Source organism: Anolis sagrei, chromosome 11 (assembly GCF_037176765.1).
Source record: "Anolis sagrei isolate rAnoSag1 chromosome 11, rAnoSag1.mat, whole genome shotgun sequence".
In the NCBI taxonomy this organism is placed as follows: Eukaryota; Metazoa; Chordata; class Lepidosauria; order Squamata; family Dactyloidae; genus Anolis; species Anolis sagrei.
In genome coordinates, this window is record NC_090031.1 from 3,192,327 (window position 1) to 3,252,203 (window position 59,877).

General features: G+C 40.7%; 3 protein-coding genes across 5 annotated transcripts in view; all 3 read left to right on the forward strand.

The window, feature by feature from the left end:
* GPR107 (G protein-coupled receptor 107) overlaps positions 1 to 1,651 on the forward strand; it is a 34,783-nt gene extending 33,132 nt beyond the window's left edge. For both annotated transcript variants that reach the window (XM_067471786.1, XM_067471787.1), the window contains one exon: positions 946 to 1,651. In XM_067471786.1, the coding sequence (XP_067327887.1) occupies positions 946 to 1,042 (97 nt within the window). In that variant the 3' untranslated portion in view covers positions 1,043 to 1,651. The remainder of the gene's footprint in view (positions 1 to 945) is intronic.
* A 10,979-nt stretch (positions 1,652 to 12,630) lies between these two features.
* Positions 12,631 to 39,212, forward strand: NCS1 (neuronal calcium sensor 1). Its single transcript, XM_060757535.2, has 8 exons — positions 12,631 to 13,192; positions 22,452 to 22,476; positions 30,545 to 30,683; positions 32,233 to 32,311; positions 34,044 to 34,132; positions 34,231 to 34,308; positions 35,188 to 35,331; positions 38,313 to 39,212. The coding sequence occupies exons 1-7, from the start codon at positions 13,129 to 13,131 to the stop codon at positions 35,284 to 35,286; spliced, it is 573 nt and encodes a 190-aa protein (XP_060613518.1). The 5' UTR covers positions 12,631 to 13,128; the 3' UTR covers positions 35,287 to 35,331; positions 38,313 to 39,212.
* Positions 39,213 to 40,578: 1,366 nt separating this feature from the next.
* On the forward strand, positions 40,579 to 54,418 carry SET (SET nuclear proto-oncogene). Of its 2 annotated transcripts, none has more exons than XM_060757534.2 (8): positions 40,579 to 40,961; positions 45,485 to 45,542; positions 46,169 to 46,311; positions 48,171 to 48,274; positions 48,404 to 48,517; positions 49,574 to 49,744; positions 51,575 to 51,662; positions 53,293 to 54,418. In XM_060757534.2, the coding sequence occupies exons 1-8, from the start codon at positions 40,889 to 40,891 to the stop codon at positions 53,298 to 53,300; spliced, it is 759 nt and encodes a 252-aa protein (XP_060613517.1). In that variant the 5' UTR covers positions 40,579 to 40,888; the 3' UTR covers positions 53,301 to 54,418. The 2 variants fall into 2 exon arrangements, with proteins under 2 accessions (XP_060613517.1, XP_060613516.1); XM_060757533.2 differs by having other exon boundaries at positions 40,580 to 40,961; positions 51,575 to 51,718.
* The last annotated feature ends 5,459 nt before the right edge of the window (positions 54,419 to 59,877 follow it).

Consider the following 59,877-nt stretch of genomic DNA (forward strand, 5'->3'; position numbering starts at 1 on the left):
TGAGAAACAATGATCTAAGGGAAGAAACAAGCAGATTTGGAAAGTTATAGAGACTCTGTGAGAAACAGCAGCGTGAGAAATCTCGCAGTCAAGGCCACAGGCATGACTTCATGGCTTGTGGACCTCAAATCAGAGAATGATTTCCTTTATAATTCAGAACCAAACATGGCACACAGGACTCCCCTGACCAACAGAAAACACTAGAAGGGTTTGAGTTTGGAAGTTGTAGTTCACCTACATCCAAAGAGCAGTGTGGACTCAAATAATGATGGATCTGGACCAAACTTGGCACGAATACTCCATATGCCCAAATATGAACACAGATGGAGTTTGGGGGAAATAGACCTTGACATTTGGCAGTTGTAGTTACCTACAATCAAAGAGCATTCTGAACCCCACCAACGATAGAATTGGGGGAACTTCCCACACAGAACCCCCATGACTAACAGAAAATGCACTTAAGACCATCCAATCCAACTCTCTCCATCAGGGCAAGAAAATGTAATCAAAACCCTCCCAACAGAGGGCCATCCAACCATAGATATAGATAGATATATATGAATCACACGTAGATATCGTATCATAGATTTGAAAGGGACCCATAAAAAAGGACTATGATATGTTGCATGTTCCAGAATAGGCAAACCAGACACTCTCCACTTCAACACTGACAAAGAGACAGCAAGAAATACTGTTTACCCACAAGCATAAACGATTTCTATATATTAGAAACCAACACTTCCTAATTACTTTATTTTCCAGATCACCAGACTGGGCCACAGCAACATGTGGCAGGGGATGGCTAGTAAATAACAAAATAAGTTGTAAACACCTCTCATTTCCCTCATTGACAAACCCAACCACTCTCCCAGGCTCTGGAGTAACAACACCCTTTTTGTCTGAACCACAACACAACACAATCGAATGTTTTTGTTTTTATTGCAGGGTGACCACTTCGGGCGTCATGGAAGGCATGAAGAAAGTCAAGAAAGTGGTCAACGGCTCGTCGGAAGCACGAGGCGAGCGGGAAAGCACCGCGTGACGGGCGCCATGATGGATTCTTCCTTGATCTTCTCCTTTTTTATTATTATTATTTCCTCCGACTCCCTCTCAACCCATAGGGCAAGGCAGCACTTTCTTTTGGTTTTTTTTTCTTCCTCTGGATAAACTGTAATTTATTGATCTTTGGCTTTCCTTCTGAAACGGAACAAAAGGGAGCCGGACGGCGCTTCCCGGTGCGGAAAATGCAGAATATTCTGGATTTTTTGGGGGAGGGAAAGGGCTGTGGCTTCGGGGTGGGGAAATGGGACAAAATCCAACCGTAATAACAATAATAAAAAGAATAGAGGGCAATGCCCACCTTCTACTTAACTCCCTTCCCGCCTGACGGACTTGGGCGCTTTTCCGGTGCCGACCAGGACATTTCTTTTTAATTTCTAATTTTGTGTGTGGATATATATATCAATCTATATATACTTATATATATAGTGGTGATGGTTTCTTTTATAACCTTTTCCTTGTTTTTAATTTTGACGGGCGCGGCTTCCCAAATGTGAAAAAAGACGACAACGACGTTAAGACGACGAGAGCAAAAAAGAGTTGTGTATATATAAAAAGAACAACAAAGATTGAAAGATAGAGATATAATATATATATATTTGATATGGCTCGTTTGTGGTGTGCTGGGAAGAGGGTCAAACTCCCGCGCCGCTCGTCCGATGGTTCCTTTCTCTAACATCCTTCTGAGTCGAGGCATTTTTTATTTCCCCCCACCCCAAAATAACACGTTTAGATGGAGAAAAGGATAGAGCAGACATTAGGAGGTAGAAATAGGACCCAGTGGATACCCAGCGTCCGTCGGAAGAGGATTCTCGGATCTGCAGAACAGTGAGTGCGGCAATCGGCCATCGCAGGGATTTTTGGGGATACATAGCAATAATAATAATAATGATAATAATAATAATGACGTCGATGATGTAATAATATGAAATAATAATATAATAACAACAGCAACAGTGAGTGCAGCAATCGGCCATCGCAGGGATTTTTGGGGATACATAATAATAATGATGATGATGATGAAATAATACAAAATAATAATAATGATGTAATAATAACAACAACAACAATACAGAGTTCAGCAATTGGCCTTCGCAGGGATTTTTGGGAATTAATAATAATAATGATGATGATGATGATGATGTAATAATACGAAATAATAATAATAACAGTGAGTGCAGCCATCGCAGGGATTTTTGGGGATACATAATAATACATAATAATAATAATAATAACAATAACAACAACAACAATGAGTGCAGCAATCAGCCATCGCTGGGATTTTTGGGGATACATAATATTAATATTAATAATAATAATAATAATAATGTAATAATAATACAAAATAATAATAATAATAACAACAACAACAGTGAGTGCAGCAATCGGCCATCACAGGGATTTTTGGGGATACATAATAATAATAATAATAATAATAATAATAATGACAATGTAATAATACAAAATAATAATAACAAAAACAACAGTGAGTGCAGCAATCGGCCATTGCAGGGATTTTTGGGGATACATAATAATATGATGATTATGATGTAATAATACGAAATAATATAATAATGTAATAATAATAATAATAATAATAACAACAACAGTGAGTGCAGCAGTCGGCCATCGCAGGGATTTTTGGGGATACATAATAATAATACATAATAATAATAATAATAATAACAACAACAATGAGTGCAGCAATCAGCCATCACAGGGATTTTTTGGGGATACATAATAATAATAATAATAATAATAATAATAATAATGACAATGTAATAATACAAAATAATAATAACAAAAACAACAGTGAGTGCAGCAATCGGCCATTGCAGGGATTTTTGGGGATACATAATAATAATAATAATGATAATGATGTTGATGATGATGTAATAATAATACAAAATAATAACAACAACAACAGTGAGTGCAGCAATCAGCCATCACAGGGATTTTTGGGGATACATAATAATAATAATAATAATAATAATAATAATAATAATGACAATGTAATAATACAAAATAATAATAACAAAAACAACAGTGAGTGCAGCAATCGGCCATTGCAGGGATTTTTGGGGATACATAATAATAATAATAATAATAATGATGATGATGTCAATGTGATGATGCAATAATACGAAATAATAATAATATAAAAACAACAACAGCAACAGTGAGTGCAGCAATCAGCCTTCGCAGGGATTTTTGGGGATAATAATGATAATAATAATAATAATGACTTCGATGATGTAATAATACAAAATAATAATATAATAACAGCAACAGTGCAGCAATCAGCCTTCGCAGGGATTTTTGGGGATAATAATAATAATAATAATAATGACGATGTAATAATACAAAATAATAATATAATAACAGCAACAGTGAGTGCAGTAATCGGCCTTCGCAGGGATTTTTGGGGATACATAATAATAATAATAATAATAATAATAATAATAATAATAATAAAGTGGTGTCCAAGTGCATTGACAGTACAGTATAGATAATAATAATAATATTTCATTATAATGTTATATTATTATTATTATTTAATGATAATGAAAGTCAATAATATGACTTTATAATATAATATATGATATACTATATATTATAGTATATAATATACTAATGCACTATTGTTAAATTATTATAATATATTATAATATAAAATTGTGTAATATAATATTATAATAATTTAATGTAATAATAATAATAATAAATAAATAAATAAATAATGTAATAATAAATAAATAAATAATGTAATAGTAATAAATAAATAAATACCCCATTGCATGCCTCTTGGTTCTGAGTGTTAGAATGTCAGAATTTTCCCCTGAAGACCCAGACAATCTTTAGAGAAAAATAGAATTTTTAAGCTTCGTCGGTCACCAAAAAAAGGTCAATCATCCCCAAACCCTTTAGCTCCAAGGCCTATCATCTTCGACCTTTAGGCTATCTAACCTATCATCCCCAACCCTTCCAGATACCAGACTATTTAATTGATACTCCCAATCTCCTCGAGCTGTGAGGAGAGGCGGGTAAACAATAAAATTTATTATTATTATTATTATTATTATTATTATTATTTTACTGACACAAAAACACAGTATATCACAGCAAATGAGATCTATATGTTGGATTTCATTAAATTATTATTATTATTGTCATTATTATTATTTGGGGCCATTCTAAAGTTTGCAATAGCAAGGAGAGAATTTCCGTCGTAAGCCAATCAACTTCTATTATTATTATTATTATTACTATTATTATTATTGCAATTATTATTATTTGGGGCCATCCAATTTGGTGCATTGCAGCATTGCATTGCAAAAGGAGATATACATATATATATATATATATATATATATATATATATATATGGGGTGTGAAAAAAAGGGAGGCGTTGCATCGTTGGCTTGCAAAATAAAATTGCAATCATGATTGTATTCTATCCCGTGATGGTTCGAAAGGAAAACTAAGAAAGTGGGACCAAACTGGGTTAATTTGCAAGTGTAGACGCGTTCCTCCCAAACCCACCTCCGTTCTCTGTCATCGCACCCGGCTTGAATATAAAAATACGATGGGATGATTAAGGGTCGGTCACATTTGCAATTATTCATATCAGTGGGAGGCGTTTGCAGCCAAACAATGCCTGTTCTCTTCGATCCAAACTCATCAATGGTTTGTGTATGTATGTGTGTGTGTGTGTGTGTGTGTGTATATATATGTATGTATATATAGGGATTTGTGGGTTCGAACCTGAGTGAGTCTACCTGAGAGTAGGTGGCATATTGGAGTTATAGAACTACAATATGCTGATGATAATGTAGTCTATTCACATTCAGAAGACCTACAAGTCACTCTAAACACCTTTGCAGAAGCATACTGGGAAGCTATTTAACCTCAGCAGACTGAAAGCCAAAAACATGATCACAACAACATCTGTTACAGAACTCCAATACGCCGATGATAACGTAATCTGTGCGCACTCAGAAGAAAATCTACAAGCCACTCTAAACACCTTTTGCAGAAATAGACTGGGAAGCTGTTTAACTTCAGCAGACTGAAAACCAAAACCAAGGTCATAACAACATCTGTTATAGAACTCCAATATGCCGATGATAACATAGTCTGTACACATTCAGAAGAAAACTTACAAGCCACTCTAAACACCTTTGCAGAAATAGACTGGGAAGCTGTTTAACCTCAGCAGACTGAAAGCCAAAACCAAGGCCACAACAACATTTGTTATAGAACTCCAATATGCCGATGATAATGTAGTCTGTGCACATTCAGAAGAAAACCTACAAGCCACTCTAAACAAGTTTGTAGAAGCATACAAGAAGCTTGGCCTCTCAATGAACATCGAGAAAACCAAAGTGTTCTTCCAGCCGTGTGTTCTCCTTGGAGGGAAATGTTCCTATTGTGCCCCATCCCTCAGTCAACCCTTTCGAATGTGAGTTCTAGAACTACAGTATCACCAGGCAATCCCTCTACAATGCTATACTCCCAACTCAATGGGAAATATAATGTTGGTGGATTGAAAGATGGGCTTAAAGCCAACCTTAAAAACTCTGGCATAGACACTGAGAACTGGGAAGCCCTGGTCCTTGAGCACTCTCACTGGAGGTCAGCTGTGACCAGCAGTGCTGCGGAATTTGAAGAGGCACGAATGGAGGGAGAAACGTGCCAGGAAGGCATGCCAAGCCAACCCTGACCGCCTTCCGTCAAAACCGATGCCCTCACTGTAGGAGAAGATGCGGGTCAAGAATAGGGCTCCACAGCCATCTACGGACCCACCGCCAGGACACTACACTCGGATGACCATCATCCTTTGGTGACCATCCTGTATGCTCCAAGATTCAGATCATCGCGGGAGGCCGGACCAGATGCAGGCACATCTGGTGAGAACGAGAGACAGGGCCTTCTCAGTGGTGGCTCTGGTTGTATTATTATTATTATTATTATTATTAGGCCATCTGTCGGGAGGGCTTTGATTGTGCTTTCCCTTTATGATACAAGGAGGTTGGACTGGATGGCCTTTGGAGGTCCCTTCCAACCCTAGGATACTATGGTTGCATTATTATTATTATTATTATTATTATTGCATCATTATTGTTATTATTGGGTCATCTGTTGGGAGGGCTTTGATGGTGCTTTTCTTTTATGACACAAGAGGGTTGGACTGGATGGCCTTTGGGGGTCCCTTCCAACCCTGGGACCCTATGGTTGCATTATTATTATTATTATTATTATTATTATAGGGTCATCTGTCAGGAGGGCTTTGATGGTGCTTTTCCTTTATGACACAAGGGGGTTGGGCTGGATGGCCTTTGAAGTTCCCTTCCAACCCTGGGATCCTTATGGTTACATTATTATTATTATTATTATTATTATTATTATTATTATTCGGCTGTCTGTCTGGAGGGCTTTGATAGTGCTTTTCCTTTATGACACAAGGGGTTGGACTGGATGGCCTTTGGGGGTCCCTTCCAATCCTGGGATCCTTATGGTTACATTATTATTATTATTGATGGTGCTTTCCCTTTATGGCAGAACAAGGTTGGACTGGATGGCCTTTGAGAGTCCCTTCCAACCCTGGGATCCTTATGGTTGCATTATTATTATTATTATTATTATTATTGCATTATTATTATTATTATTATTATTATTATTATTATTATTATCATTATTGGGTCATCTGTCAGGAGAGCTTTGATGGTGCTTTTCCTTTATGGCAGAACAAGGTTGGACTGGATGGCCTTTGGGGGTCCCTTCCAACCCTGGGATCCTTATGGTTACATTATTATTATTATTGATGGTGCTTTCCCTTTATGGCAGAACAAGGTTGGACTGGATGGCCTTTGAGAGTCCCTTCCAACCCTGGGATCCTTATGGTTGCATTATTATTATTATTATTATTATTATTATTATTGCATTATTATTATTATTATTATTATTATTATTATTATTATTATTATCATTATTGGGTCATCTGTCAGGAGAGCTTTGATGGTGCTTTTCCTTTATGGCAGAACAAGGTTGGACTGGATGGCCTTTGGGGGTCCCTTCCAACCCTGGGAACTTTATGGTTGCATTATTATTATTATTATCAACAACAATAATAATAATTCCAAGCGGTCAATGCAAAATCTGTGGATGCAGGAGGCCAATGCTATTTGAGAATACTCTTCCCTTTTGTCTTGAGAACTACACATCTTAGTGGAAAGAGAGGAGGACTTTGTAAGACTACAGATCCCATCCGGCTGGGTTTCTCGCACGCTCGTCTCTGTGTGGAAAGATATGGAAGAAGATGCAAGCACGGCAGATGGGAAAACACAAGCAAAACAATGCCAAGGCCTGTCTTTTGAGGCAGGGAAGAGGCATATCGCAGGAAGGAAGGAGTCAGCTTGGCAGAAGGAAGGAAAGAAGGAAGGAAGGCGGCGTGAGTCACTGGCCTGGCACGGCAGCAGAAAAGGCCCATGCGATCCAGGGCATGGCCCAGGCAGGCAGAAGCAGCGCCAAAAGCGCATCCATGCCCCAGTCAAGACAGCCAGCCGGGAAAACACACACAGCCAGGCAGGAGTCTCTGCAAAAAGAAAGACACACAACAGGAGACGGGGGTGTTTTCTTGGCTTCCTCCCTCCTTCCAGCCTGTGTTTGGACCACCGCTTCCCAGAGCCTTGCCAACCCGTTTCTTTGTCCTTCCTGCTTCCTTCTTTTCTTTTTCGATAAATCTGATTTTTCTTCCTTCTTTTCTTCCTTCCTTCCATTTTTCATTAATCTAGTCTTCTGTCCTTCCTTTCTTCCTTACTTCCATTTTGAAGAAACCTAGTCTTCCTTCCTTCTTACTTCCATTTTTATGAACCTCATCTTCCTTCCTCCTTCCTTCCTTCTTTCCTTCCTTCCATTTTTATGAACCTCATCTTCCTTCCTCCTTCCTTCTTTCCTTCCATTTTTATGAACCTCATCTTCCTTCCTCCTTCCTTCCTTCCTTCCTTCCTTCTTTCCTTCCTTCCTTCCATTTTTGATGAACCTAGTCTTACTTCCTCCTTCCTTCCTTCTTTCCTTCTTTCCTTCCCTGCTTCCTTCCTTCCTTCCATTTAGATGAACCTAGTCTTCCTTCCTCCTTCCTTCCTTCCTTCCTTCCTTCCTTCCATTTAGATGAGCCTAGTCTTCCTTCAATTCTTCCTTCCTCCCATCTTTGATGAACCTAGTCTTCTTTCCTTCTTCCTTCCATTTTTATTAACCTTATCTTCCTTCCTTCCTTCTATTTTTGATGAACCTAGTCTTCCTTCAGTCCTTCTTCCTTCCTTCCATTTTTATGAACCTCATCTTCCTTCCTTCCTCCTTCCTTCCTTCTTTCCTTCCTTCCTTCCTTCCATTTTTGATGAACCTAGTCTTCCTTCCTTCCTTCCTTCCTCCTTCCTTCCTTCCTTCCATTTTTGATGAACCTAGTCTTCCTTCCTCCTTCCTTCCATTTTTGATGAACCTAGTCTTCCTTCCTCCTTCCTTCCTTCCTTCCTTCCTTCCATTTAGATGAGCCTAGTCTTCCTTCAAGGCTGCATACTCTCACCCAACCTTTTTAACTTGTATGCAGAACACATCATGCGAGGATGTGCGGGTCTTGAGGAATGCAAAGCTGGGGTGAAAATGGCTGGAAGAAACATTAACAACCTCAGATATGCAGATGACACCACTCTGATGGCCGAAAGCGAGGAGGAGCTGAGGAGCCTTCTCACCAAGGTGAAAGAAGAAAGCGCAAAAGCCGGGTTGCAGCTAAACGTCAAAAAAACCAAGATGATGGCAACAAGAATGATTGACAACTGGGAAATAGAGGGAGAAAATGTGGAGGCCGTGACAGACTTTGTATTTCTAGGTGGGAAGATGACTGCAGATGCAGACTGTGGCCAGGAAATCAGGAGACACTTCCTTCTTGGGAGGAGAGCAATGTCCAGTCTCGATAAAATGGTGAAGAGTAGAGACATCAGACTGGCAACCAAGATCCATTGCCTAGTCCAAGCCATGGTCTTCCCTGTAGTCACCTACGGATGTGAGAGCTGGACCTCAGGGAAGGCCGAGCGAAGGAAGAGAGATGCTTTTGAGCTGTGGTGTTGGAGGAAAGTGCTGGGAGTGCCTTGGACTGCGAGAAGATCCAACCAGTCCATCCTCCAGGAAATAAAGCCCGACTGTTCACTGGAGGGAAGGAGACGAGAGGGAAAGCGGAAGTCCTTTGGCCACATCATGAGGAGACAGCCAAGCCTAGAGAAGGGAATGATGCTGGAGAAAGTGGAAGGCAAAAGGAAGAGGGGCCGACCAAGGGCAAGATGGATGGACGGCATCCTTGAAGGGACTGGACTGACCTTGAAGGAGCTGGGGGTGATGACAGCCAACAGGGAGCACTGGCGTGGGCTGGTCCATGAGGTCACGAAGAGTCGGAGATGACTGAACCAATAAACAACAACAAAAGTCTTCCTTCTTCCTTTCTTCCTTCCTCCCATCTTTGATGAACCTAGTCTTCCTTCCTTTCTCTTTCCTCCTCCCTTCCTTCCTTCCTTCCTTCCTTCCATTTTTGATGAACCTTCTCATACTTTCTTCCTTCTATTTTTGATGAACCTAGTCTTCCTTCAGTCCTTCTCCTTCCTTCCTTCCTTCCTTCCTTCCTTCCTTCCTTCCTTCCATTTTTGATGAGCCCAGTCTTCCTTCCTTCCTTCTTCCTCCCATCCTCCTTCCTTCCTTCCATTTTTATGAACCTCATCTTCCTTCCTCCTTCCTTCCTTCTATTTTTGATGAACCTAGTCTTCCTTCAGTCCTTCTTCTTCCTTCCTTCCTTCCTTTTTTGATGAGCCCAGTCTTTCTTCCTCCTTCCTTCTTCCTCCCACCCTCCTTCTTTCCTTCCATTTTATGAACCTCATCTTCCTTCCTTCCTCCTGTCTTCCTTCTATTTTTGATGAACCTAGTCTTCCTTCAGTCCTCCTTCCTCCCTTCTTCCCTCCTTCCCTCCATTTTTATGAACCTCATCTTCCTTCCTTCCTTCCTTCCTTCCTTCCTTCCTTCCTTCCTTCCTTCCTTCCATCTTTGATGAACCTACTCTTCTTTCCTTCCTTCTTCTTCCTTCCGTTTTGATGAGCCTAGTTTTCCTTCCTTCCTTCCTTCCTTCCTTCCTCCCTCCCTCCCTCCCTCCCTCCCTCCCTCCCTCCCTTCCTTTTCTGACTAACCTAATCTTCCTTCTTTCCTTGTTTTGGATTGACTTAGTAGTGTATTCCTCCTTTTTTCCCCTTTCCTTCCTTTCATCCCTTTTCTCACCAGCCTATTTCCCCCTTTTCCTTCCTTCCCTCCCTCCCTCCTTCCACCCACCTTCCTCTGCTCATCCCATTCCCCCTATTTCCTTGCCCCCCACTCCTCCTTCCTTCCCTCATTTCCTTCTTTCCTTTTTTGGCCTCAACCTATTCCTCCCTCCCTCTTTCTCTTTCCGTCCCACCTTTTCCCTCCTCCTTCCTTTCCTCCTTCCTTCCTTCTTTCCCTCCCTCCTAAAGAAAAAGGCAGAGCGAAGAAGAGAGGAGGAGAAGAGGAGGAGGAGAAAAAGGAAGACAAAAGGAGGAAGAGAGTGGCAGTTTCCCGCATCCACGCCTCCTTTCTGCTCCATCTCTGCAAAGCAAGAGCAGGCAGGAAAGGAGGAGAGAGAAAGAGAAAGAGGAGGAGAGAAAGAGGAGAAGAGGAGGAGGAGGAGGGTGTTATTTTGTCACCCAGACGACAGCAGCAACACGCCAGAGGAAAAGAAAGGAAGGAAAGAAAGGAAGGAAAGGAAGAAAGGACGCAGCAAGGGTTGACAACAAAGCCCTGCAGTTGCACCCATTCATTCCTTTGGACCTTCCGGCCATGCATTAACCCAAGATTGGCATCATCCTCATCATCATCCGATGTTGGCATCATCCTCATCATCCTTCGGCCGAAATGGAGCAACCTTTCCTTAATTGATGCTCCGCTGAAGACGAGGACCACAAACCCATCGTTCTTTGGATTATCATCGGACTATTGGATTGTCTCTTTCTTCTTCCCCATCCTTTCTTCGTTCCCTTCTTCCGTCCTCTCTTCCTCTTCCCATCCCTCCTTCTTAATTTGTATTATTATTATTATTTCCCTCCTTTTTATTTCTCTCTTTTCTTCCCCGTCCCTTCTTCCGTCCTCTCTTCCTCGTCCAATCCCTTGCTTTATTGATTATTTATTGATTATTGATTATTATTATTATTCAATTCTCGGGCTGCCGCAAGGAACGCAGACAGTCTGCGATCCCTGCTGTTGATGATTGACACCGAGCCAAAATAAATAAATAAATAATACATCCCCAAATTTATTTGCCTTGCTATTGATACTAATAATCAGCATTATTTGGGATTTTTTTGCATCTAATATTATTGTCCTAAATGTCCTAAAATTATTATCTTTGCAACAATCGCTGCTGCAAAGGGTCCGGTTTTGCCCCGGACGTTGCTCGCATGCAATTCTTTTGGAAATTATTATCGATAATTAATTAATAATCAATAATTAATTGAATAATCCTTGCAGTTAAGGTTGAGAATAATATTTTAAATTTATGCCAATTTTCTTTGGTGGGAATCCTATTAATAATCAATTTAAAATAATAATAAATTGAATAATCCTTGCAATTAAGGTTGAAAAATAATATTTAAAATTTATGCCAATTTTCTTTGGGAGGGGGATTCCTATTAATAATTTAATAATAATAATAATAATAATTGAGTAATACTTGCAATTTAAGCCTGAAAAAAATATTTCAAATTTAAGCCAATTAAAAAAATTCTATTAATAATTAATTAATTGAATAATCCTTGCAATTAAGCCTGAGAAAAATATTTTAAATTTAATTTGGAATACTATTAATAATTATTTATTATTAATAATAAATTGAATAATCCTTGCAATTAAGCCTGAGAAAAATATTTTAAATGTATGCCAAATTTTTAAAATCCTATTCATAATTAAATAATAATAATAACAACAATAATAAATTGAATAGTCCTTGCAATTAAGCTCAAGAAAAATATTTAAAATTTATACCAAATAACAATAATAATAAATTGAATAGTCCTTGCAATTAAGCTCGAGAAAAATATTTAAAATTTATGCCAATTTTTTGGGGGGGCATCCTATTAATAATTAATTAAAAAATAAATTGAATAATCTTTGCAGTTAAGCCTGAGCAAAATATTTAAAAATTTATTCCAATTTTAATCCTATTCTTAAGTAGTAATAATAAATTGAATAACCCTTGCAATTAAGCTTGAGAAAAATATTTAAAATTCCTATTAATGAATATTATTATTATTAATAATAAATTGAATAATCCTTGCAATTAAGCCTGAGAAAAATATTTAAAATTTATGCCCATTTTTAAAATTCCTAATAATAATAATAATAATAATAATAATAATAAATTGAATAATCCTTGCAATTAAGCTAGGAAAAAAATATTTGAAATTTATGCCATTTTTATTTTTGAATCCATAAAGGCTTGTCTCCAATTTTTCCGATTGACATATATATATATATATATATATATATATATATATTCATATTTATGACCTGCTCGAATTATTATTATTATTTTGGAATCCATCAAGTCTCTTCCAAAGCCGTTGTGACAAGACATTGACTCTTCTGACCTGCTATTGACACTAAAGCAAGGAAAGCAACACGACAACATTGACGATCTGCTAAAATTAATGTTTTGCATCCATCGCTGCTGCTGGTGCTGCAAAAAAAGACAATCTGCAATCGCTCCTTGCTATTGACACCAAGCAAGAAAACCATCTGGATCGGATGCTTTCCAGCCATCGAGGCTGTTGACACTCAAATACATAGAGATATATATATATTGCATATTGCTCAGATTTGATACGTATTTTGTTTGTTTGCGCTGCAAAGGACAAATCTCCTGCCGTTCCGGGTCTGGCTCCGAGACAACCTGCCAACCCATTGACATCGAGCAAGACGACAAAACCAAACCCGAAATTGATGCGCTGCTAAATTCTCCGGGCCGCGATGGGGAAATCCAACAGCAAGTTGAAGCCCGAAGTGGTGGAGGAGCTGACCCGCAAAACCTATTGTGAGTCCGGCTATTTATTTGGTACCAATGTCAAATGTCTTCCCGTTAGATGTGGGGGGGTCTGCACCGCTTTGTGGGTGTGATGCTGGTGCTGCAGGATCTGTATCCGGGCCAACCACATGTGCCAGTGGTGCAGTCCTGCTGCATTGGGGGGTGTCTCAGGTGCCAAAGCCGGCAGGTGAGCGGGTGTGTCGTTGCTAGGAAGGCACGGCTTCGGGGTCACCTATATGTTCAACAGCCCCCCTTTCGGCCTGCACACTGCACCATTTCTTGCAAAGGGCCGCGGGGCGTTTGTTCTTTCTTTGCAAGGAGCTCGGTTATGATTCATGCGCGCCGACGCCAAAGGGAAGAAGCCACCCACTGATGCTGTTTTTGGGTGGCTGAGCCAGATGGAGGGTGGATGGGCATGCCGAGATGGAGAGGTTGAAACCCGCCTCCAGGCTGCTATTCTTGTTGTTGTTGTTATTATTATTATTATTATTGTTATTATTATTATTATTATTATGGAGGGTAGATGTGTATGTATAGATACATAGGTTGTAACCTGCCTCAAGTCTGCTATTATTATTATTATTATTATTATTATTATTATTATTATTATTGAGGGTAGATGTGTATGTATAGATACATAGGTTGTAACCCGCCTCAAGTCTGCTATTATTATTATTATTATTATTATTATTATTATTATTAAGGGTAGATGAGTATGTATAGATACATAGGTTGTAACCTGCCTCGAGGCTGCTATTGTTGTTGTTATTATTATTACGGAGGGTAGATGAGTATGTATAGGTTGTAGCCTGCCTCAAGTCTGTGATTATTATTGTTGTTGTTGTTATTATTATTATTATTATTATTATTATTATTATTATTATGGAGGGTAGATGAGTATGTATAGATGTATAGGTTGTAGCCCGCCTTGAGTCTGCTATTGTTATTGTTGTTGTTAAGGATAGATGTGTATGTATAGATACATAGGTTGTAACCTGCCTCGAGACTGCTATTGTTGTTGTTGTTGTTGTTGTTATTATTATTATTATTATTATTATTATTATTATTATGGAGGATAGATGAGTATGTATAGGTTGTAACCTGCCTCAAGTCTGCTATTGTTGTTGTTGTTGTTGTTGTTGTTGTTGTTGTTGTTGTTATTGAGGACTGATATGTATGTTTAGATGTATAGGTTGTAACCTGCCTCAAGGCTTCTGTTTATTATTATTATTATTATTATTATTATGGAGGGTAGATGGGTACGTATAGATGTATAGGTTGTGGCCCGCCTTGAGTCTGCTATTGTTATTGTTGTTGTTAAGGATAGATGTGTATGTATAGATACATAGGTTGTAACCTGCCTCGAGACTGCTATTGTTGTTGTTGTTATTCTTATTATTATTATTATTATTATTATTATTATGGAGGATAGATGAGTATGTATAGGTTGTAACCTGCCTAAAGGCTGCTATTGTTGTTGTTGTTGTTGTTGTTATTATTATTATTGAGGGTAGATGAGTATGTATAGATGCATAGGTTGTAACCTGCCCCGAGGCTGCTGTTGTTGTTGTTGTTATTATTATTATTATTATTATTATTATTATTATTGAGGGTAGATGAATATGTATAGGTTGTAATCTGCCTAAAGGCTGCTATTATTGTTGTTGTTATTATTACTATTATTATTGAGGGTAGATGTGTATGTATAGATGCATAGGTTGCAGCCCGCCTTGAGTCTGCTATTGTTGTTGTTGCTGTTGTTGTTATTATTATTATTATTATTATGCCTCAAGGCTATTATTATTATTATTATTATTATTATTATTATTATTATTATGGAGGGTAGATGTGTATGTATAGATGCATAGGTTGTAGCCCACCTTGAGTCTGCTATTATTGTTGTTGTTATTATTATTATTATGCCTCAAGGCTGCTATTGTTGTTGTTGTTGTTGTTGTTGTTGTTGTTGTTATTATTATTATTATTATCATTATGGAGGGTTGATGTGTATGTATAGAGGTATAGGTTGTAGCCCGCTTTGAGTCTGCTATTGTTGTTGTTGTTATTATCATTATTATGCCTCAAGGCTGCTATTATTGTTGTTGTTGTTGTTATTATCATTATTATGGAGGGTAGATGTGTATGTATAGATGTATAGACTGTAACCTGCCTCAAGGCTGCTATTATTATTATTATTATTATTATTATTATTATTATTATTATTATTGAGGGTAAATGTGTATGCATAGATGTATAGGTTATAACTGGTCTCAAGGCTGCTATTGTTGTTGTTATTATTATGCAGAGGTGTATAGGATGTAACCTGCCTCGACGCTGCTATTATTATTATTATTATTATTATTATTATTATTATTGAGGGCAGATGTGTATGCATAGATGTATAGATTGTATTCCACCTCTAGGCTGCTAATGTATTATTATTATTATTATTAATAATGTATTATTATTATTATTATTATTATTATTGTTATGGAGGGTAGATGTATATGCATAGATGTATAGGTTGTAATCCACCTCTAGGCTGCTGTTGTATTATTATTATTATTATTATTATTATTATTATTCTAACACGAAAACAGTATGACACAGCAAACGAGATATATATGCTAAATTTCGTATTATTATTATTATTATTATATCTGATATGGAGGAGAGGTGTGTATGCATAGATGCATAGGTGGTAACCTGCCTTACGTCTGCTATTATTATTATTATTATTATTATTATTATTATTATATCTCAACCATATGGAGGAGAGGTGTGTATTCATTGATGTATAGGTTGCAACGCACCTTGAGTCTGCTATTAGTATTATTATTACTATTATTATTATTATTATTATTATTATTATTATGGAGGAGGATAGATGTGGATGCATAGATGTATAGGTGGTAACAACCCCTCGAGGCTGCTATTATTATTATTATTATTATTATTATTATTATATCTCAACCATATGGAGGAGAGATGTATATGTATAGATGTATATGTTGTAACCAGCCTTGAGGCTACTATTATTATTTCTGAACCATATAGAGGAGGGGTGTATGTAGAGATGTAGATATAAACTCATACATATGTACACACATAATGGCATACATATATATGTGTGTATATACACACACAAACATATACTTAGATACAGACACACTCACATATATAATTATTATTACACTACTCACACACACACACATATACACATACACACATGACATACCGTATATATGTATACACACAAACATACTTAGATATCTACACACATATACCTATACTTATAAATTATATACACACTGCATGCATATATACACACCTGTACTCATACATTGCATATATATGTATATATATATATATATAGAGAGAGAGTATAGATATATGGATTATGATTTTATATATATCATATACACACCCACACTACACAGATATACATACATACACATACACTCTATACACACGACATATCTGTATACACACATATACACACATATATTATTTATAGATTATATATAGATTATATAGACTACATGCATATATACACACATGACTATATACATATATACATACATACACACATACTTATACACACATGCAAACATACTTAGATATATACATGCAAACAAATAGATATATATGCAAGTGGGAGTGCTTTGTGTGTATACATCTATAGTAGGTGTACATATATATATGTATGTCAGTATGTATATATAAATATATGCATGTGTGTGTATATATAATATACACACACACATATACACTGATAGATATATATGTGCACGCACACACATATATACTATATATATACACATATTGACATACATATGCATATACATATGTATATATGCACACATTACATACAAAAACATATATATGCATACACTCCTATATATATGCATACACAATGACATATATATGTATGCACACGCAAACATATACTTAGATAAACACGCCCACAAAGATATACATGTGTTTGTACACTATATATACACACATGCACATATGGAATGACACACATATATATGTATGCACACACACAAACATATACTTTGATATACACACATGCATATATATATATATGCACATACACTGATATACATACACATATATGCACACGCATACTTTGCAAATAGGTCAATGAGAATGTTTACAATCCCGTTTTCACCATCTATCTTGCATTGTCTGTTATGGGGTCTGAAGGGCACCTCCCAGGAAAAGTTACTTTTACCTTTAGAGCTGTGGTCCTTTTTCAGGGAATGCAAAAGAGCTCGTTCCCCCTCCAGGATTTCGTTGCCAACCAAAGAGGCCGTGCCGCTCCTTTTTTGCCATGGGATGGGCTTGTCTTTTGGAGACGGTGTGGCCCTGGGGGTGCATCTCGACTCTCCAAATTTCTCTTTTGCATTCCTTTCGGCCGGCTGCGATTTCATAATAGCAGCGCCGTCAAATAATATATAGCGGCACACAGTGCTTGTCCTTGCGGAGGCAAAGCCAAGGTCACGCTGGACTTTTTAAAGGGGATTTCCTATGCATAAGGTTGTGGGTGAACTACAACTCCTTATCATGCCAGGTGAACCCCCAAAACGCCATCACTACTTCAAGTTTGTTATGTTGGGCAAGGTTGCTCTAGATGCATCATAGGTGGGTTCTGTGTACTCTCTGGCTGCAGGGTGAACTACAACTCCCGCTATAGTGAGTCAGTCCCTTCCAACCCTTCCAGTAGGTTAAGTTAGTCATGGGGGGTTCTGTGTGCCAATTTTAGTCCAGGTCCAGGGAAGGAGAGAGAGAGGGGGGGGTGGGTGGGTGGGTGGATGGATAGATAGATAGATAGATAGATAGATAGATAGATAGATAGATGGATGGATGGGTTGATGGATGGATGGATGGATGGATGGATGGATGGATAGATAGATAGATAGATAGATAGATAGATAGATAGATAGACAGACAGATGGATAGACGGATAGATGGGTGGGTGGGTGAGTGGATGGATGGGTGGATGCATAGATAGGTAGATGGATGGGTGGGTGGATGAACAGACAGACAGACAGACGGATAGATGGGTGGGTGGATGGATAGATAGGTGGGTGGGCGGATTGGTAGATGGATGGATGGATGGATGGGTGGGTGGGTGGGTGGGTGGATGGGTGGATAGATAGATAGATAGATAGATAGATAGATAGATGGATGGATGGATGGATGGACGGACGGACGGACGGACGGACGGACGGACGGATAGATGGGTGGGTGGGTGGATGGGTGGATGGATCAGTAGATGGATGGATGGATGGGTGGGTGGGTGGGTGGAAAGATAGATAGATAGATAGATAGATAGATAGATAGATAGATAGATAGATAGATAGACGGATAGATGGGTGGGTGGGTGGGTGGGTGGATGGATCGGTAGATGGATGGATGAATGGATGAATAGATAGGTAGATGGATGGGTTGATAGATGGGTAGGTGGGGGGATGGATGGATGGATAGATAGATAGATGGATGGATGGATGGATGGATGGATGGACGGACGGACGGACGGACGGACGGACGGACGGATAGGTGGGTGGGTGGATGGGTGGATGGGTGGATGGATCAGTAGATGGATGGATGGATGGGTGGGTGGGTGGAAAGATAGATAGATAGATAGATAGATAGATAGATAGATAGATAGATAGACAGACGGATAGATGGGTGGGTGGGTGGGTGGATGGATCGGTAGATGGATGGATGAATGGATGAATAGATAGGTAGATGGATGGGTTGATAGATGGGTAGGTGGGGGGATGGATGGATAGATAGATAGATAGATAGATAGATGGGTAGATGGATGGATAGATGGGTAGATAGATAGATGCCATTGATGGCAATGATCTCATTCCCTGGAAAAGGCCTTCCCTGCTTGGTGCCATCCCTGAGTTACTTTCCCCCCAGCAGCGTGTTAATATTTAAGCCGTGTTGCATGCAGGAGAAAAAAATCATTGGAGGCAGCAGAACTACAAGTGAGACCATTATCAGGAGATTCCTTCCTTGTGGGAATCGGGAATTTGCAGAGAAATGCGCAGCCAAAGTTGGATGGCTTTCATTGGTTTTTAAAAAATAATATTTAACAGGCAAAAGTCTTCCTGATTGTTAACGTTTAACCTCAAGGGGATGGCTTCTTTTTTTCTAAACCAGCTGGGGCAGAACATGACCTCTGTTTGTGTATATATATATCTTGTTGTTTTTGCACATTTTCGATGCTCAGGTAGATCTAAACGCGCTCCAAAAAAGGCCTCTTTTTGGAAAGAGAAAGAGAGTTGCATCTCCTTGGTTCAAAAACCGCCGGCGCCTGTCAAAAAGGGGAATATAAATAGCCTTGCCGGAGCCTCACATGGGGGGAAACTCTTTGATGCAACGTGAAAGGGAATGGATTCACCGAAAAAGCCCCAAGTTGGAAGGAAGGGGGGGGGGGCTCTCAAAGATGGGGAAAACATGAAAAGCCAAGCAGAACCAAAGAAGAGAGAGATAGATCATTAGAACTAGACAGATAGAGAGATAAAGAAAGATAGGAAGATAGATGGGTGGATGGATGGATAGATAGATATCTCCCCATTTCAGATAGAAAGAGAGACAGGAAGAGGGAAAGGAAGAGGGATAGGAAGGAAGATAGAGAGATGCATAGATGATAGGTAAGATAGGAAAAGATCATTGGAATATAGATGACTAGGTAGAGAGATATTTAGAACTAGATAAATAGCATAGGAAGATAAAGATAGATAGAAAGGTAGGTTGGTCGATAGATAGATAGATAGATAGATAGATAGATAGATAGATAGATAAATAGGTAGGTAGGTAGGTAGGTAGGTAGGTAGGAAGGGTTGTAGATGTATAGATGGATGGATAGATGGATGGATGGATGGATGGATGGATGGATACATAGGAAGGTAGAATAATACATAGGTAGGTAGGTAGGTAGGTAGATAAATAGATACATACATACATACATACATACATATAAAGATAGATAAATCGATAGATGGATGGATGGATGGAGAAGAAGATGGGAAGATGGATAGATAAGATGGGTGGGTGGGTGGGTGGATAGATGTATAGATGGGAAGATGGATAAGAAAGAAAATGGATGAATAGATACATACATACATACATACATACATAGGAAGGAAGGAAGGAAGGAAGGAAGGAAGGAAGGAAGGAAGGAAGGAAAATGGATAGATGGATAGGAAGATGGGAAGATGGATGGATAGATAAGAAGGAAAATGGATGGATGGATGGATGGATGGATGGATGGATGGATGGATGGGTGGGTGGGTGGATGGAGGAAGGAAGGATGGAGGAAGGAAGGAAGGATGGAGGAAGGAAGGAAGGAAGGAAGATGGATAGGAAGATGGATGGATAGATAAGAAGGAAAAAGGATAGATGGATGGATGGATGAATAGATACATATAAAGGAAGGAAGGAAGGAAGATGGATGGGAAGATGGATGGATAGATAAGGAAAATTGATAGATGGATGGATGGATGAATAGATACATACAAAGGAAGGAAGGAAGGAAGATGGATAGGAAGATGGATGGATAGATAAGAAGGAAAAAGGATAGATGGATGGATGGATGGATGAATAGATACATATAAAGGAAGGAAGGAAGGAAGATGGATGGGAAGATGGATGGATAGATAAGGAAAATTGATAGATGGATGGATGGATGAATAGATACATACAAAGGAAGGAAGGAAGGAAGATGGATAGGAAGATGGATGGATAGATAAGAAGGAAAAAGGATAGATGGATGGATGGATGGATGAATAGATACATATAAAGGAAGGAAGGAAGGAAGATGGATGGGAAGATGGATGGATAGATAAGGAAAATTGATAGATGGATGGATGGATGAATAGATACATACAAAGGAAGGAAGGAAGGAAGGAAGGAAGGTGGATAGGACGATGGATAGGAAGATGGGAAGATGGATGAATATATAAGAAGGAAAAAGGATAGATGGATGGATGAATGAATACATACATACAAAGGAAGGAAGGGAGGGAGGGAGGGAGGGAGGGAGGAAGATGGAAGATGGATAGGAAGATGAATAGGAAGATGAGAAGATGGATGGATAGATAAGAAGGAAAATGGATAGATAAATGGATGGATGCATGGGTGGATGGATGAATACATACATAGGAAGGAAGGAAGGAAGGAAGGAAGGAAGGAAGGAAGGAAGGTAGGTAGGTAGGTAGGAAGGGTTGTAGATGTATATATGGATGGATACATAGGAAGGTAGAATGTTATATAGGTAGGTAGGTATATACATACATACATATAAAGGTAGGTAGGTAGGTAGGTAGATAGATAGATAGATAGATAGATAGATAGATAGATAGATAGATAGATAGATAGATGATATAGATAGATGGATGGATGGATGGATGGATGGATGGAAAGACAGACAGACAGAAAGAAAAAAAGAAAGAAAGAAGGAAGGATAGGAAGAGGGGTAGGAAGATAGGAAGATGGATAGATAAGAAGGAAAATGGATGGATGGGTGGATGAATAGATACACAGGAATAAAGGAAGGAAGATGGATGGATTGATGGATGGATACATAGATAGGAAGATAGATGATAGGAACATAGGTAAATAATTGGATTGGTGATTTCAGTTAATCATGATTTGTGTTGACGACGGCCATTGCGTTTCACTATAGATGAAACCAAGGATCAGTGCGGGGGGGGGGGGGGGTTGTTGTGGTACAGCCTGAGGCTGATGGGTTCACTGATGGTTTAGAAAGAATTGTGGGATTTCCTGTGAGACTTTCTGGGACACAAAGTGATGAAAATACAAGTCAGAGAAATTGTGGTTCTCTCTGGGGAAAAACCTGACTCAGAAAGTACAAGGCTCCAAGGTCAGTCGGAGGAGCCAGAAACTGCAACATTAGATAAGGAGTCGGGTGAAGAGCTAAGTGATGCAGAAGGTTCCCAGGGAAAATCATACGGAGCTGTGGAGGTCAACAAAAGTCTTTGTTTACAGTTTAGAGCAGAAAATAGGCAGCTCCGGTTAGAGCGCTGACGTGGGAAAGTTGGGGAGAGAATTAATGGGAAAAGAAATGACGTCATGGGTGCCTATTAATTAGCAAGTTGTCTACCTAAGAGTAAGTTCAGGCAACGTAGCGTTCAAGTGAGAACAAATGAGATTTATATTTGTGGCACACTTTTGTAGCTGTCTTTGTACTAACTTTCAAACTTTTTTTCCCCTCCTTCCACAGTTACGGAGAAGGAAGTCCAGCAATGGTGAGTCGCAAGTGCAATGTTGCTTATGGGTGGGCGTGCAAAGCCGTGTTGCATGGCGTGTGGGCGTGCACATGTCTCCTTGATATCATTGCCCTTCCAAAAGGGTTGCGTCTCTTTGCGGAGAGACGTGACACAAGATGCGAAAAGCGGGGCGGCTTCCTTTGCACAGCTTGATTTGGCAAGACGGGGACGTGCGAAAGGTTGTGCAAAGGTCCCGTTATTGAGAAACAAGGTGAGAAAAGTGAGATTTAAGGACTGAGTTGTGTTGTCCGCCTCGCCAAATCCATCCATGTGGTTGGAGGAAGAGAATTAGATCATCGCCACGTTGGAAGGGACCCCCAAGGGCCACCTAGCCTGACCTCCCCATTAGGGATGATTGCAAATAGTGGGATATAAATAAGATCAATATTAATCACACTCTGTAACACAATTGAAGAAATGGTCTGTTCCTGGCTCAAAAATGTTGTTTCCTGTTTAATTGTGCTTCGAAAGTCATCGTTCTACTCCGATTCTATATATAATAGAATATAATAGACTACAATAATATAAAATAATTAATATAATAATATAATTAAATATAATAATATAATAATGTAATATAATATAATAATGAAATAAAATACAATACTATAATAATAATAACAACAACAACAACATCAACAACAACAACAACAACAACAACAACAACAACAATAATGATTAGCCATTATATGCTAATCAAGGTGGTAAGTTGAAACATTCACAGCTAGCTCCAACAGACAAGAGTCCTTTGTCCCACCCTGGTCATTCCATAGATAGGTAAACCTATTTTCCTAGTTCCAACAGACTTCACTACCTCTGAGGATGCTTGCCATACATGCAGGCGAAACGTCAGGAGAGAATGCCTCTAGAACATGGCCATACAGCCCGAAAAAACCTGCAACAACCCAATTATTATTATTGTCATAGAAGACAGAATCCAAATCCAACTTATTGGGATTTTGAATCCGAATCTTATTTTGCAGCCATCCCAAGGATAATAATATAAAAATATAATAAAATATAATAAGAATAATAATATATAATGATGATGATGATAATGATGATGATAATTCTCATGGAAGACAGAATCCAAATCCGACTTATTAGGATTTTGAATCCAAATCTTTATTTTGCAGCCATGCCAAGGATAATAATATAAAATATAAAATATAATAATAATAATATAAAATAATAATAATAATAATAATAATAATAATAATAATAATAATAATAATTCTCATGGAAGACAGAATCCAAATCTTTATTTTGCAGCCATGCCAAGGATAATGATATAAAAATGTAATAAAATATAATAATAATATAATAATATATAATGATGATGATGATGATAATAGTAATGATGATAATTCTCATGGAGGGCAGAATCCAAAACTTATTTTGCAGGCATCCTAAAGGTAATAATGATATTATAATAATATAAATAAAATAATAATATAATATAATAATAATTAAAATTAAAATGGTAATTTTAATGGTAGACAGAATCCAAATCTTATTTTTCAGACATCCAAAGGATAATAATAATATAAAATAATATATAATAATAATAATATAAAATAATAAAAATGATGATAATTATTTTAATGGAAGATAGAGTCCAAATCTTATTTTGCAGGCATCCCAAGGATGATGATGATGATGATGATGATGATGATGATAATAATAATAATAATAATATAAAATAATATAAATATAATGATGATAATTGTCATGGAAAACAGAATCCAAATCTTATTTTGCAGGCATCCAAAGGATAATAATAATAATAATAATAATAATAATAATAATATAAAAATGTAAATAATATAAAATAATAATATAAAATAATAATAATAATTTTAATGGAAGACAGAATACAAATCTTATTTTCCATACATCCCAAGGATAATAATATAATATAATAATATAATATAATAATATAGTATAACATAATAAAATTAAAAATAACAAATAATATAAAATAATAAAATGTAATATGTCTATGTATATGAATGAGATGGTGATGATGATTCTCATGTAGGACAGAACTCTAATCCAACCTTTTGGGATTTTTAATCAAAATCCTCTTTTACAGACATTATTATTATTATTTTATTATTAACTACATTTCTATACCGCTTTTCTCACCCCTGGGGAGACTCAAAGCGGTTTACAACATAATAAATGGCAAATTCAATGCCTCACATATGTATAAAAATATCACATATCTAAATCAATAACATATAACTGTAGATAAACATCCCACAGACTTGCATTCACACAAATATAAACACTCCGTATTTGAAAAATATTGTTCTTTTCCTGGTTTGAAAGGGTTACATCTGTTTAATTGTGAGGTCCTTATTTTGAAAGCAGTTGTTATACTCCAGAAACGTTGTTTTTGTGCGTGGCTGAATTGGCTCAAACTCAATGATGAGAAAACTATTGGAAAACTATTGCAAAGATATTGGAAAACTATTGCAAAGATATTGGAAAACTATTGCAAAGATATTGGAAAATTATTGCAAAGATATTGGAAAACTATTGCAAAGTTTATTGCAAAGATATTGGAAAACTATTGCAAAGTTTATTGCAAAGATATTGGAAAACTATTGCAAAGATATTGGAAAACTATTGCAAAGATATTGGAAAACTATTGCAAAGAAATTGGAAAACTATTGCAAAGATATTGGAAAACTATTGCAAAGTTTGCTATAAGTCCTTCCCGCAAAGGCAAAGTTTGTGCAGCTTGATAAACTTTCCCCATGTTTTTGTGATAGGACCCATTAGGAAATGACATTGTAAACATCATGTTGCAGACAGAGTGCAAACTGGTACACAACCAGAATTGTGCGCATATCAAATCCACGCTGATAGCATCTCATTCCCGGTCGTTTGGGGACGGCTTTAATTGGGAATCGATGACCAATGCGACCCCTTTCCTCCTCGATGAGTCACTACCAAAAAAAGTCTCGGAAAAGAGATATATTTCTGCTCGTCTTCCCATCATCATCTCATCCTTTTCCTCCTCCTCCTTTGCCATAAAGATCGATGTCTTGACAGATTTGGGTGCCCCCCCCCCCATTGCGTAACGTTTCCTCCTCCTCCGCCCCCAATCTGCTATTCCTCTGCCTTTGTTCCTTGTTGATTCCCGATGTGTGTGTGTATATATATATATATATTTGCCAGGTTTTTCGTCAGCACATGCAAGCGAGAAAGCGGGCGCCCCTCTTAGATAATTCCGGCATTGAAAACAACAGCAAAGGGAATGAGAACCAAGCATGAAAGAGAGAACCAGATAAGGGTGTTGTTGTGTTCCAGCAGCCTTGGCTCCTATTATTATTATACTATTACTATTATTATTATTTTCCCATTTCGTCTGCATTTCTTGTCTGGAGACATCCTTAGCCCGGGTGGCATTCACTAACCCTTGACTGCTTCTTGCCTGGAGGCATAATAATAATTATTATTATTATTATTATTATTATTATTATTTTAGAAGTAGCACAGCCTTTGTACCCTTTGCTTTGTTTGCTGCCTGGAGACTTCCTTAGCCTGGGTGGCATTCACTAGGTCATGATTGCTTATCGCCTGGAGATATAATACTAATAATAGTTATGATAGAAAGTAAAAATAATAGTAATTATTATTATTTTAGAAGTAACCTGGTGCATAGTTTGCTACCTGGAGACTTCCTTAGCCCGGGTGGCATTCACTGAGCCTTGATTGCTTACTGTCTAGATATATAATAATAATAATAACAATAATAATAGTAATTATTATTATTATTTTAGAAGTAGACCAGGCTTTGTTCCCTCTGCATTGTTTGCTGCCTGGAGACATCCTTACCCTGGGTGGCATTCACTGGGCCTTGATTGCTTACTGTCCAGAGATATAATAATAATAGTAATTATTATTATTATTATTATTATTATTATTATTATTATTATAGAAGTATCCAGGGCTTTGTTCCCTTTGCATTGTTTGCTGCCTGGAGACTTCCTTAGCCTGGGTGGTGTTCACTTGCCCTTGATTGCTTACTGTGTATTATGTCTCTAAACAGTAGACACATAATAATAATAACAATAACAATAATAATAATAGCCTGGAGACATCCATACCCCGGATGGCATTCACTGGGCCTTGATTGCTTATTGTTTAGAGTCATAATAATGATAATAATAATAATTATTATTTTTATTATTATAGGAGTAGCCACGGCTTTGTTCCCTTTGCATTGTTTGCTACCTGGAGACTTCCTTAGCCTGGGTGGTGTTCACTGGCTCTTGATTGCTTACTGTCTAGAGCAATAATAATAATTATAATAATAATAATCTTGTGGTGTTAATAATAATAATAATAATAATAATAATAATAATAATAATAGATCCATAATAATAATAATGATGATAGTAAATATTATTAGTATTTATTATTATTATTTTAGAAGTAGTCCAGGCTTTGTTCCCTTTGCATTGTTTGCTGCATGGAGACTTCCTTAGCCTGGGTGGCGTTCACTGGCCCTTGATTGCTTCCTGTCTAGAGACATAATAATAATGATAATAATAATAATAATAATAATAATAATAATAGAAGTAGCCAGGGCTTTGTTCCCTTTGCATTTTTTGCTACCTGGAGACTTCCTTGGCCAGGGTGGCATTCACTTGCCCTTGATTGCTTCCTGTCTAGAGACATAATCATGATAATAATAATAATAATAATAATAATAATAATAGAAGTAGCCAGGGCTTTGTTCCCTTTGCATTTTTTGCTACCTGGAGACTTCCTTGGCCAGGGTGGCATTCACTGGCCCTTGATTGCTTCCTGTCTAGGGACATAATAATAATAATAATAATAATAATAATAATAATAATTATTATTATTATTATTATTATAAAAGTAGCCAGGGCTTTGTTCCCTTTGCATTGTTTGCTGCCTGGAGACATCCTTACCCTGGGTGGCATTCACTTACCCTTGATTGTTTACTGTTTAGAGACATTATTATTATTATTATTATTATTATTATAAAAGTAGCCAGGGCTTTGTTCCCTTTGCATTGTTTGCTGCCTGGAGACTTCCTTAGCCTGGGTGGCATTCGCTAGCCCTTGATTTTTTCCTTTCTGGAGACATAATAATAATAATAATAATAATTATTATTATTATTATTATAGAAGTAGCCAGGGCTTTGTTCCCTTTGCATTGTCTGCTGCCTGGAGACATCCTTAGCCTGGGTGGTGTTCACTGGCCCTTGATTGCTTACTGTTTAGAGACATAATAATAATAATAATAATAATAATAATAATAATGTTAATATGATGCGTGGGTGGTGTTTTGCAGTTGTTCGCATGCTCCAAATCAGTAGGTGGAAAGAGAAAATGGACTGCTGGTGTCACTTTGGGATTTCTTTGGTTTGTTCCGGGAGCTGCGAGAGGAAGAAGGCTATTAGTATTGGCCATCCGGGGATTGTTTTCAGGGAATCAATCCATTAAGGTTTGCTTCCACCCAGAGTTTTGCTGGCAGGAGAGAAGGGAGCTTTTGCAAAGCCGCAAAGGTGGGCTTATATGGAGAAATGGGACCTGTTTTGACCAAGGCAATCCCTCCCCATATATATATATATATATGGGGAAAGGTAATCCAGAATCCCCCCCTTTTGACAGCCTCGACATCCATCACCTCCGGCTTGTCTGTAAATATTATTGTAACCCCAGCAGCTGCCTTTACCTAAAGCAGGAATGACAACCAGGAGGGATAAATATTTACGGGGACTTGTTTCCCTCCCCAAAGCGGCCGTAGACATAAGATGGATGGACATAAGCATGGTTTGTCTCCCTTTTGGACACGTAGAGGAGCCCCTGGATGCAAAGGGAAGGGATTCGCTCCATCTTCGCTCCCCGGAAGACGTAGTTTCCAAAGCGACGCTTGAGAGAGACCACCTTCCGAGCTCCAGGAAAATCCCCTCCTTAATTAATTAATTAATTAATCAATCAATCGTGTCAGAAGCGAATTGAGAATACAGACTTCACAACCTCTGAGGATGCTTGTCATAGATGTGGGCAAAATGTCAGGAGAGAATGCTGCCTGGAAAACTAACAGCGACTCAGTGATTCTGGCCATGAAAGCCTTTGACATTACATTATTATTATTATTATTATTATTATTATTATTAGTTTGGGGACGCTGCATTGTTAGTCATTGGATGTAGGTCACAGTGGTCTCAGAAAGCGAGTGAAGGTACTGTAAGTCCCATCATCCGTGGTCCATCCTCCTCCAAACTGCATCAAAATGTAGAATGGGTCAGGGGGGCTCTGTGTGCCAAGTTAGGTCTTGATCAGTCATAGGTGTGGGTCGCAATGGTCTTACGAAGTGTGTGAAGCTACTGCAAGTCCCATCATCCTTGGTCCATTGGTCCACAAACCCCAACCAGACGTAGAGTGGGTCATGGGGGCTCTGTGTGCCAAGTTTGGTCTTCATCAGTCATTGGATGAGGGTCGCAGTGGTCTCAGAAAGTGAGTGAAGGTACTGCAAGTCCCATCATCCATGGTCCCTCCTCCTCAAAACAGCACCAGGGTGCGGAATAGGTTATAGGGGCTCTGTATGCCAAGTTTAGTCTTGATCAGTAATTGGATGAGGGTCGCAGTGATCTCAGAAAGTGAGTGAAGGTACTGCAAGTCCCATCATCTGTGGTCCATCCTTCTCCAAACTGCACCAGGATGTAGAATGGGTCATGGGGGTTCTGTGTGCCAAGTTTGGTCTTGATCAGTCATTGGATGAGGATTGCAGTGGTCTCAGAAAGTGAGTGAAGGTACTGCAAGTCCCATCATCTGTGGTCCATCCTCCTCCAAACTGCACCAGGATGTAGAATGGGCCATGGGGGCTCTGTGTGCCAAGTTTGGGCTTTATTGGTCATTGGATGTGGGTCGCAGTGGCCTTAGGAAGTGAGTAAAGGTAGTGCATGTCCCATCACCCATGGTCTATACACCTTCAGATTGCACCAGGATGTAGAGTGGGTCATGGGAGCTCTGTGTGCCAAGTTTGGTCTTTATCGGTCATTGGATGTGGGTTGCAGTGGTCTCAGAAAGTGAGTGAAGGTACTGCAAGTCCCATCATCCATGGTCCATCCTCCTCCAAACTGCACCAGAACGTATAGTGGGTCATGGGGGTCATGTGTGCCAAGTGTGGTCCAGGTCCGTCGCTCGTGCAGGTCACAGTGGGCTGTGAAAGTGGCAGCCAATCAGAAAGCTGCCACATACATACATACATACAAACATTCACTTTTATTATATATCTAGATTATTTATTAAACTAAATACATAAATACATAAATAAATAGAAATATGTATTGGAACACTAGAGCAAAATGTGTTCCAATCCCAGGGTGCACCCATAGCCAAACTACAACTCCCAGGATGCACCCATAGCCAAACTACAACTCACAGGATGCACCCATAATCAAACTACAACTCCCAGTATGCACACATAATCAAACTACAACTCCCAGGATGCACCCATGGTCAAACTGTAACTCCCAGGATGCACCCATAGTCAAACTACAACTCCCAGGATGCACCCATAGTCAAACTACAACTCCCAGGATGCACACATAATCAAACTACAACTCCCAGTATGCACCCATAATCAAACTGCAATTCACAGTATGCACCCATACTCAAACTATAACTCCCAGGATGGCACATAGTCAAATTACAATACCCAGGATGCACACATAATCAAACTACAACTCCCAGTATGCACACATAATCAAACTACAACTCCCAGGATGCAGCCATACTCAAACTATAACTCCCAGTATGCACACATAATCAAACTCCAACTTCTAAGATGCACCCATACTCAAACTATAACTCTCAGGATGCACCCATACTCAAACTACAACGAAGTTTTGATAGTTTGATAAACTTTTTCCCCATGTGGTGATGCTAGAACCAATTAGGAAAATGCCATTGATAATCCAGGAATGGGAATCCTCGTGGTGTTGCAGAGTGTGCTCTCCCCAAATCCGCCCTCTCCCTCCTTCCCTCCCTTCCAGGTACAAAGGCTTCATCAAGGACTGTCCCAGCGGCCAGCTGGACGCGGCCGGCTTCCAGAAGATCTACAAGCAGTTCTTCCCTTTCGGGGACCCCACCAAGTTCGCCACCTTCGTCTTCAACGTCTTCGACGAAAACAAAGTACGGCTCGGCTTTTGGCTTTCCCTGGGGGTGGAGTTTGGGGTAAATAGACTCCTTGACATTTGGGAGTTGTAATTGCTGGGATTTATAGTTCACTTACAATCAGAGACCATCAGGAAACACAGTATTTTCTGTTGCTCATGGAGATTCTGTGTGGGAAACCAATTTGGCCCAATTCTATCGCTGGTGGGATTCAGCATGCTCTTTGATTGTAGGTGAACTATAAATCCCAGCAACTACAACTCCCAAATGTTAAATATTATTTTCCCCAAACTCCACTAGTGTGCATATTGAGTATTTGTGCCAACTTTGGTCTAGATCCATCATTGTTGGAGTCTATAGTACTTTCTGGATGTAGGTGAACTACAATTCCCAAATGTCAAGGTCTATTTCCTCCAAACTCCACTAGTGCTCACATTTGGTCATACTGAGTATAGGTGCTAAATCTGGTCCAGATGCATGATTTTTTCAGTGCTCGCTGGATGTGGGTGAACTACAACTCACAAACTCAAGGTCAATACCCATCAGACTCTTCCAGTATTTTCTCTTGGTCATGTGAGTTTGGTTCAATTCCATCATTGGTGGAGTTCAGAGTGCGCCTTGATTATAGGTGAACTGTAAATCCCAGCAATTACAACTCCCAAAGGCCAAGGTCTATTTCCCCCAAACTCCACTAGTGTTCACATTTGGTCATACTGAGTATAGACGCTAAATTTGGTCCAGATCCATGATTGTTTGAGTCCATAGTGCTTTCTGGACATAAGTGAACTTCAACTCCCAAACTCAATGCCCACCAAACCCTTCCAGTATTTTTTTCTTGGTCATTGGAGTCCTGTGTGCAGAGTTTGGTTCAGTTCCATCGTTGGTGGAGTTCGGAGTGTGCTTTAATTGTAGGTGAACTATCAATCCCAGCAACTACAACTCCCAAATGTTAAATTCTATTTTTCCCAAACTCCACCAGTGTTCACATTCGAGTATATTGATTATTTGCGCCAAGTTTGGTCCAAATCTACCATTGTTTGAGTCCACAGTGCTCTCCAGATGTGGGTGAACTATAACTCCAAAACTCAAGGTCAGTGCCCACCCCAAACTCTTCCAGTATTTTATGTTGTTAATGGGAGTTCTGTGTGCCAAGTTTGGTTCAATTCCATAGTTGGTGGAATTCGGAGTGCGCTTGATTGTGGGCAAACTATAAATCCCAGCAACTACAACTCCCAAATGCCAAGGTCTATTTCCCTCAAACTCCACCAGTGTTCACATTTGGGCATATTGAGTATTTGTGCCAAGTTTGATCCGTTTGATTGACTTCGTTTTGAGTCCACGGTGCTCTCTGGATGTGGGTGAACTACATCTCCCAAACTCATAGTCAATGCTCACCAAACCCTTCCAGTATTTTCTGTTGGGCGTGGAAGTTCTGTGTGCCCAGGTTTGGTTCACTTCCATCATTGGTGGAGTTTAAGGGGTTCTTTGATGGTAGGTGAACTATAAATCCCAGCAACTACAACTGTGAAATGACAAAATCAATCCCCTCCGCTTTTCCCTTTTCCAGGACGGGAGGATCGAGTTCTCCGAGTTCATCCAGGCCTTGTCCGTCACCTCTCGGGGAACCTTGGACGAGAAGCTGCGCTGTGAGTCCTTCCACATTATTATTATTATTATTATTATTATTATTATTATTATTATCACAGAAGTAAGTAGCCTGGCCTTTGTTCCCTTTGCATTGTTTGCTTCCTGGAGACTTCCTTAGTCCGGGTGGCGTTTGTAATGTACGGGCCGCCCCGAGTTACAGACGACTCCTAGTCAGGGCTGAGACCCCATGAAGTCAGAAGCATCTTACATTATTATTATTATTATTATTATTATTATTATTATTATTATTATTATAGAAGTAGCCTGGCCTTTGTTCCCTTTGCATTGTTTGCTTCCTGGAGACTTCCTTAGCCCGGGTGGCGTTTGTAATGTACAGGCCGCCCCGAGTTACAGACGACTCCTAGTCAAGAACAGGGCTGAGACCCCAGGAAGTCAGAAGCATCTTACATTATTATTATTAATATTATTAATATTATTAATATTATTACTAGCTGTACCCGCCACGCGTTGCTGTGGCCAACCTTCCCTCCCTCTTTCTCTCCTCCCTTCCCTCTTTCCTTCCTTTCCTCTTTTTCTTTCCCTATCTCTCATCTTTCTTCCATCTCTACCTGTTTCTTTCCTCCCTTTCTTTGCTTTTTGGTTACATCCTTCCTTCCTTCCCTCCCTATCTTTTGTTCCCTCTCTCCTTCCTTCCCTCTCTTTTTCCTTTCACTTTCTAATTTCCTTCTCTTCTTCCTTGCTTCTCTTTCTTTCTTTCTTTCTTTCTTTCCTTCTTTCCCTCCCACCTTCTCTCCTTCCTTCCTTCCTTCCCTCTTTTTCTCCTTCTCTTGTTACTTCTTGACTGTCGCTTCCATTTAATATTGTATTTATATCTTAGATAGAAAGAAGGAAAGGAAGAAGGAAGGAAGGAAAAAGGAAGGGAGGGAGGGAAAGAAGGGAAGGAAGGAAAAGAAAGAAGGAGGGACAGGAAGGGAGGAAGGAAGGAGGGAAAGAAAGGAGGGGGATGAAGAAAGGAGGGAAGGAAGAAAATGAAGGGGAAGGAAATGAAGAAAGGGAAAGAAGGAGGAAAGGGAGGGAGGGAAGGAGGAAAAGAAGGAAAGGAAGAAGGAAGGAGGGACAGGAAGGAAGGAAAAAGGGAGGGAGGGAGGGAAAGAAGGGAAGGAAGTGAAAGAAAGAAGGAGGGACAGGGAGGGAGGGAGGAAGGAAAAGGAAGGAGGGAAAGAAAGGAGGGGGAGGAAGAAAGGAGGGAGGGAAGGAAATGAAGGAGAAGGAAATGAAGAAAGGTAAAGAAGGAGGAAAGGGAGGGAGGGAGGAAGGAAAAGAAGGAAAGGAAGAAGGAAAGGAAGAAGGAAAGACGAAAAGGAAAGAAAGGAAAGGGAGGAAAGAAGGGAAGGGAGGGAGAGAAGGAAGGTCCTTCATTCAAGCACTGTGTTCCCTTTGCATTATTTGCTTCCTGGAGACTTCCTTAGCCCGGGTGGCGTTTGTAATGTACGGGCCACCCCGAGTCACAGACGACTCCTAGTCACAGCTGAGATCCCATGAAGTCAGAAGCATCTTACATTATTATTATTATTATTATTATTATTATTGTTATTATTATTATTATTATTATTATTATTATTATTATATTGTTATATTATTATATTATAATATATATATTATTTTATGTTATGTTATTATATAGGTTAGGGAAGGAAGAGGACATCTCTCAAACGTGGTTAGATTAGAAAGTGTGGGGATGTCTCATGTTGTCCCTGTGTGTGTCTCCAGGGGCCTTCAAGCTCTACGACCTGGACAACGACGGCTACATCACCCGGAACGAGATGCTGGACATCGTGGATGCCATTTACCAGATGGTGGTGAGTCCCGTTCCCGGGGAAGAGATGTCCTAGGTCCGGGGAGGGCCCGAGATAGGCAATGTGTGTCTCCTCTCCTCCTCGTTCTTCTCCTTTTGCAGGGCAACACGGTGGAGCTCCCCGAAGAAGAAAACACGCCCGAGAAGAGGGTGGACCGGATTTTTGCCATGATGGATAAAGTACGTGGATGGGTTTGGAAAGAAAGAAGGAAAAAAGGAAGAGGGAGGGAAGGAAGGAGGAAAGAATGGACGAGGGAGGGAGGGAGGAAGGAAGGAGGGATAGAGGAAAGAGGAAGGGAGGGAGGGAAGGAAGGAAGGAAGGAAGGAAGGAAGGAAGGAAGGAAGGAAAGAGGGAGGGAAGGAAGGAGAAGGAAGGAAGGAGAAAGGAGGGAGAGAGGAAAGAGGGAGGGAAGGAAGGAGAAGGAGGGAAGGAGAAAGGAGGGAGAGAGGAAAGAGGGAGGGAAGGAAAGAAAGAAGGAAGGAAGGAAAGAGAAAGAAGCAGAAAGGAGGGAGAGATGAAAGAGGGAGAGAAGGAAGGAAGGAGAAAGAGAGAGAGATGAAAGAGGGAAGGAAGGAAGGAAGGAAGGAAGGAGAAAGAGAGAGAGATGAAAGAGGGAAGGAAGGAAGGAAGGAAGATAGATGATAGATAGATAGATGATAGATAGATAGATAGATAGATAGATAGATAGATAGGAAGGGTTGTATAGATGTATAGATGGATGGATGGATGGATGGATACATAGGTAAGTAGAATGATACATAGGTAGGTAGGTAGGTAGGTAGATAAATAGATACATACATACATACATATAAAGGTAGAGAAATCGATAGATGGATGGATGGGAAGATGGATAGGAAGATGGGAAGATGGATGGATAGATAAGAAGGAAAATTGATAGATGGATGGATGGATGAATAGATACATACATAGGAAGGAAGGAAGGAAGGAAGGAAGGAAGGAAGGAAGGAAGGAAGGAAGCCTCCCCACGTCCCAAACCCCCTTCTGATACGGAGGGCGCCTTGCTTGCCCCCATCCTTCCTTTCTCTCTTTCCTTGCAGAACGCGGACGGGAAGCTGACCCTGCAGGAGTTCCAGGAGGGCTCCAAGGCCGACCCCTCCATTGTGCAGGCTCTCTCGCTCTACGACGGACTCGTATAATTGTGCAACGCACACACACACACACCCCTCCGCCAAGAAGCTTTGGTGAGGAGCTTGCAAATCCCTTATTCCTGCCGTGAAGTTCAGGATGACCACCCTTTTGCAGAGGCATCTCAGGACAAGAAAGCGGGCCCGCCTGCCCCTTCTGCCCCTGACCTTTGGGTTTATGTCTTCTGATGGCAATGAGATGCAATTATGGCCGGCTTATTGAATCATTTGCAAGGCATTGGGCAGCAGAAAGGGTGGGCAGATGCAATCAAGGGGAACGCTTGCAAAGGCCATCAGGGAGTCAGAGCACAAAGAGCCCAAGGAGGATTGTGATGATGATATTTATTTATTTGTCGTGTCAGGGCAGCCAGTCAATTATATTACATTTCTAACAGAACAAAGCAAACAAACAGAGAAAATACAAAATTAGTTGATTAAATGTCCAGTCTCTGGCCCCTTGGAGTGCCTCTGGTGTTGCCGCAAGGAGGTCCCCCATGGTGTATGTGGCAGGGCTCAGGGTGCATTGCAGCAGGTGGTCAGTGGTTTGCTCTTCTCCACACTCGCATGTCGTGGACTCCACTTTGTGGCCTCATCTGGCATCTCGTGGTGCCAGAGTGCAGTCTGTTCAGCGCCTTCCAAGTCACCCAGTCTTCTGTGTGCCCAGGGGGGAGTCTCTCATTTGGTATCAGCCATTAGTTGAGGTTCTGGGTTTGAGCCTGCCACTTTTGGACTCTCGCTTGCTGAGGTGTTCCAGCGAGTATCTCTGTAGATCTTAGAAAACTATGTCTGGATTTAAGTTGTTGACGTGCTGGCTGATACCCAAACAGGGGATGAGCTGGAGATGTCTCTGCCTTGGTCCTTTCACTATTGGCTGCCACTTCCCGGCGGATGTCAGGTGGTGCAATACCGGCTAAACAGTGTAATTTCTCCAGTGGTGTGGGGCGCAGACACCCCGTGATAATGCGGCATGTCTCATTAAGAGCCACATCCACTGTTTGAGTGTGGTGAGATGTGTTCCACACTGGGCATGCATACTCAGCAGCAGAGTAGCATAGCGCAAGGGCAGATGTCTTCACTGTGTCTGGTTGTGATCCCCAGGTTGTGCCAGTCAGCTTTCGTATGATATTGTTTCTAGCACCCACTTTTTGCTTGATGTTCAGGCAGTGCTTCTTGTAGGTCAGGGCATGGTCCAGAGCGACTCCTCCCAGGTATTTGGGTGCGCTGCAATGCTCCAGTGGGATTCCTTCCCAGGTAATCCTCAGAGCTCGGGATGCTTGTCTGTTCTTGAGATGAAAGGCACATGTCTGTGTTTTAGATGGGTTAGGGATCAGCTGGTTTTCCCTGTAATAGGCAGTAAGGGCACCTAGAGCTTCGGAGAGCTTCTGTTCTACAGTCTCAAAGCTCCTTGCTTGAGCGGTAATGGCACCATCATCAGCATAGATGAAACTCTCTGCCCCTTCTGGCAGTGGCTGATAATGTCTGTACATATTGAACATTGATGGAGCAAGCTTCAGAGAGGCAGTGAGAGCACCTAGAGCTTCGGAGAGCTTCTGTTCTACCATCTCAAAGCTCCCTGCTTGAGCGGTAATGACGCGATCATCAGCATAGATGAAGCTCTCTGTCCCTTCTGGCAGTGGCTGGTCATTTGTGTCGATGTTGAACATGGATGGAGCAAGCACGCTCCCCTGAGGCAGGCCGTTCTTCTGTTTCTGCTTCTCTGGCCCTGGAACTCAACAAAAAAGCTCCTGTTTTGTAGCAGGTTTCCTATGAGGCGGGTGAGGTGGTTGTCCTTTGTGATATTATACATTTTTCTCAGGAGGAGGCAGCGGTGGTTCACAGTCTCATAGGCTGCTGACCGGTCTATGAAGACAGCTCCTGTGATCTGCTGCCTTTCAAAGCCATTTTCCATGTGCTGAGTCAGGTTCTTTTGCAGCTTTTGCCTTTCCTGAAGCCAGCTTGGTGTGGGATCAGACAGGGGTCTATTTTTTTTCCGTAATTCTATGCAAAATAAGTCTCTCCAGAACTTTGTAGAGGTGGCACAACAGGGAGATTGGTCTGTAGCTTTTTGGGTCATTACGGTCTTTGCCTGGCTTCAAGATGGCGATGACTCTTGCTTTCCTCCAGATTTTGGGGATCTGACAGGATGCAGTGCAGTTGTTCATCAGCTCCAGCAGCCAGCGCCTTGCTTTTGGACCAAAGTTCTTGATTTGTTCCATCCGTAGATCATCCAAGCCAGCTGCTTTGCCATTCTTACATTTGTTGAGAGCCATGTCCAATTCAGTAGATGTCAAGGGTTCATGAAGGTGGTTGTTCTCAGTCTCTTGTTGTCTGGCTATTGGTTTCTTTCCTACTTTGGTGGCAAGGTTGGGTTTCCCATTCTTCAAGAGTTGGTGTGCTATCTGATCTGCCTTTATGTTGGAATGGGTATTAGTTTGTGAGGGGTCGTTGCTCAGCCGTCTCAGCAGCCTCCACGCCTTCTGGCTGCTCCTGCCCATGTCGACCTCTGTGATCAGCTTGATCCACTGTTCTTTCTTGGCTTCAGAGATGGAGGACACAATGCTCTGCGCTGCCTGAAGGGTTTGCTCACTCAATGGGTCTTCGTTGTGGGGCCTGTAATAGTTTTCCAACAAGGCAGCTGTTTCAGGAGTAATGCCCTGGAGGTAGTGGGTTCTGCAGCCTCTCGGTATAGAGGCCCGTGAGCAGGTTTTCAGAATTTCAATAAAATGCTCGTATTCCTCAGGGATTGGCGCGACCGATGTAATCATGTCATCTAACATGTCTGAGAATTTAGTCCAATCTGCCTTTCTGAAGTTGAATCTACTTTCTGCTGTAAACATATGAAAATAGGGCATAAATCCTTGATTAAATGATACACACCAAATTGACCAAGGCTTAAACCTTATTATTTAGTCTGGCGTCCTTGCCGTTAGCAAAACTATAAGTTACTATCACTTATGGGGGGGGGGGTCATGTTCGACTTCAACGGGATGTTTGGAGCCCTTTAATAAGCCTTTCTTTCTTTCTCGTTCCTTTCCCAGTGCCATCCGACCCTCCTTTTTTCTACATCAGCGAGGGATCGAACCCAGAAAAGACCCTTTTTTGCGCTTGATTGATCAACCAACCAACCAACCAACCCGTCGGTCCGTCTCCGTTTTCGCCAACGTCTGCATTATTTTGGGGGGGAAAGAAAGGAGCTGGAAAAAGAAGAATTATGACAATATTACGATTATTATTTCCCCCCGTTTGAATGGTTCGGATGGAATGTGGTTCGGGAAAGGAATGCAGATGCGAGACATTGCAATGAGAGGGAAGGTATCGCGCCTGAAACCGACCCATCGCCTACATATCAATGCTTTTCTGTCCAGGCCGAAAGCCTCGAAACGATCAATATTTATTTGTTATTGCTGCTGCTGCTGCTGTTATTGGGTGGGTTGCACGGTTTACACGGATCTGGAAAACGAAGCCAATAGTTATAATAATAATAATAATTTTGGATATTTTTTTTTTTGCTGGGTTTAGGAAAAAAAGATAAATATTGCATTTTTTCAGAATTATAAATATTGCATTTTTGCATCCATTCCTGCACCGGAAACAAAAACAAAAACCAATGCAAAAAAATGATCATCATCATCCTCATCATCCTCTTTCTGTGCTGCAATGATTTCTGTCTTGCCTCGTCGGGATTTGCAGAATGCTGTCTTTCTAATCGATCGATCGATCGATATTTATGTCTGTATCGGTTTCTTTCTTTCTTCCTTTCTGTCCTGTATTAACGGAATAATCCCAATTTTTCTCTCTCTCTCTCTCTGCATGAAACAAACAAACAAAAGTGTGAATGCGGCCGATTATTTGTCAAAGCTTTAACAAACAAAACAAACACATTTTTTTCTTCTTTCTCAAAAGGAATGACAAAAAAAGAAAATAAGAAACCAAAAAAAAACCCGAAATGTTTTTGTTGTGCTTTTGTCTGCGGCAATCGGGATCAAACTGGGTTAAATCTGCAGTGTAGATGCAGCCAAAGAGATATTTTATTTAGCCACAGCGGCCTCTAGAGGCTGGTTGTGGGAAATATCTATCTTTCCTGAAGTGAGGGCGAGAAGGGATGTGCGCATGCGCAATATTCACAAACGGGGTGAAAAGATGCCGCGAGTGCGGCTGCGCAGCACTCCCAAGCGAGGGAGAAAAGGAGAGAAGCGAATTGCGCATGCGCGGCAAACCTTTTTTCCAGCCATTGCGAAGAGACGTTTCTGCTCCTGCGCAGAAGAGAAAAATGGTGGGGGCGTGGAGTAAAGAGGACAGGCGATTGCGCATGCGCAGTATTCAAAAGCGAGGTCTCACGAGGGAGAAAAGCAGGTTGCGCATGCGCCAGACACTGCGAAGTGTCGTTTCTGCGCCTGCGCAAAAGTGAGAAAACAGGCGGGGGTATGGAAGCCTGAAGTGAATGGGTCAGGCGCATGCGCAGTATTTAAAAGCACATGCGAAGAGGGAGAAAGCAGAGAAGCGAGTTGCGCATGCGCAACAAACTTTTTTTCCGACCACGGCGAAGAGTCGTTTTTGCGCCTGCGCAAAAAGGGAGCAAAGGGGCGGGCTGAAGTAAAGGGGACAGACGAATACGCATGCGCAGTATTCAAAAGCGAGGTATAGACGTTTAAGGGGCAGACGAATACGCATGCGCAGTATTCAAAAGCGAGATATTGACGTTTATGCGCATGCGCGAAGAAAAGAACGGGCGTATGGAGGCCTGAAGTTAGGGAGTAAAGGGGTTGACAGTCGAGTGCGCATGCGCAATATTAACAAGGAAGGTTTTGCGTAAGGCATTTCCGCGCCTGCGCAAAGCGGAGAAAAAGGAGTGGAGGCGTGAAGCAAGGGAGAAAAGAGGATTGGCGAGTGCGCATGCGCGGTAGTTACAAGCGAGGTCTTTTTTTCCCCTCACGACGAAGAGACGTTTCCGCGCCTGCGCAAAGCGGAGAAAAAGGGGCGGGGCGTGGAGGCGGGAAGCAAGGCAGAAAAGGGGACAGGCGAGTGCGCATGCGCAGTTTTCATAAGCGAGGTCTTTTTCGTGTAGACATTTCTGCGCCTGCGCAAAGCAGAGGAAAAAGGGGCGGGGCATGGAGGCGTGAAGCAAGGCTGAAAAGGGGACAGGCGAGTGCGCATGCGCAGTATTCTCCCTCACGCCGAAGAGACGTTTCTGCGCCTGCGCATAAGGGAAAACGGGGGCGGGGACACAGGGAGAGGGCTGAAGCGAGGAAGAAAAAGGGAGGGAAGCGAGTGCGCCTGCGCGAGAGGCCTTGTAAGTGGCGAAGGAGGAGGACGCTTCTGCGCGTGCGCGAGAGGGGGGCGGGGACAAGAGCTCCTCGTGCGCAGGCGCCGGCCCATTCCTCTCGCGGGAGAGCAGCCGAAAGGAGCGCAGGAGGCTGTTTGTGCGCGTGCGCAGGAGGGAGGCCCTTCTCTCGCCCTCAGGAGGAGAAGCCGAGCGGAGGCAGCAGGCCGGAGAAAGGGAGCGGCGGAGCTTCGGAGGAAGGAAGGAAGGAGGCCCGCGAGGAGGAAGGAACAGAGGCAGGCAGGCGAGCCCCCGGTCCCAGGCCTAGGCCTCCCTTCCTTCTCCTCCCTCAAGATGTCGGCGCCGGCGGCCAAAGTCAGCAAGAAGGAGCTCAACTCCAACCACGACGGGGCCGACGAGATCTCAGGTGAGGAGCCGGGAACGGAAGAGAAAGGGAGGAGGGCGATTCTCCTCAGGAGACGGGCGCCGCCGCCATCTTGGCTCCCGGAGGCGGGAAAAGCCAGGCTCCACCGGAAGTGCAGGCCGCGCAGGAGGAGGAAGCCATGTTCGGCGCCCCTTTTGTCTCCCGCGCGCGCACGCCCGCCCGCCTCTCTCCTAGCCTTCCCAAGCGCGTGGGGACGCCTTCCCCCCCTCCTCCTCCTCCTTCTCCCTGGAAGGCCAAGGAAGGGCTCCCTCTTCCAGAAGGGCCGCCCAGGCAGCGTGCTCCCTCCAAGGCATCCCAAGGCATTCCCCTGCAACGTGCTCCTTCCCAGGCACACAGGCAGGCCCTGGTGGGGAATCACAATTGTGATATTATGATAATCCTATATTAAATAGAAACCATCTCCCTCGTTGTTTATACTTGATTTGAATGCACGTAAATACCCCCTTAGACAAGACGAAATAAGAATAGTCATTGTGATATTATAATATATTTGCAAATAAATACCCCCTTAGAGAAGGCGCATTAATAATAATTGTGATATAATCATCATCATATATTAAGTATAAACCATCTTCCTCGTTGTTTATACTTGATTTGAATGCAGATAAATACCCCCTTAGTGAAGACGCAATAAGAATAGTCATTCTGATACAATAATAATATATTTGAAAATAAATACCCCCTTAGAGAAGACGCAGTAATAATAATAATTGTGATATAATAATAATAATATATTTGTTACCTGCCTTCTTAATAATAATAGTAATAATAGTCCTATATTAAATAGTAATAACAGTCCTATATTAAATAGTAATAACAGTCCTATATTAAATAGAAACCACCTTCCTCGTTGTTTATACTTGATTTGAATGCAGGTAAATATCCTCTTAGACAAGACCCAGTAATAATAATAATAATTGTGATATAATAATAATAATAATAATATACTTGCAAATAAATGCCCCCTTAGAGAAGGCGCAGAAATAATAATAATTGTGATACAATAATAATATTAATAATATATTTGAAAATAAATACACTCTTAGACAAGACCCAGTAATAATAATAATTCTGATATAATAATAATAATATATTTGCAAATAAATACCCCCTTAGAGAAGATGCAGTAATAATAATAATTCTGATATTATAATATATTTGTTGCCCACCATCTTTCTGCTCAAATAGAAACCGTCTTCCTCATTATTTATATTTGATTTAAATACACCCTGAGAGAAGATGCAATAATAATAATAATAATTGTGGTAATAATTATTATTATGTATTAGTTATTATATATAATATATTAATTATCCACCTTCTTTCTGCTTAAATAGAAACCATCTTCCTCGTTGTTTATATTTGACTTAAATGCAAATAAATACCCCCTTAGAGAAGATGCCGTAATAATAATCGTGATATAGTAATATAGAATGTATTTGTTACCCGTCTTCTTTCTGCTTAAATAGAAACCATCCTCCTCATCGTTTATATATTATTTAAATGCAAATAAATACCCCCTTGGAGGAGATGCAATAATAATATAGAGTTGGAGGAGAACTCATGGGCCATCCAGTCCAACCCCCCCCCCCCCCCCCCCGCGAGCAGGACAATCGCGTTCAAAGCACTCCCAACAGATGGCCACCCAGCCTCTGTTTATATATCTATTACAAGCCTTATTTCTGCAAAAATAAAAACCAACCTCTCTCCCTCATTGTATATGTTTGATTTAAATGCAAAAAATTACCCCCTGAGATAAGATGCAATGCCTGAAACAGGCTTGTACTTTTGGAAATAGAAATAAATATCTCCCTGATTCTATGCATTTGATGTCAATACAAATAAAGGCCCCTTAACACCCCTTAAATAAGGTGCAATGCCTGCAATGTGCTTGCCCTTTTGGAAATAGAAATTAAATACAAGGGAATGTCCCCTTAAATAAGGTGCAATGCCTGCGATGTGCTTCTATTTGTGGAAATCAAAGTGAAATACAAGGAAATACTCCCAGAAATGTCTGCAACATGCCCTCAACACGATTGTACTTTTAGAAATAAATATATACCCTCAAAGGTCCCTTAATACCCCTTAAATAAGATGCAATGCCTGCAATGTGTACTTACTTTTGAAAATAGGAATTAAATGCAATGCCAGCAAAATGCTTGTACTTTTATAAATAAATATCTCCCTGATTCTATACATTGGAATTAAATACAAATGAAGACCCCTTAATACCCCTTAAATAAAGTGCAATGCCTGCAACATGCTTGTACTTTCAGAAATAGAAATACAAGGAAATACCCCCTGCAACAAGATGCAATGCCTGCAACACACATGTTCTCTGCCACCAATGCTCTGCTGCTAATAATTTTGATACAATAATACAATATTTGTTACCAGCCTTATTTCTGCTTTTAATAGAAATCAACATCTCCATCATTTGATTTAAATATGAAATACATGTCTCCCTTGTCCTATACATTTGATTTAAATCTGGTAAATATCTCCCTTGTTCTATTCATTGCAAATGCAAAGAAATAGCCCTCTAAATAATATGCATTGCCTTTAACATGCTTGTTCCATGCCCTCCTCTCCTTATTTCTGCTTCTCTCCAATGTTCTATACATTTGATTTAAATACAAAGGAATACTCCTTGCCCCAAATAATAAGCTAATTCCAAGTCTAGACTTGGGACCCATCTTTAAGAGAACTCATTATGGACGTACATGCAGATAATATAAATCCAAAACACTTGTGGCCATAAAGTACTGAATTGTTTTCTTCCATCTTGATTTGCCTTCAATGGGAAACATGGGTTGTGTGGGGTTCAAAGAGATAGGCTTGCAAATGCTGATGAAAGGGGACTACATTCATTTTCCTGGTTTGTCCTCTGTTTCGGTTTGGCTATGCAATTTGGCCACACGTGCTTCGGTCACATTGTTTATTAGTTGTTGTATGTCAAGAATGGACTTGGTTTAGTTTGTGTTTCCTTACACGTTGTTGGTGAATGGGCTTTTCACCCTCTCCGGCCACATGGCTGGAATACCCAGTGTGCTTTAAGGCTGGTTTGCGTCTTAGGAAAGTGTGGTGGATTTTATTTCCAAATTGAGTCTCTCCCTTCCTTTTGCAGCTTGGGATTGGCAACTTCCTCCCGAAACTAAGCGTAAATTGCTTTCTTCCCTCTCCCCTCCCCTCCCTAAATCAAACCCATCTTCTGCTTCTTACAATTAGAGCATAATAAGTCCTCTTGTAGCCTATTTGTTGATATTTAGGACTTTTCAGGACACACTGGTTGCAAAATGAGCAGTGCAATGTCTTGTGAAGCAGTGAAAGGGTTTCTCCAGTGAAATGCAAGCGGCGCACATGTGCCTTCCTCTTGGGTTCCTCCCCCGCCCTTTTTTAAAAGCCTTTCTTATGTTGCAAAGTTACTTCTAATAGCCCGTCATCGCCCTAGGCAGAACTTGATTGGATCAACCTCCTTGGAACTCAATAGAAATGTTTGAGGGCTGAGACTTTTGGGATTTCCAATTCCATGCCCTCCAGAAGTGTTCCTTGTTTGCTCTTTATTATTATCTCCTCCCAGCGTGGCGCCTCATTGCTTTCCTAGCAAAGATAATAGGGTTTGGATTGTGTATCACTACCCAAGCATTGTCTTTTAAATTTTTAAATTGCCTTGAACAGGCAGGATTACTTTGTTATGTGTTATGGCGACAATTTTTATGTTTATATTTTATTTTGTTAATCTTATGGTTATGTTGTTTTTTACTTTGTATGTTTTGTGATGTAACCTGGGAACCGCTCTGAGCCCCCTCGGACAGATGGAGCAGTATATACATAACATTATTATTATTATTATTATTATTATTATTTTGTTGTCACAAAACAGGATCTTTTTTTGTTTTGTTTTCATCCTGCCTTTCTCCTAATGGAGGGACTCACAGGCCAATTCTTCATGTATTTGGGTGGTTGTGTGTTTCCCAGGCTGTCTGGCCATGCTCCAGAAGCATTCTTTCCTGACGTTTTGCCTGCATCTGTGGCAGGCATCCTCAGAGGTTGTGAGACTTAACAACCTCTGAGGATGCCTGTCACAGATGCAGGCGAAACATCAGGAGAGAATGCTACTTGAATATGGCCATACAGCCTGGGAAACACACAACATCCCAGTGATTCCAACCATGCAAGCATTTTCATATATTTGCTAAGAAATGTATCTGTGAGTGTATTGCAGCCAAAGGAAGGAGAGTGCTTTTTAAATTAAGACCCAGATTAAATTTAAAACACAAGTTCCTTATTTAATGATAATAATAATTATTATTTATTTTATAGAACATTATAATTTTATTTATAATGTATTTAATTTATAATTTTTATAATATAATATGACTATAAAGATTATAAAATTATATAATTTTATGAAATTTTAATAATCTTAGAATATTTTAAATTGAATTGTCAAATTAAGTCAACTCTTTCTTGGGAAATTGACTGGTTCACTCTTCTGTTTTCAGACAAAGAGCAACAGGAAGCAATTGAACATATTGATGAAGTACAGAATGAAATAGACAGGTAAGCCGCACATTGTTATTGTTGTTATTATGTTATTTATATGTCCCACTTTTTTTCTCCTCAAAGGAGACTCTAAAGTGGATTGTGTTTGTGTAGAAGACATTGATGGAAAGTGTTTACTAATGAATGTTCTTAAATTAGCCAAGATGTGGGCCACTATTGATCAAGTCCAGTTGCAATAATGATTATACTGTATAACACGATTTTTGTTCCTGGGTTATAAATGTCATTTCCTAACTGATTCTACCACAAAACACAGCAAAAGTGTTTTACACACACTTAGTTTTTGCAGGGCATCCTGTGCTACCTTTTGTGATAGTTTTTCAATGAATATTTCATTATAGTCTCAACCATTTTAACAAAGTTTGTGGCAGACACAAAAACAAAGTTTCTGGAGCAAATACCACACAATTAAAGAAGAAATAATATTTTCAAACAAGGAACAGAAAATTGTTCCAATTTTATTATATAGTATAATAATAATTAATTAAGCAGGATGCTTAAAAGTTACTGTAGCACAGCCAAAGTTTGGTGTGTTAAAAACCTAAAAAGTGATTTTGGAATTCTGTTGTGTTTTGATCGACTGCTCGGAATTCAAATCCGTGTCTGGCTCTTCTTCCTTGCAGACTGAACGAACAGGCCAGTGAGGAAATTTTGAAAGTAGAACAGAAATACAACAAACTCCGCCAACCATTCTTCCAGAAGAGGTCAGAATTGATCGCCAAAATCCCAAACTTTTGGGTAACAACATTTGTCAACCACCCACAAGGTACGCTAAGGTTCTGTATGCTCTCAATGCATGTATGTTTGGAAAAAAATCTGTATTTAAGTGATGAGATAACGCTCAAGAGGTGTTGGGAGAAAAAAGTGGGGTATATATAGAAAGTGGGAGGGAGTGTTAGGACTGTAGAAGGGCTGTAGAATAGCATATGCATATATCTGCCCAGAAAGATAGGTGGTTCAAATCTGGGGAGCAGGGCAAGCTCCCGCTGTTAGGCCCAGCTTCTACCAACCTAGCAACCTATGGCCACATGACCTTGGAGGTGTCTACAGACAACGGCGGCTCTTCCACTTAAGAGCCAGACACAATTTTTATTTATTTATTTTGGGTATTTCTACCTCGCCCTTCTCAACCCCCAAAGGGGGACTCAGGGCAGCTTCCAACCGGCATACATTGATGCCTACAATTCACACAATAAAATACATAGTAACAATAAATTATAACAGTTAAAACATTACATTAATACAATAAAAATACAATAAAATTCCAGCCTGGTGGCAAATAGACTTCATGTCAAGAGAAAACTTTACTATATCTGCAATATATGTGTATATATTTAAGCTGACCCGAATATACGCCAAGGCACCTAATTTGACCACAAAAAACTGGGAAACTTATTGACTCGAGTCAAAGCCGTGGGTGGGAAATGCCGCAGCTACTGGTGAATTTCAAAATAAAAATAAATATCAATAGAATTATATTAATTGAGGCATCCGTAGGTTAAGTGTTTTGAATATTTCCAGAAAATTCTAATTTAAGCTAAGACTGTCCAGTTCTGATTAAACCATTGTTCTAACCTTCAATGTAAATGTGCTTATGTATCCTTCCTATAATAATAATAATAATAATAGAGTAAAATACTAAAGGTAATAACAATAAACAGAATAAACAGAATAAAATAAATGTAATAATAACAATAATAGAGTAAAATAATAAATTTAATAATAATAGAATAAAGTAATAAATTTAATAATAACAATAATAAAGAGAAATATAATAAAGATAATAAAATAATAATAGAGTAAAATAATGTAAATATAATACATCACATAGTGCTAGACACTTGGGAAGTGTCCGACGTGTGATCCAATACAACAACTAGCATAGTGATCTTGTTTCTTGTGTACTAATATTGTTGTTTTTCAAATAATAATAACAATATTGGAGTAAAACAATAAATATAGTAATGATGAATAGAATAAAATAAGAAATGTGATAATAATAAGAGTAAAATAATGTAATAATAACAATAATAAAGAGAAAAATAATAAAGGTAATAATAATAATAATAGAGTATAATAATGTAAACATAATACATAACATAGTCCTAGACACTTGGGAAGTATGTGACGTGTGATCCAATACAACAACTAGCATAGTAATCTTGTTTCCTGTGTACTTACCTTGTTGTGTTTATAATAATAATAATAGTAATAATAATAAATAGAATAAAATAATAAATAACCTTGACTTGAGTATAAGCTGAGCGGGTCTTTTTCAACGTAAAAAGAGCTGGAAAAACTCAGCTTATACTCAAGTATATACGATGTGCATATATATATATACGCTTGGATGATGAGTACGGGTACGGTTGTTTTTTGTAATAATTGTGCATTGTAATTGCTTATTGGTAATTTATGGATAATGTGTTAAGTCAATTGTTATATGTTGTATGGAACCACTGCTGTTTCTACTGTTTTTACTGTTTGTGAACCGCCGTGAGTCGCCTTCGGGCTTGAGATACAGTGGTATAGAAGCAAAGTACAGGGTAGAGATGGGTAGAGATGTAACTAATGAATACAGTTCATATATAGTTGAGTTTGTAATTCTTTGTGGCTCTTTTTTAGTATCCGCACTGTTGGGAGAAGAAGATGAAGAAGCGCTCCATTATTTGATCAGAGTCGAGGTGACGGAGTTCGAAGACATCAAATCAGGTTACAGAATAGATTTTGTAAGTGTCGGCGCTCCGCACCAACCTGGCACATTTGGGACGGCCGAGGTGCCTCCATAATTTCTTGTTGCCTTGCCAGAAAGACTTCAAATCTACTTTTTGTTGTTGTTGTTGTTGTCTTGCCTGCAGTATTTTGATGAAAACCCATATTTTGAAAACAAGATGCTCTCCAAAGAGTTCCATCTGAACGAGAGCGGGGACCCGTCGTCAAAATCCAGCGAAATCAAATGGAAATCTGGGAAGGTACGTGGCCTACTGTAGAAATAACAGAAAAAGTTTGCTTTCCTGAGTCTACCTGCAAATGAAGCATCATCTTCTCAGCAAAGGAGCAACCTTTAGATGCTTTAGCTTAAACTTGTAATGGGGTTGAATGGTTTTTTTGGAGGGAAGAAAATATGTAATTTGCTGCGAGGTTTGTGTTCTGGAGCTTTTGTTCTCGTTTTTAATTTATATCGTGAAGAGAGGTGTCTAATAAGAATGCAACTTTATTTATATACCGCTCTATCTCCCCTGGGGGACTCTGGGATGTTTCCACGTAGGCAAAATAACACAGAAAACAATATTTATTGTTTGTTTATTTATTTACAACATTTATATTCTGCCCTTCTCTCCCTGAAGGGGACTCAGAGCGCCTTACAAGATATATATACATACAATAGCATAGTACAATATCAGTATTATATATCGCTATATTGTAGTATACCATTATATTGTTATATTATTAGTAATATTACATGTAATATATAATATTGAATTATAATATATAATTCGTATCATATTGTTATTATATTATAATACAAATATATATATACAATATATTATATACATATAATATTTATAATATTATAATGTAATACTAATAATATATTATTATATAATATTATATGTATATGCAATATATTAGAGCCCCCGATGGCACAGTGGGTTAAACCACTGAGTTGCTAAACTTGTTGATAGAAAGGTCGCAGGTTCGAATGCGGGGAGCCACATGTCTTTGGAGGTGTCTACGGACAACGCCAGCTCTTCGGCTTAGAAACTTAGATGAGTACCAACCCCCAGTCGGACACGACTGGACTTAATGTCGGGAAAACCTTTGCCTTTACCTAACCTTCTACATTATATTATATTAGGATCATAACCTGTTGGGATCAGGATGATCACCTGTTAGGATCATAACCTATTGGGTAGCAGAGTTATGGAGGTGTTCCTTTAGTTTATTGAGAAATGGATGATCACTGGGCTTGTAAATACCTTGTTTCTATTCCATACTCTCATGCCTTTGTGTCCCCCTTCCCGTAGGACCTGACAAAGCGTTCCAGCCAGACGCAGAACAAGGCCAGCCGGAAGAGGCAGCATGAAGAGCCGGAGAGCTTTTTCACCTGGTTCACCGACCATTCTGACGCGGGGGCTGACGAGTTGGGGGAGGTCATCAAGGACGACATATGGCCCAACCCGTTGCAGTACTACCTGGTAAGCAATGGCCTGTGGGATTTGATAACACCCTTGTCTCTGAGAAGACAGTGGAAAAAATGAATTCCTGTATTTTGTCTGTATATTATGATATTTGAGGTATATAAACAAAAAATGGTGAAAAGGGTTTCAACAGAGACCAAGTCACAAGAACAAACCCCTTTGGATTGTTCTACGTTGTTATATCGCCCATCCAAAAGAGCTGATGATGGCAACACATTGCATCTTGCAATGGATGGGATGGATCAAAATGCAAAGCTATTCTTGCATGGAATTAATGTCGTGGTAGGGGAACAAGTTGTCTTTGATGTTGGAGTTGGATTCTTGACTGACTTGCAGGCTTTCACATTTGTGTATTTATATCCCGCCTTTCTCAAGGCAGCTAGCCTCTACCTGCACTAAACGGTTTTAAAAGAGCAATACCAAAGTTAATAATGAATTTTATTGATTAGCCCTTAGGCTATATCTTAGTACCAAGCCAAACAAGGCTTGATAATACTTAATTACACTTGTTGTAATAAGTTAAATATTAATAGGGCATGTACAGAAAATAAATATGATAAGGAAATTATCACCCCTACAATTTACCCCAATCAATACATTTAAAAAAATAATAACAGGGTGGTAAAAACAGTTAAAATACAGTAAATACACTAAAATGGCCTCTTGGATCCCAAAATCCAAAGCAGACTTTAAGGGAGGTGAAAAGAGATTTCATCTAAACCTTAGGAAGGATTTATTTACTCAAAGCAGCTGAGCAGTAGGATATGTTGCCTGGGCGTCTGGCGGAGTCTCCCTTGGAAGTTGGGTGGGCATCCATCAGGAGGGATTGAATTGTGCCTTCTATAGGGCAGAAATGCAGTTGAAAATGTATGTATGTGTGTACAGTATATAACGTTGGATGGGCACCTGTTGGGAGAGATTGGATTGTGCCTTCTATAGGGCAGAAATGCAGTTGAGTGTGTGCACGTATGAAGTTGGGTGGGCACCTGTTGGAAGAGATTGGATTCCTTCTATAGGGCAGAAATGCAGTTGAAAGGGTGTGTATAAAGTTGGATGTACATATGTTGAGAGAGATTGGATTGTCCCTTCTATAGAGCAGAAATGCATTTTAAAGTTTGTGTTTGTGTGAACACACATACATACACCAAGTTGTCTTTACTGCAATTCAGATAATGAAAGTTAAGATTCAAAAGTCTGCTCTTGACTGACCTGCAGCCTTCCACATTTGGAAGCATTAAGAGTACTTCCAAATCTAATCACAGAGAGGAAATATATATATATATAGAGAGAGAGAGTGTATGTGTGTGTGTATATATATACCAGTGGTTCTCAACCTGTGGTCCCCAGGTGTTGACCTATAACTCGCAGAAATCCCAACTAGTTTACCACCTGTTAGGGTTTCTGGGAGTTGAAGGCCAAAACATCTGAGGACCCACAAGTTAAGAACCACTGGTATATGCAGATCTTTCCATGCTAAGGTTTAAAGCATGGTTTGACCCATCTCAATGCAAAGCATGGCATAAGACACATGTCTAGGGAGCCACATTGGTCTCTGGAAAAACTTGGAACGTAGTATATTAAATTATTTATTGATTGCAGCAATCCAAATGAGGGGAGCTTTACAATAGCAGAACCAATCCTAGCCTCAAACTTTTGGGGGAGGCAGCAATATATTGGATATCCTTACTGTTGAAAGCATTGTTGTTACGTGCAACAGCCATTACTGCTTATTGCTGTGACAGGTTATATATCTGTAGCACATTGCAAGGCTTTTGCGTGGCTACGTCAAGCTGAAGCGTGCTAACGATCGCATTTGTGTCCTGCCAGGTTCCCGACATGGATGACGAGGAAGGCGAGGGTGAAGAGGACGACGACGATGACGAGGAGGAAGGACTGGAGGACATCGACGAGGAAGGTGATGAAGATGAGGGTGAAGAAGATGAAGATGATGATGAGGGTGAAGAAGGAGAGGTTAGGACCCTTAAAGCTTGATTCTCGGAAATAACAACACCCCCCTCCCAATATCCCCCCAATTTTAGCAGCGGCTTTGTAGAATCGAGCCTAAGCTTTGCCGCTCTGCCTAAGCCAGGCCTGGGCAAACTTTGGTATTTGGGACTTCAAGTCCCACAAGTCCTAACAGCCGGTAGGAGGATCAAAGTTTGCCCAGGCCTGGCTTGAGCAGCCCTTATTTTGGCTGCATTTTAAGACTCAAAATCAGCCTCAAATTGGAAGGGCTTCCACCTTCAGTCATTCAAACCCCTTTCCTGAGGTCTTGAGGAATGTTGGGGAGGGGGGGAAACAACTAGAGATGTTGCTTGTTGTAGCTTAATTCCAAAACGTGGTTATTTTGTGCAGTCCGCTTCGAACGGACGCGCTTTTGGTGTTGGAGAGGAAGCAGTTGCTTCTGGGATTTGCTTTTATTAGCTGTGAGAAGTATCAGAGTGGTTAGGCTTAGTTTTGATTAGTTTTGAGGATGCTTTTTGGTGTGGTTTGTGTCCAGTCGGAAGGCCTGGCATGGCTGTAGTCATGTGCGTTTGGGACTTGACTTGATCCGTTTCGTGCCCCGCTTTTGGTGGGGGACCCGATCCGTTTTCACCTGAAACTCCTGAAATTGGGAGGTCAGGTATTTGCTTTTTCTTTTCGGGACCGAAAGATCTATTTTCTTTCGGCCCGTTATAGACTACACCTATAGGCCCGTGCACTTTGGACCTATGGGTGCAGGCTTTGGGACTACACGCCCAAGCCTGGCAGGGCCTACAGCTGAGCTCATAGTAAGGAGTGCTTGGGTGCAGGCCCCAATCATTCCGAAAAGCAGACTTGGAGCCGGTACCCGCTCCCACCTGTCTTTCGTATTGATTGCATTTTCGTTCTCGGAGGGGCCTTTCCGTTTTGTGCCATCCAAATGGACGGAACGAAATGCTCGGTGCTCGGATGCAGGCCCTGCCAGGCCTCAGGCAATCAATCCGAAAAGCAGACTTGGAGCCGGTACCTGCTCCTGTCTGTCTTTCGTATCAATTGCATTTTCGTTCTCGGAGGGGCCTTTCCGTTTTGTGCCATCCAAATGGACGGAACGAAATGCTCGGTGCTCGGATGCAGGCCCTGCCAGGCCTCAGGCAATCAATCCGAAAAGCAGACTTGGAGCCGGTACCTGCTCCTGCCTGTCTTTCGTATCAATTGCATTTTCGTTCTAGGAGGGGCCTTTCCATTTTGTGCCATCCAAATGGACGGAACGAAACGCTTGGTGCTCGGGTGCAGGCTCTGCAAGGCCTCAGGCAATCAATCCGAAAAGCAGACTTGGAGCCGGTACCCGCTCCCACCTGTCTTTCGTATCGATTGCATTTTTGTTCTAGGAGGGGCCTTTCTGTTTTGTGCCATCCAAATGGACGGAACGAGAACACGAACCAAACAAACGATACCGACTTAGCCCATGACTAATGGCTTGCTTAGAGAAAGAGAGAGAGAGAAAGCAATGTATGGCTGGGTTTTTCTGTTCGGCGGGTGCTGTGTTGTCCGTGTGTGTTCAAGCCGTGTGTTTCTCTTAACAGGAGGATGAAGGAGAAGATGACTGAACACTGACCGATTCCAACCCCCCCTTTTCTCCCCTCCCTTTCCTCCCTCCCTTCGTTCCTTTCCCATCCGATCCCTGGGAGCAAGTTGCTGTCTTATTTCCTCCCCGTTTTTCGTGCTCAGTCGCCTCGTTCGTTCTCCCGAAGCCTTCTTTTCCCCTTCCTCTTCTTTACCATAATTTTGAGCAGAATACAGTGGGGAAACGTACCCCAATTTCTTCCGATTTTTTTAACCCCCTCTGTTTTGAAATAAAAAAAACAAAACGAAAACACACAAACTGTTAAAAATGGTGGAATTCTGTTGAGAAAGAGAGGCGGACCTTCCGCCGGAAGAGTGCTAGGCCCCTTTTTGTGTAGTGCATAGAGGAAAAAAAAACACGAAACCAATCTAGCGTTTTTCTCCCCCATTTTTCTTTCTTTCTCTGTATATCGGGTTCCAGAGATTACACTGTGTCTCTTCTGTGAATATGATGGACAGTTCGCATTTACCAACCAACATGTATCTGTCTTTACTTCTCTTGTTTTAAAAAAAAACCTGAAAAAAATACAAAAAAATAATAAATAATAATAAACGGGTGGGCGGGGGTTATAGACAGGGTTAAGTGCGGGTGGGTTTCGGACGTCGGAAAGGGTAGGGTGGGCTGGCTTCCGTGGGCATTTTTTGACACAAACATGACTTCTTCTTCCTTGGCATGTCGATGAGATTGAGATGTTTTTGACCAGGAAAACATCCTCGCAGTTGGGGAAAAAAACAAGGGTGACACTTTTAAAAACGAAACACAAACAAGCCGGAAATATAGTTTCTTCCTTCTTTTAATACAACTTACCCGTTGAGCCCCTGCCGCTCCTCAGATGGGAGAATCGGCCGTTTAAATAAACACACCCCGTAGGATCTTATTTGGGAATTTCCATTATTTTTTTTCTCTCTCTAATTCTCTCTCTATTGTAATTTTTTTGTTCCTCGTTTTTTTTGGTTTTTTTCGGACTTTTTTTTTCCTTGTTTTCGTTTCACTGGAAAAAAAACAGAAAAAAAAGAGATGCTCAGTTTTAAACGTTGAAAGTGTACAAGTTGCTTTGTTACAATAAAACTTAAATGTGTACACAAGGGGGCTGATGGTCTTCAATGGGGTTGGGGGAGGAAAGGAACCGTGTGGCTTTTGGGAATCGGAAACCAGGACGGCGACGGTCACACCGCTTTGTGCAATGACTTGGACCGCTTTGCGCACAAGGAATCATTGCTACGGCTTCACTTTTAATTCTATCGCAGGTTAGATGTCAGAGATGGTCAGGTTTAGGGTTTACAGTGTTCCCTCGCTACTTCGTGGTTCGCTTTTCGCGGAGTCGCTGTTTCGCGGGTTTTTGCCTCCCAGTTTATGAATGGTTGCGGCATTCGTAAACTTGAGCGGCATTGTAATTCCGCTATGGCATATAGCCCCTTATAGCTAGCAAAAAAATAAAGGTATGCAGTGCCTTTAAATCTCTCTTCTACCTCACCCTTGGAATGCGATATACATATATAGTGCCTCTACTTTGTGGATTTTCACTTTTTGCGGGTGGTTCCGGAATTTTTTTGGTATTGTGTCAGGAGCGACTTGAGAAACTGCAAGTCGCTTCTGGTGTGAGAGAATTGGCCGTCTCCAAGGACGTTACCCAGGGGATGCCCGGATGATTTGATGTTTTTATCATCCTTGTGGGGAGGCTTCTCTCATGTCCCCGCATGAGGAGCTGGAGCTGATAGAGGGAGCTCACCCGCATCTCCCGGGATTTGAACCTGTGACCTGTGGGTCTTCAGTCCTGCCAGCACAAGGGTTTAACCCACTGTGCCACCGGGGGCTCTGGTCCCGGAATGTAACACCCGCAATAAGTGAATGAACACTGTATACAAGGAGGCATTTATTTCCCCATCGGTTGGGATTCTCTTCCCAACCAGGAAAACCTAGCAGTGTGTTGTCAAAGGCTTTCATGGCTGCGATCACTGGGCTGCTGTGAGTTTTCGCGGCTGACTGGCCATGGTCCAGAATAATAGAATCGTAGAGTTGGAAGAGACCTACCCCTTTCTGTCAAAAAACAAGAAAATTGCATTCAAAGCCCCCCTGACAGATAGCCATCCGGCCTCTGTTTAAAAGCTTCCAAAGAAGGAGCCTCCCACACTCTGAGGCAGAGAGTTCCACTGCTGAATGGCTCACTCAGGAAGGTGGAATCTTCCTGTCATTTGGTAGCCATTTCCCAATTGCATCCTAGTCTCCAGGGCAACAGAAAACAAGCTTCCTCCCTATGACTTCCTCTCACATATTTATACATGGCTGTCATGTCTCCTCTGCCTTCTCTTCTGCAGGCTAAACATGCCCAGCTCTTTAAGCTGCTCCTCATAGGGCTTGTTCTCCAGACTCTTGATCCTTTGAGTCATCCTCTTCCTCTGGATACATTCCAGCTTAGAGTCAACATCTCCCTTCAATTGTGGTGCCAAGAATTGAACGCAGTGTAATTCCAGGTGTGGTCTGACCAAGGCAGAATAGAGCATGGGAAGCATGGCTTCTCTGCATCTAGGCACTAGATTCCTCTTGATGCAGGCCAACATCCCATTGACTTTTTTTGTTTTTTGGCTGCCGCATGACATTCCTGGTTTATATGGACCAAGATCTTTTCCACACGTCCTGCTGTGGAATATCTCTAGTATCTTGCATTTGTCCCTGTTGTACTTCCTTGTGGTTGTTTCGGACATTCATCTCTAATCTGTTCTGATCGTTTTGGATTCTGTCTTCTGGGGATTCTCTTCCCAACCAGAGGATTACAGGGATTGTCTTCCCAACCAAGAAAACCCACCATGTTTCCCCGAAAATAAAACACTGTCTAATATTTATTTTTCCTCCAGAAGACACACTATGGCTTATTTTCAGGGGATGTCTTTTTTTTTAAGTTTGATACAACAATCTGTATTTATGGGGTGATCTCTCTGGGCTCAGTAGCAGACTGCTTGCTGAAGCTTTCTCCCTATCTATCCCCTGGTGTTTGTGTGGGGTGAGAGAGACCCACAGACAGTTGCTGGTCAGTGCTGGGGAGCAACAACTTTGCTGGTATTTGTGTGGGGTGAGAGAGACCCTCAGAGTGTTGCTGGTTGGTGCTGGAGGTGAGTGACCTACGGTGCTGAGTAAAACGGCATCCACAGCTTTACTTCTTCCCCCTGAGGACACACAATACCTAAAGCAGAGTGCTCTGCTCCTCACTTCACTGAGGAGGCCTTTATCTTCACTTTCGATGCCTCCCTCAGAGAGACTGCTGCTGGGAGAAAAAGACCTACAGTGCTGAGTACAACAGCATCCACAGCTTTACTTCTCCCTCCTGAGGACATACAATACCTAAAGTAGAGCACCCTGCTCCTCACTTCACTGATGAAACCTTTACTTTCTCTTTCTGTGTCTTTCCTGGAGAGACCCACAAACTTGCTGGGTGGTGTTAAGAGGAAAGAGACCCACAATGCTGAGTAAAACAGCATCTACAGCTTTACTTCTTCCCCCTGAGGACGTCCAATACCTAAAGCAGAGTGTCCGGCTCCTCAATTCACTGAAGAGGCCTTTACTTTCCATTTTCTCTCCCTCAGAGAGACCCTCAGTGTGTTGCTGGTTGGTGCTGGGGGAGACTTACAGTGCTGAGTAAAACGGCAGCCACAGTTTTACTTCTTCCCCCTGAGGGGACACAATACCTAAAGCAGAGTGTCCTGCTCCTCACTTCACTGAGATGTTTATCTTCACTTTCTATGTCTCCCTCAGAGATACCCACAGAGTGTTGTTGGGGGAGAGAGACCCACAGTGCTGAGTAAAACAGCAGCCACAGCTTTACTTCTTCCCCCTGAGGACACATAAAGCAGAGCGTCCTACTCCTCACTTCACTGAGGAGACCTTTACTTTCTCTTGTGTCTTCCCTGGAGAGACCCACAGAACGGTCTCCCTCAGAGATACCCACAGAGTGCTGCTGGGGGAGAGAGACCCACAGTGCTGAGTAAAACGGCAGCCACAGCTTTACTTCTTCCCCCTGAGGGGACACAATACCTAAAGCAGAGTGTCCTGCTCCTCACTTCACTGAGATGTTTATTTTCACTTTCTCTGTCTCCCCCAGAGATACCCACAGAGTGTTGTTGGGGGAGAGAGACCCACAGTGCTGAGTAAAACGGCAGCCACAGCTTTACTTCTTCCCCCTGAGGACACATAAAGCAGAGCACCCTACTCCTCACTTCACTGAGGAGACCTTTACTTTCTCTTTCTGTGTTTTCCCTGGAGAGACCCACAGAACAGTCTCCCTCAGAGATACCCAAAGTTGCTTGGGGAGAGAGACCCACAGTGCTGAGTAAAACGGCAGCCACAGCTTTACTTCTTCCACCTGAGGACACACAATACCTAAAGCAGAGCACCCTACTCCTCACTTCACTGAGGAGACCTTAACTTTCACTTTCTGTGTCTCTTCCCCCCCCCCCCCCCCCAGAGACCCTCAGACTATTGCTGAGTGGTTCTGGGGGAGAGAAACCTACAGTGCTGAGTGAAACAGCAGCCACAGCTTTACTTCTTCCCCCTGAGGACATCCAATGCCTAAAGCAGAGTGTCCTGCTCCTCACTTCACTGAGGAGACCTTTACTTTCCATTTTCTCTCCCTCAGAGAGACCCTCAGTGTGTTGCTGGTTGGTGCTGGGGGAGAGAGACTCGCAGTGCTGAGTAAAACGGCTGCCACAGCTTTACTTCTTCCCCCTGAGGACACACAATACATAAAGCAGAGCGCCCTGCTCCTCACTTCACCGAGACCTTTACTTTCTCTTTCTGTGTCTTCCCTGGAGAGACCCACAGAACAGTCTCCCTCAGAGATACCCACAGTGTTGCTGGGGGAGAGAGACCCACGGTGCTGAGTAAAACGACAGCCACAGCTTTACTTCTTCCCCCTGAAGACACACAATACATACAGAGCACCCTACTCCTCACGTCACTGAGGAGACCTTAACTTTCACTTTCTGAGGAAACCATGAAAATGAACAAAATCTGGCTACCAGTATTAAAAAACTCTAAAATTACAACAGCAGAGAGGAAACAAACAAGGACATCTAATCACCTCACAACAAAAGTTTGCTCTAGGCAATGTCAGGCCATTATATGCTAATCAAGGTGGTCAGTTGAAACATTCACACCTAGCTCCAACAGACAAGAGACCTTTGTCCCACCCTGGTCATTCCATAGATATATAAACCCTTATTCCTAATTCCAACAGACCTCACTACCTCTGAGGATGCTTGCCATAGATGCAGGCGAAACGTCAGGAGAGAATGCCTCTTGAACATGGACATACAACCCGGAAAAACCTACAACAACCCAATAATAATAATAATAATAATAATGATGTTGTTACGATGTGGATATAATCATATGTTGTTAAATGCTTCTGGAACATGGCCAGATAGCCTGGAAAACTCATAGCAACCCAATAATGATGATGATGATAATAATAATAATAATAATAATAATATGCTTGGGAAGTGTTCGACTTGTGATTTTGTGATATGAAATCCAGCATATAGATCTCGTTTGCTGTGACGTACTGTGTTTCTGTGTTAGTAAAATAATAATAATATTATGATGTGGATAAAATATGTTGTTGAATGCTTCTGGAACATGACCAGACAGCCTGGAAAACTCTCAGCAACCAGTAATAATAATAATAATAATAATAATAATAATAATAATAATATGTGGATATAATAATATGTTGTTGAATGCTTCTGGAATATGGCCAGACAGCCTGGAAAACTCTCAGCAACCAATAATAATAATAATAATAATAATAATAATAATAATATGTGGATATAATAATATGTTGTTGAATGCTTCTGGAATATGGCCAGACAGCCTGGAAAACTCTCAGCAACCAATAATAATAATAATAATAATAATAATAATAATAATAATATGTGGATATAATAATATGTTGTTGAATGCTTCTGGAATATGGCCAGACAGCCTGGAAAACTCTCAGCAACCAATAATAATAATAATAATAATAATAATAATAATAATAATAATAATATGTGGATATAATAATATGTTGTTGAATGCTTCTGGAATATGGCCAGACAGCCTGGAAAACTCTCAGCAACCCAATAATAATAATAATAATAATAATAATAATAATAATAGACGCTTGGGAAGTGTTCGACTTGTGATTTTGTGATACGAAATCCAGCATATAGATCTCGTTTGCTGTGACCTACCGTGTTTCTGTGTCAGTAAAATAATAATAATAATGTTATGATGTGGATATAATAATACGTTGTTGACTGCTTCTGGAACATGGCCAGACAGCTTGGAAAACTCACAGCAACCCAGTGATTCCGGCCATGAAAGCCTTCGACAACACAATAATAGTAATAATAATAATCCAAAAGCCAGCATAGTCATCTTGTTTGCTGTGTAACAATCTTGTGTGTCAAATAATAATAATAATGTCTCTGCAGTTTTATGCTCAATATTTACTGCTTGCATATACAGAAAAGATAGTCTGGGGGTTATTCTATACACTATATTGGTCATA

Bases quoted from the DNA above. Each gene is read 5' to 3' on its own strand.
- NCS1 (XM_060757535.2), top strand. From the start codon at position 13,129: ATGGGGAAATCCAACAGCAAGTTGAAGCCCGAAGTGGTGGAGGAGCTG. The intron at 13,193-22,451 runs GTGAGTCCGGCT...CTCCTTCCACAG, and splicing joins GCTGACCCGCAAAACCTATT to TTACGGAGAAGGAAGTCCAG. The intron at 22,477-30,544 runs GTGAGTCGCAAG...CCTCCCTTCCAG, and splicing joins GAGAAGGAAGTCCAGCAATG to GTACAAAGGCTTCATCAAGG.
- SET (XM_060757533.2), top strand. From the start codon at position 40,889: ATGTCGGCGCCGGCGGCCAAAGTCAGCAAGAAGGAGCTCAACTCCAAC. The intron at 48,275-48,403 runs GTAAGTGTCGGC...TCTTGCCTGCAG, and splicing joins CAGGTTACAGAATAGATTTT to TATTTTGATGAAAACCCATA. The intron at 48,518-49,573 runs GTACGTGGCCTA...CCCTTCCCGTAG, and splicing joins TCAAATGGAAATCTGGGAAG to GACCTGACAAAGCGTTCCAG.